The sequence below is a fragment of the Dipodomys merriami genome, unplaced genomic scaffold (assembly GCF_024711535.1).
Source record: "Dipodomys merriami isolate MVZ:Mamm:240054 unplaced genomic scaffold, mDipMer1.0.p SCAF_46, whole genome shotgun sequence".
Taxonomy (NCBI): Eukaryota; Metazoa; Chordata; class Mammalia; order Rodentia; family Heteromyidae; genus Dipodomys; species Dipodomys merriami.
Window position 1 is genome coordinate 11,338,992 of NW_027206024.1, and position 72,089 is coordinate 11,411,080.

Here is a 72,089-nt window from a genome sequence, read left to right on the forward strand (position 1 = left end):
GGCACAGGCCGAAATTTTCTGAATAGAGACCCGGAAACACAACAAATCAAAGAAAGGTTGGACAAATGGGATTGCATAAGGTTGCAGAGCTTATGCAGGGCAAATGACATAGCTAGCAAGATCAATGGAAAGCCCACCGATTGGGAGAAGATCTTTACTAGCCATACAACGGACAAGGGTCTCATATCTAAAATATACTTGGAACCCAAAAAATTAAACCCCCCAACAACAAATCCTCAAAGAAACAACTGCCCAATAAATAAGTGGGCGAAAGACTTAAAGAGAACCTTCTCTGAAGAAGAAAGAAGGATAGCCAATAGACACATGAAGAAATGTTCAACATCGCTAGCCATAAAAGAAATGCAAATCAAAACAACATTGAGATATCACCTCACTCCAGTTAGAACAGCAAAAATCAAGAACTCTAACAACAACAGATGCTGGAGGGGATGTGGACAGAAAGGAACCTTACTTCATTGTTGGTGGGAATGTAAACTTGTTCAACCACTTTGGAAAGTAGTATGGAGATTCCTCAAAAGACTTCACATAGATCTCCCCTATGATCCAGCGATCGCACTTTTGGGCATTTACCCAAATGTATAACAAACAAGACCACACTAAAGCTACCAGCACAACTATGTTTATTGCAGCATTATTTACCATAGCTAAGATATGGAACCAACCCAGATGCCCCTCAGTAGATGAATGGATCAAGAAAATGTGGTATATGTACACAATGGAATTCTATGCCTCCATCAGAAAGAATGATATTTCCCCATTTGTTAGGAAATGGAAAGGCTTGGAAAAATTTATATTAAGTGAAGTAATCCAGGCCCAAAGAAACATAGGTCCCATGGTTTCCCTTATTTGCAATATCTAGTATAGGTATGAGTCAAGCGGAAAAGGTCAGATAATGTGATGTTAGGAAAACGAACCCTTAAATATGTATTTTAATGTTTTCGTTTCTTTCATGCATGTGTTTCTAACACATTTATAAGATTATTTCTTTGTTGCTTTGTATGTCCCTCCCCCACAGTGTAACCCTTGCTTTCACTTTATTTGATGTCAGTATAACATGTGGATAAGATGGGTACAAACAAGTCGTTTAAGGATTCAGGTGGACCTGTTGCAACAAGGAGAATTACAAAATGTCATGTCAAAGCAAGCTTTACAATGTCGGTGTGTGGGGGGGAGGGGGGTATGATTTGGTGGGGGCGAGGGGGGAGGCTGGGAAGGGAGGTGAACGGTAAACAAAGGAGGATGCTGTAATGCTTGGTAAGAAATGTATGCATTATCCTGCCAATGTAATTGTAACCCCTCTGTACAGTATGTTCTCAAATAAAATAAAATAAAATTTAAATAATAAAAAAAGAAAAAGCATGAATCTAGGAACTGGGTCCTATCCCTTGGCTTTGATGCTGAAAGCTAGCACACTACCATTTAAGCCACAGCTCCACTTCCAACTTTTTTGGGGTGTTTAATTGGAGATAAAGTGTTCTCATGTACTTTGCTGCCAAGGGTGGCATGTAACTACAGTCCTCAGATCTCAGTCTCCTGAGGGGATAGGATGACAACATGGAAAATATCTTTCACTGGATGCCAGTAGCTCATGGCTGTCATCCTAGGTACTCAGGAGCTGAGATCTGAGGACCATATGTCAAAGCCAGCAGGGTCTGGAAAGACCCTGAGACTCTTGTCATCAAGGAACTGACAGAAAACAGGAAGTGGTGCTGTGGCTCTAGTAGTTGAGTGCTTGCTTTGAGCTGAAGAGATCAGGAACAGCACCCAGGCCCAGAGTTCAAGCCCAACAACAGAAAAAATGGAAGAAAGTAAGACATCTTTGCCTGCAAAGGGTGTGGGAGGTGGGGGCAGGTAGTCGGATGCTGTGGTTGGGACACTGGGTGCTGGCATCACTGTACAGACATTTCTATGAACTCCCCAATTTTGCCCCAGTTTGAAGCCACAGCTTCAGGAGGACGTGGCCTGTAGCAGGCAGGGATTGGGTGAATGGGTGCAGGGGTGGGATTGTTGTGTCTGTATTCTCTCCATTGAAGGATGGATTTGGTTGTTCGGTGTCAGAGTCTGAAGTGAAGTTTTGCAAGAAGTTTGTGGCCTGAAGAATTGGGATTCCACTGGGTATATAAAGGTGGCTGAACCCGCGCGCCGCCGGTGCTCACAACTGTCATCCTAGCTACTCATAAAGCTGTAAAGACCATGGTTCAAAGCCAGCTTGGGCAGGAAAGTCTGTGAGATTCGATGGCCAATGGACCACCAGAGAACAGGAAGTAGTGCTGTGGCTCAATTGGGGAGTACTCATTTTCAGCTGAATAGCTGAGGGACAGTACCATGGCCTAGAGGTCAAACCCCATGACCAACAACAAAATAAGAGGTGACTAAGTTTTCTTTATAGCAGTGTGTATGGTAGGAAATTCTATGCTGGGTTGTGAGACATTTCAGATACATGAGAGGCTCATTGTTTTGTCTACAGTGGGTCTGAAGTCGGGAGTGCCAGCTTCTTGAGGATAGGATGTGACCCTAATGGAGGGAGTTCATGGTTCCGTTCTCAGGGACTTCTGAAGCCTTGGCATATACGTGTGTGTGTGTGTGTGTGTGTGTGTGTTTGTGTGTGTGTGTCTGTGTCTGTGTGTGTCTGTCTGTCTGTGTCTGCGTCTGTGTGTGTTTGGAGGTAGAAAAATTGGCCTTGAACTCAGGGCCTAGGTACTGTTCCTGAGTTCTGTGCTCAAAGCTAGTGCTCTGACTCTTGAGCCACAGCTCCACCTCTGGCTATTTGGTGGTTCACTGTAGATAAGAGCCTCACAGACTTTCCTGCATGAGCTGGCTTTGAACAGTGATCCTCAGATGTCAGCCTCCTAAGTAACTAGGATGACAGACAGGAGCCACTTGAGCTGGCTTTGTGTGTGTGTGTGTGTGTGTGTGTGTGTGTGTGTGTGTGTGTGTGTGTGTGTGTGTGTGTGTGTGTGTGTGTGTTTAGAAGTGGGTTGTAAAAAGGAGCACCTGAATCTTTGATAACTTCTAACCGCTGTCTTTGGGGGATGAATGGGCTTTATGGCTGAGGTCTGGGGGCCTGGAAGGGTGAGACTTGAAGGGGAGTCAGGACCGCTAAATTATAAGATGAAGGGATTTGTGTGCCCTGGAATTGTTCACTCCCTTGGGCCTGGTTGGTGACAGAGGGACATTGGGAGGACCTGGGGGTGGTGCCCACAGGGGGTGGCTCTCCAGGGCAACAAGGAACGTGGCCAGCTCTTAGTATGGATGTGAGCCCCGTTAGTATGGAGCATATTGGCATGGGTCAGACGCTGGGTCTTCTCATCATGATGTCTGATGGGATAGGCCAACACTATTTTAAATAGTGACCTGTGATCTTCAGATCTCAGCCTCCTGAGTATCTAGGATTATAGGCATGAGCCTCTGGCACCGGGCCTCTGATTATTTTCGGTATGTTAGGGTTTGAACTCAAGGCCTTAGGCTTTCCAGTCAGGTCTTCTACCACAGGAGCCAAGCCTTTCTGTGTTGGTCATTCCTGAGACAGAGACTCAATATATGCTCAGGCTGGGCTGGATTGCGGTCCTCCTGTGACAGGAATTGGTCACCATGCCTGGTCCTCTGTAGTTGAGATGCTAGACATATAGTGCCATGCTCAGTCAATGGTTAGATGGATTGTCCCAAACTCTTAATCCATGGCAGCTGATTCTTGACCACAGATGAAGCTCTACATTGTGCCTAAACCATCTGACCTCAGTCTCCTCACAGGACAGTTGTGAGGAAAGAAGGGATCAATACAGGGGGATCTGTGGGGCAGAACCAGGCATTGAGGGAGTGGTCATCAGATATAGTTCTTGGCAATTATGTGAGCATATGACAGGAAGATACCTGGAAAGGGCTCAGATGGGGCCTATTATTTATCGCAATGCAAGTATGGGATTATGAAACAAAACATGGATCTCTTTCATCCTTACCCTATCCAATGAGGAAGGGGATCCTTCACTGTTGAGTTTTGTAGCTGGAGAAAATGAGGCACAGAGAAACTGGTGACCTACTCATGACCCCCAGCTGACAGGAAGCTCAGCCTGACTTCTCTGCCATGCTCCCTAGGACAATGAGTGCTATTCAGTCCACTTCTTGTGGTGGGAAATCCACTTATTGTCAGTTGTGGGGCTTGAACTCTGGGCCTGGGCGCTGTCTCCAAGCTCCTCAGATAAAGGCTAGCACTCTACCACTTGAGCCACAGCACCACTTCCGGTTTTCTGGTGGTTCTTTGGAGATAAGAGTCTCACAGACATTCCTGCCTGGGCTGGCTATGAACCATGATCCTCATATCTCAGCCTCCTGTGTAGTTACCATTATAGGCCTGTGCTATTGGCAGCTGGCTTAAGTGTATTTCTGACTTTCTCTCTCTCTCACTCTCTCACAGGAACTGGTTGAATGGGTGTTGGAGGAGGTGGCCCAGGTTCCCCATGTGGCTGTGACTCACAGTGTCCCTCTCATTCTGGAGGTGGGCTGTGGTTTAAGAGCTGTCTCGCTCAGCCTGTTGAACTAGCTCCTTGAGGTAAGCCCCTCTGTACCCGGGATAGACTGTGATGGTTATTCCTTGTCAGTCTGTCTGGTGAGACCTTCCCCATTACCCTCTGCTAAGACATTTAAAGGAAAGTGGATGAGGAAGTGTTCCGTTGTCCAACCGCACAGCACGATCCCAGGCCTCTGATCTTCACTGCCACCTATCTGGCCAGACCCTGATCATAAGAAAATGAATTCACTCTGTCTACTTCGCTTTGCTGGGGTGTGTTGTTTCGGGGAGGGGGGGTCGGTGTGCAGAGGAAAGACCTGAGAACTAACATCTCCTGGGGAACATTTGTTCTTGTGACAGAGCCAAGTCATTGCTGTGGATAAGGAAGAAGCCGCCATCAGACTGACCCAGAACAATGCTAAAAGGTAGGTAGGCTTTTGAAATATCAAACCCACCCATGTCTGCTTCCCACTCACAACAAGGTGGGTGCAGTGAAGGTGGCCCAGCACTGGCCGTAGGGGATGGTGGCGGTCTGTTGCCAGTGGCTCTCACCCGTCATCCTGGCTACTCGGAAGGCTGAGAACTGATGGTTATGACTAAGAGCCAGCCCAAGCAGGAGAGTCTGAGGGATTCTAATCTCCCATAAACCACCTCTCCCTCCACAAAAAGGCAGATGTGGTGCTGTCGCTCAAGGGTTAGAGCCTCAGCCTTGAGTCAAAGAAGCTCATTACATGAATCCAAGACCTAGGACTCACAAAAAAATACATGAATAGTGGGCACCTGTTATCTTACTACCAAAAAGGGTGGATTCAGTCTTCTCTCTGGTACTTGTAGCCAAAGGTAAGGGGCTTCCCCTGATGTTCCACTAAACCTCTCCTTCTCTCTATTATCTCTCCCGGCATCAGTTGTGGAATAGAATTCAGATCATCATACTTGGTGTGACCTTATGAACCCTATTATACCCACCTTCCTTGGGGTGGAGATCCTGGATGTACTCACCACTGGGAGAATGAAACAGCAGACTGATGTGGGTAGGTATCCCCGAAACTCATACTCAAACACATACACACACTCACCTAGCCAACTCAGACTAACCTTTTCCAAAGGCACTTTATCTCCTTGGATTAACTGACCTAGCAGAGGAACTTGATCCCCTGTAAATGATTATTTTAACTAGGGCTAGCTAGTTGACATGAGATAAACAAAAGCTCAAAAGAAAGGCCCTGGTGCCTGTCACCACGGGCTCAGGATCACACCTGACAACCTGGCTACTCGAGAGGCAGAGATCTGAGGATCAAAAATGAAGCCAGCCATAAGCTGAAAAGTCAGTGAGACTCTACTCTCCATGGAACCACCAAAAAGCCAGAAGTGGAGCTGTGGCTCAAGGGATAGAGTACCAGCCTTGAGCACAAAAACTCAGAGAGACAGCTCCCAGACCCTCAGTTCAAGCCCACACAATGAAATGGCCCCATTTGTTGCCCCCAGATTGCCTGGGCCTCGAGTGCCTTGTCACGGAGTTAAATACAGCACCGGTCCTTCAGAAAGAAATTGGATGGTGGAAGCCAAGCCTTCCCTTTTGTGCGCTCTCAACCCACATCAACTGGAAGGCAGAGCATGACAATACCAGAAGCTGGCAGAGTGGAAAAGGACCTCCTCTGCCAGGGTTTTTGGAGTGGGCTTCTTAAAGACAGCACTTGAAATGGGGTATTGCTTAACAAGGAGGATCTGACAAGAAGCACAGAGAGCAAAGATGCAGTAAATAAAGGACAACATAGCACAGTGTGTTCATTTCCAGCCAGGGCTGCTGGTGAGAAACTCGGTAAATATGTGCAAGACTGTGCCAAGACAGGTCCAAGGGGTCACAGAAGAACAGCTTTCCAAGGTTGGGATTGTGTCTTAGCAGTAGTGGGCTCGCGTGGCACACAAGAAACCCTAGTTTTGATTCCTAGGTTCCGCATACACAGATATAGCCAGAAGTCGCACCTTGCTTCAGGTGGAAGAGCGCTGGCCTCGAGCAAAAGTAACTTGGGGACAGCGCCTGGGCCACGAGGTCAAGCCCCAGGACTGTCAATATAAAACAGCATTCCACGGGACCTGGGTGACAGGTGGATGGCTATGCCCTGTAGCTCTTAGTAGATCAATCCATGCATTGTGTCTCCTTCTGTCCTGAGCACTCCTGGACCCACTTATCAGCAACCCTCCCAACATTTTCCACTGGGATATGGAGCAGCTGGCCCCAGAAATTCTCAGGTACTTGTTGGGTTCTGCGGGGGGATACAGGGCATGCTGCCGAACTCCTAGTGGGTCTGATCTGCCCCGGAAGACCAGGCCATCCAGAGGAGGTGGACGGGATCTTAGAGAGGGGTAGTTATATGAAGGGGGACCTTTAATACCCATGACCCTACCCCAATTCTGAGCTTCCATTTGCCATGCCTGAAGGAGGTAGAGGAGTGTCTAGGTGATAGTGTTTAGAGGAGAATGAGTTGGAAATTCTAAGGAATGAGAAACCATAAGTCCCACTCTGGTGGCTCACACCTGTCATCCTGGCTACTTGGGAGGCTGAGATCCAGAGGATCTTGTTTCCCAGCCCAGGCAGGAAAGTCCCATGAGAGTCTCATCTCCAATCTCCAACCAAAAGTGGTGCCATGTCTCAAGTGGCAGAGCACTGACCTTGAGCAAAAATCATCATCGGGGACAGTACCCAAGCCATGATTTCAAGCCCCTCAAACAAACAAACAAAAAAAAGAACGCACCCCTTGCTTGCAAGAGATGGTGAAGGGGTGCGGTTGCTGTGGTTGGAAGAACAGGTGCTGGCCTCACTGTACAGACATTTCTAAGAACTCCCCAGGTTTGCCCCAGTGTGAAGTCACAGCAGGGTGTGCATTGCCTTACCAAGAACTCCAGAGGTTGTGTCCTATCTTACGTAAGGAGTGGACGAATGAGAGCAGGGGTGGGAGGGTAGTGTCAATTTTATTCTCTCTATCCAAGGAAGAATGGTTTTGGATGCTGGTGCCAAAGTCTGAAGTGAAGGGTTGCATGTGCTTTGTGGCCTGACAAGTTGGGTTTCCCCTGGGTCTAAGAAGGTGGCTGAAGCCAGGCGCTGCCCGTGGCTCACAAATGACATCCTAGCTACTCAGGAGGCTGAGATCTGAGGATGACAGTTCAAAGCCAGCTTGGGCAGGAAAGTCTGAGAGACTTTATCTCCAGTGAACCACCAGAAAACCGGAAGTGATGCTATGGCTCCAGTGGTAGAGTGCACACCTTCAGCTAAAGAGCTGAGGGACTACACACAGGCCCAAAGTTCAAACCCCATGACCGACAACCAAAAATAAGGTGGCTGACTTTTCTTCATAGCAGTGTGTACAGTAGGAAGTGCCATGCTAAGTTATGAGCCATTCCAGATGTGTGAGAGACTCTGAGTTTTGTCTACATTTGATATGAGGACTGTAGAGCCGTCTTTCTGGGGGTTAGGATGTTCAGGTGATCAGGGAATGCTGAGGCCTTGCCTTACCCTTGTGTGTGTGTGTGTGTGTGTGTGTGTGTGTGTGTGTGTGTGTGTGTGTGTGTGTGTGTGTGTGTGTGTGAGAGTGTGTGTGTTTGTGTGTGTGTGTGTGTGTGTATTTCCCTCATCTCTGTCCATTTCCAGGGTGCCTATCTGCCTCTTCCTGAACTCGGATGGTGCCCCTCCTCCATGGCAACCTTGCATTTAGCCCCATATCAGGGTCTACAATGAGTCCTAAATTGCCAGACACTTGCATATACCAGCTTTTCTTTGGGGCCCAAGTCTGGCTGTCCATATCTTTGGCCGCCTCCAGGGGATTCTGAATCAGCTGCGTCAGCTGGCATATGTTCTCCCCTGCCTCTGGGGTGGCAGGGTCAGTCATGCGTTGTTCTGTCCTTTTCCTCTGGCTGCATGTCCCACTCCCAGCAGGCTGGCAGTGGAGTGGGAGAAGGTTGGTTTCCAGTGGCTCTGGCCAGATTGAGCTTGATAGCTTACTGAAGGCTGCCCAAGCAAGGATGATCTGGGGCTACATGAGAGGTGAAGCCAAGGTGGCTTGGAAGTGTTGGTCAGTATCAAGGAAAAGTCAAGGTACCTTATCACAGGCACGTCTATCTTCTGGGCCCAGCTGGGCCTCTCAGGTCCTTCTAGACAATTTCGGATGCCCAGAATACAGAGGCACAGACTTTAGATTCCAGGACCAGGTAACTGTGGGATAAGGGACTGGTATCTACCAGTACCTCAATGTACTGGGGGCATTAACCGTGACCTGGCTATGCCCTACTTATGTAAGTTCACTTCTTAGCCCATGGCCACACACCAGTTACTTCTGCTGTGGAAGTGGCAGGATCAGAAATGAGATCTAGGATGACCAAAATCTGGATTTATGGCCGGATTGGGGTGGGGGGTGTCTTAAAAAAAATCTTAGAGCTGGAACTCAGAGCTTGGCACTGTCCCTGAGCTTCCTTTGCTCAAAGCTAAAACTCTAACACTTGAACCACAACTCACCTTTCATCTTTTTTAGTAGTTTAGTAGACAGAAGTTTCTCACATATTTTCCTGCCTGGGATGGCTTTAAGTTGCCACCCTAAGAGCTCAGCCCCTTAAGTAGATAGGATTGCTGGTATGAGCCACGGGCACCTGCTAAGGTGGTGTGTGTGTGTGTGTGTGTGTGTGTGTGTGTGTGTGTGTGTGTGTGTGTGTGTGTGTGTGTGTGTGTGTGTGTGTGTGTGTGTGTGTGTGTGTGTGTGTTCCCAAGGCTTAAACTCAGAGCCTAGGTGCTATCCTTTAGCTTGTTTGCACAAGGTTGGTGCTGTACCACTTGAACTACAGTAGCTCACTTCCCATCTTTTTGGTGATTTATTGGAGATAAGAGTCTACCCAGGCTAGCTTTTAATCTTGATTGATCCTCCGGTTTCAGCCTTGAGTAGCCAGGATTATAGCCACTGGCATCCAGCTGCAAGGATATCTTTTCATACTCTCTTCTATTGTAACAGCTGTCTACTTGCCCTGGCCAAGATCTCTGACCTCCATAACGGCTCCCACCAGCCCCTGATTGTGTGGAGACCACAAAGGTCAAACTGATCCCATTTCTTTGTCCTCAGGGGAGGAGGTTATGTTTCGTCTGAAGCCTGGCTGTAGATAGGTGCTTAGCTGGGAGAGAGGTAGTCTGTTTTAGCCAAGAAGGTAAGTGTGGCCAAATGCTAATAGCTCATGTCTCATATTCCTAGCTCTTGGGAGTCTGAAATCTGAGGATTGCCATTCAGAGGAAGCGCAGCAAGAAATGTCTGTGAGACTCTCCTCTCCCAAGAACCACCTGAAAGCTGGAAGAAAAGATGTGGCTCAAGTGGTAGAGAGCTAGACCTGAATGAAAAAAGTGAGGGACAGAGCCTGGGCCCTGAGTTCAAGCCTTAGTACCAAGATGCATACTTGCTCATCCACACACAAACACACACCACACACACACAAACGCACACACCTACACACACATACAGAGGAAGGTAGTAATGATGAGCTGAGCTAGAACTGGGGGCAGTCCTGAGGCATAGTCACAGTAAACTCTCAAGCCAAATCAAGTGGTTTCTCACTAAGTCTTTCTTGGGCTGAGGGGTCTCGGCCATATCAGTAAGTTCCATAGAACCTACCCCTCCTTCTGTGCATGGGGCCATAGGACCAAGGGAAGGACACTAGGGATGATCGTTTGTAGTCGGCCCACGATTGCAGATCTTAATCTGCACCCAAGCACTGGTGAGGAAAGCAGGACTCCGAGCGCTGGGAGTCCTGGGATAGCGACTGCTACAAGCAGCATCCAGTTGTTGTGAATTCCTAAGCCTACAAGGCTTTCATGAGCCCAACTCAACACCTGCCCAAAGTGTGCCTGACAAATTCACACACTTGTGATACCCGGATGAGTGGACGTTACTTGGTGTGACATCTTGCACCTCCTGCCCCTCCTGGCCCAGAATCCTGGTCTGAGATGGCGATTTACTGCTCAGATCCACATTGCACCCATGACACATGCAATTCTGATGATCTCCAAGCCCCAAGGCTCGATCTTTCTCTGGTACTGTGGCCCGCTCTGTAGGAGATGGCCTCCAAACAGGCTCCACTCAAGACTTGTAGAACACCTACACATTGGGAGAACCTCAGGGGCCCAACTGGAAACTACTTTGCCTAGAGCCACAGAGTGAGGTCCAATCAGACCAAGTGTTGGTCACGGGGCTTGAACTCTGGACCTGGGCTCTGTCCCAGCTCTTAAGCTTACCACTTGAGCTACAGAACTACGTCCGGTCCTCTGGAGGTTCCTTGGAGATCAGAGTCTCCCGGACGTTCCTGCCTAGGCTGGAATTGAACTCCGATCCTCACATCTCAACCTCCTGAGGAGGTAGGAGGACAGGTATGAGCCACCGGTGCCCAACTGATCTAGCCTTTCACCAGAGTAGACTAGGAGCTCCTGAAAGCTATTATTTATTTTTCTGTGCCAGTATTGGGCTTGAACTCAGGGTCTGGTCTCTGGTCTCTTAACTTTTTCCCTCAAGGTTAGCACTCTACCACTTGAGCCCCAGTTCGATTTCTGGTTTTTTGTAGTTCATTTGCAAGAAGAGTCTCACTAACTTTCCTCTCCTGATCTGGCTTGACCCTCGATCTCTATCTCAGTCTACTGAGTAGCTAGGATTTACAGGGTTTGAGCCACTGGTGGCATTGGGCTAGAAGCTTTTCTTAAGCAAGAGTTCTTCCCTGCGCTTGCCCTGACTCCTCCATGCAATGGATGCCTGAGGGTTAGGAGCTGTGTAAAATAGGCTACCAGCCACAGGAAATGGCTGGGGTCCCTGGTGTAAAGCCAAGCTAATCTTCCCCCTGGGCCCCATTCTAGGACCCCACCCTCTGCCCTGTGACTCAAGTACAAACCTTGACCCAGCCTTGAATGTCCTACCAGACTTTTCTGAAGCCACAGAGCCTTCATTCCAAAAACACCACCTGCTCTACAACACACCTTAGGACCTTTGTCCATGCTGTACCTAATGCCTGAGGCTCTCTTTCGTGTATCCACATCTTAGAACTCCTGTAGAATTTTGGCACTGGATATATCACCTCCTGGAACAAGTCTTTACTTCCCTTCTACCTCTTTTGTTATATTGAGTTGGTAGAGATGGAATTTTTGCAGGCTGACTGGCAAATGCTCTCTCTTGGTGTGAGTGTGTGAGTGTGTGTGTGTGTGTGTGTGTGTGTGTGTGTGTGTGTGTGTGTGTGTGTGTGTGTGTGTGTGTGTGTGTGTGTGTGTGCCTCTCCTGGGTTTGAATTAATGGCCTGGATGCTATCCTATCCCTACGCTTTTGTGCTCAAGGCTAGCACTTTACTACTTGAACCACAGTTCTATTTCTGGCTTTGGGGGTGTTTAATTGGAGAAAATGTTCTCATATAGACTTTCTTGCCTGCAATTGGGATCCTTAGAACTCAGCCTCCTGAGTAGCTTCCAAGGGTGAGCAATCAGCACCTGCTTTCTACCCTACCTCTTACATATAACCTCGGCCTTCCTCTGAGTCCCAGAAAAAATATGTCTCACCAGGTTCACATCTTTTTGTGCCAGTCTTGTGGCTTGAAATCAGGGTCTGGGCAAGTTCCTGAGCTTCTTTTGCTCAAGGGTATCACTTAAGCCACTATGTGACTTTTGGCTTTTGCTGTTTCTGTGGTACTCAGAAATCGAACAGAGGATTTAGTGCATGCTGCTAGGCAAGCACTCTACAACTAAGCCACATTCACAGCCCAAGGCTCACTTCTAACGGGAGTTATGAGGGTGGGATTTATTGGCATACCTCTTTCGGCATAGAAATCGCTATTTCATATCTTTACCAAGATTTGGGAGCAGCCTGTGACTAGGCAATGAGGAATGATAAATGAGTGATAGCCACTAGGCACCAGAGGTCTAGGCTCACATCCTACAGAGGGATAGAGAATATGGTGCCAGAAACTTTGACAACTACTACAGTCTAGGAACTGTCGTCTCCCTGGAGGCAGTGGCCAGCTTCTAGTTGTCCCGATAGGACACCTCAGCCAGAACATCAAGCTTCAGTTATTAAATGACATACAAGGATGCTTTTTTCAAGTTGCTGGTTCACACTTAGTACTCTTCAGGGCTTGTCTCAGCTCGCCCAGATTGGGGGGCTGGACATTGGCAACCTGCTGAATGCCCATCATCCATACATCATCCATCCATACACAGAGACATGGAGTTATTGCCTCCTTTGGGGGGGGGACAGTTCCGTGTTGTACTATCAGCCTAGGCCCTGTCCCTGAGCTCCTTTTGCTCAAGGGTATTGCTCTGCCCTTGAGCCACAGCCCCATTCATATTTTTTTTCCTATAATCTCTTAGAAATAAGAGGGTCGCAGACTTTCCTGCCCCGGTTGAATTCAAATTGGCATTTTCTACATCTCAGCCTCCTGAGGAGCTAGGATTACAGGCAGGAGCCGCTGACACCTGGGATTCTTTTCTTCTTGTTGTTCTTTTTATAATCATGACAATCTGAAAATCTTCACGGTGTTATTCCAATGGTTTGCATTCGAAGAAAACTACCCAGGCTTGGATTTCGAATGCCAGGACTGCCACCCACAAATGGAAGGAGATCCTGACAAACTCATTCCTATTCGTGTGAATGCTAATGGAATGTTATGAAAGTAATAATTAAATTTGCACTTAATTCATGATTCTATTTTAGAATGCCACGCAAAAATTATTGGATTTATTTCTAGCACCATGGTGTGATTTCCCCTAATGGAAGGATATTGAATAATTTTTAATTAATGCTTCTATAAGTATTCAACCAGGATACTTTATTAAATGGAGGCATAATTTCATAACTAATAATCGGTAATAATGTATATAATTAAATATCCTCACATTCCCTCTCTCTTTATGCATATATACATATCTACACATCTATCTATCTATCTATCGATCTATCTATCAATCAATCAATCTATCTATCTATCTATCTATCTATCTATCTATCTATCTATCTATCTATCTATCTATCTATCTATCTATCTATCTATCTACCTATCTATCTATCTACCAATCTACACATTGATCTGTTTATACTCTTGTCACTACTGGCACTACTGGGGCTCAGTGGTAGAGTGCTTGCCTAGTACATACAAAGCCTTGGGTTCAATCCTCACTACAATGTGCATAGAAAAATCCAGAAGTTGTGCTGTCGCTCAAGCAAAGGAGCACTAGCTTTGAGCATAAAAGCTTACGGACTGTGTCTAGACACTTACTCAACATCAAGAAATGGCACCAAAAAAAGATAGAATGTTCTGACTGCAACTATATAACGATAGCACTGCAAATACCTCATCACAGATCAAACCAGAAGTCTGATGCTGACAGCTACCATCTAACCTGACTTAGCCAGAGGTAAATGGCTGCAACCCAGCTCCACAGAACCAGATAGTGCTGGCTCCATCACCTTTGTCATGCAAGATACTCGGGGGCTGACATCTGACACTGGTGGGTTTAAAACCCAGCCCTGATAGGAAGTCGGTGAAATTCTGAGCTGTGGCACACAGTGGTAGAGTTCCAGCCTTGAGCAAAAGATCATAGGACAGTACCCCCAAACTTTCACTGAAATTCCCATGGTTGACTCCACCTCCCCCCCAAAACCCATCCCTCTTTATCATTAGATGTGAACTTTATGTGGTTTGTTATGTTTCTGAAAGAATGGTGGTACTGAGGAAAGCACCCTAACACTGACAGCTTGTGGGATACAGCTATGTGATGAGTCCCTCATGAGGTGTTATGTGCTGAGTCCTTCACGAGGTAAATTCTTTCACTTGGTCCTTGTAAGGGCTCCAGAAGTCAGATGATTGTGCAGATGAGAATCTTGAGGCTCAGATATGTCCCAATGTCAGTACCAATTGTGTATGTACCTAACTCTAGTGAGTTGTCTCCTGAAGACAATTGTTTTGGTTTATTTTTCTTGGTCTTGAACCTTGAACTCAGGACCTAGCCACTGAACATTCTCTGTTGGGCTCATGGCCAACACCCCACCATGGGGAGCCAAGAACCGTTTTGCAACAGAGTGTTACAGTCTAGGCATCTGTAGCTGATGTCTGTCATCCTACCTACTCAGGAAGCTGATATTTGACGACCTCAGTTCCAAACTATCCCAGACACAAAAGGTCCCATGAGACTATTATCTCCTATTCACCACTTAGAAACTTGAAGTGGAAGCTGGGTGCCAACAACTCGCATCATCATCCTAGCTACTCAGAAGCCTGAGAGGTGAGGATCACTTTCCAAAGCCAGCCTGGGCATGAAATTCCTTGAGAGGCTTCTCTCCAGTGAATTAACAAAAACCTGCAGGGGTGCTGTAGCTCAAGTGGTAGAGCACTTGTATTTAGCTGAAGAGCGCAAGGACAGCACCCAGGCCTAGACTTCAATTCTTCTGACTTACAAGGAAAGAAAGAAAGAAACCTGAAGTGGATTGCTGGGAATGTGTCTTAGGGTAGAGTGCTTTGCATGTATGAATCCCTGGGCTTGATTATTTAGTACCACATCACTAGAATAAAGCCTGAAGTGGCTCTGTGGCTAAAGTGGTAGAGTGCTATCTTTGTACAGGAGAAGCTCAGGTACAGTGTTCAGGTCCTGAGTTCAAGCTCCAGGACAAGTGTATGCACACACACATTCATACACACACACACACACACACACACACACACACACACACACACAGAGAGATACCAGAAGTGATGTTGTGACACCAAATGGTAAATCATTGAGCTTCTGTTCTGAGCTCATGGTCAGCACCCAAGCCCTGTGTTCAACCCCAAAACCTAGCCACCCAGGGACCAACTAGGAGAGGTCAAAAGTTTTAAAACTTGATGAGCTTCACCAGCTCTAGATGACAAGAAGGATTGTGATATTACACATATTCTTAGATTTAGCAAGCTTACAGAAACTAGGAAGGTACCGTTGCCAATCATGAATCATTTTATAAGGTTCAGCTCCCTTGTTGTCTGCCAGAAGGACCCTTGAATTTATTGTAGCAAGTTATTTCAATACTGGAACATAGTCTAACAAAGACAGGATAAGTGCAGGGAACTTGGCCCTCCACAGGAGGAGGCACAAATGGAGGCTTCCTGTCAAAATAGCGCTGAGGAGAGAGATAGCTTGAGATTCAAAGGGGCCTTTTTTCTCCTAGCCTTCAGAGCCCACCCACACTCCTGCTCACTAATTGGCCCAGATGGAGTTGTTTGTTACACAGTTTTACAGGTGTGAGGATTTTGTCTGCTTGTTCCAACAATGAGGCAGACTTCCTCCAGCAGTACCTGGTGTCAAGAAAACCTCAGACTACACTGGTATCGGGGAGCCGCGGGACATGCACTGTCTTGAAAGCATTGTCTGTGCTATGAAATCATTGTATTCAAAGCAATTTTCCTAGCTTGGTGCCTTTCATCTTAGGGATTCTGGACCTTCACTGATAGAAATACATGCATACATATATTGGGAGACAGGGAGTTACTTTTTTTTGGCAGGTTCAAGGGTTGTATTATTAGCCTAAGCACATTCCCTGAGCTATTTTGCTCAAAGCTATCGCTCTGTCCTTGAGCCACAGCCACACCCATGGCATTTTTTTTATTTCTGGGATCCCACAGAAATAACAGTGCTGTCAACTTTCCTGTACTGGCTGAATTCAAACTGGCATTCTCTACCTGTCAGAGTTCTGAAGATCTAGGATTATAGGCAGGCACAAATGACACCTGGCTTTCTTTTCTCCTTGTTCTTTTTTCATTGTGACAAACTGAAATCTTCACAGTGTCATTCTAATGGTTTGCATTTTGAAGTAAACTACCCAGGCCTGGAGTTCGAATGCCAGGACTGCCTCCTACAAATGGAGGGAGATCTTGAGAAAATCTTCACTATTCATGTGAAGATTTAATGGAGTGTTATAAAAGTAATAATTATATTTGCAGTTAATTCATGATTCTCTTATACAATGCCACAGAAAATGTATTGGATTATGTCTTCCATTCTAGAACCACGGTGTGATAGTCCCAATTAAGGAATACTGACTACATTTACATTAATGCTTCAATAAGTATTCAACCATGATACTTCATTAAATGGAGGTATAATTTAATAATAATTCATAATATATATAATTTAATATCCTCACATAGTCTCTCTCTCATATATAGCAAACTACACATCTATCTATCTTTATATCAATCTCAATCTCTATATCTATATCTATATTTATATCTATATCTATCAACCACTACTATGGCTTGTTCTCAGGTCCTCAGAACTGGCTGGCAGCTCAGTTTGCAAAGGGCTTATTTTTTACACTGACCTTTTCATGAATTGGGCATTGTGGGCTGTGAATTCAAGTCCAAGCATGGCCAAAATTTTATATGTGGAGTCAGAAGTACATTTTGACACATTTTTTCCTTCTCTGTGAAAGTCCTGGCTCTCAATATGATGTATAGTATAACCCATATGTAAATGTATCCATGTGATAAGATGTAATAAATGAAATAAATGTTATATATGTAATAATACTAAATAAAATAAAAAATAAAGTTAACAAATGTCATAGGGAATAAACCCATGTATGTAAATAGATCTCATATATAAATATTATTTATCAGTGCTGGGGCTTGAATTCGGGCCCTGGAAACTGGGCTGAAATTGTTGTATTCAATGATAGTGAGCTTCCTCTGCCCCACAGTGACACAGAATTGCCCAGGCCCTGAGTTCAAATTCCAGGCCTTCCAGAAAAATGGTGCAAATTCCAAGCCAGGGCCTTAATTTTTTTTAGCTAGGCCTGGAGCTTGAACTCAGCTCGTGGCAACTCTGCCTCAACTTCTATCATCCTAGGCTGGGGTGCAGCCTCTGAGCCAACAGCCCATCCTAAGATCCTATGACCCGAGTTCAAATCTTGGGACTCGCAAAAAAAAAAGGAGAAGTGCTGGGAATGTGGGTCAGTAATAGAGTACTTAGCTTGCATGCACAAGGCCCTGGGTTTGATTCCTCAGCACCACATAAGCAGAAAAAAAGAAAAGGTAGTGCTATGGCTCAAGTGGTAGAGTGATAGTCATGAGCTGAATGGTTGATGGACAGCACCCAGATTCAGATTTCTGGGCCCAATACCGAAAAAAAAAGAAGAACAAAGAGCGCGGGGGGGGTGGGGGGAAAGGAGAAGGATACAACTGAGAAGTTCCAGAAGGCAGTTTTACATAGTTTATTCCTTTGCATTGCAACCATCCTGGGTCTAAATGACAGGGCCCAAAAAATGTACATGACCTTGTACTACTGAAGTTTGGTGGACTATCATGGAAGCCATAGCCAAAACCAGCAACCTAGGCCAGGGGTGCGAATCTCAGGACTGCCACCTACAAATGGTGGGAGATCCTAAGAAATACATTCCGATACACATCCATATGAATGGAATGTTGTAAAGTAACAATTAAATTTGTAGTGTATGATTATATTATAAAATTATGCACCAACGTTGTATAGCTAGTTTTCGATGTGACAACTTGTACTTCTCATTGTTGCAACAGGTCCACCTGTATATTTAAAATACTTGTTTTTCCCATCTCCTCCACAAGTTATACTGACATCAAATATAGTGAAAACAGGGGTTATACTGTGGGGGTGGGACATACAAAGCAACAAAGAGATAATCTTAGAAATGTGTTAGAAACACATGCATGAAAGAAAAAAACATTAAAATATATCTCTAAGGATTCATTTTCCTAACATCATATTATCTGACCTTTTCTGCTTGACTCATACATGTACTAGATATTGCAAATAAGGGAAAGCATGGGATCTATGTTTCTGTGGGCCTGGCTTACTTCACTTAATATAATTTTTTCCAAGTTTTTCCATTTCCTAACAAATGGGGCAAAGTCATTCTTTCAGATGGAGGCATAGAATTCCATTGTGTATATATACCACATTTTCTTGATCCATTCATCTACTGAGGGGCATCTGGGTTGGTTCTATATCTCAGCTACGGTAAATAATGCTGCAATAAACATAGTTGTGCTGGTAGCTTTAGTTTGGCCTTGTTTGTAAACATTTGGGTAAATGCCCGAAAGTGGGATTGCTGGGTCATATGGGAGCTTTATGTGAAGACATTTGAGGAACTTCCATACTGCTTTCCAAAGTGGTTGAACAAGTTTACATTACCACCAACAATGAAGTAAGGTTCCTTTCTGTCCACATCCCCTCCAGCATCTGTTGTTGTTAGAGTTCTTGATTTTTGCCATTCTAACTGGAGGAGGGGGTATCTCAATGGTGTTTTGATTTGCATTTCTTTTATGGCTAGGGATGTTGAGCATTTCTTCATTTGTCTATTGGCCATCTTTCTTTCTTCTTCAGACATGTTTCTCTTCAAGTCTTTCGCCCACTTATTTATTGGGCAGTTGTTTCTTTGAGGATTTGTTGTTGGGGGATTTAATTTTTTGAGTTCCGTATATATTTTAGATATGAGACCGTTGTCTGTTGTATGGCTAGTGAAGATCTTCTCCCAATCCGTGGGCTTTCTATTGACCTTGCTAGCTATGTCCGTTGCCATGCAGAAGCTCTGCAACTTCATGCAATCCCATTTTTCCAACCTTTCTTTGATTTGTTGGTTTTCTGATTCTCTATTCAGCAAAACCTCTTTGCAGATGACATGATCTTGTATTTAAAGAATCCCATAGACTCCACTCCCAAATTACTCAAGCTGATTCAAAACTTTGGCAAAGTAGCAGGGTAAATAATTAACCCCCCAAAATCAATGGCTTTTCTGTATGCCAACAATGAGAAAAGTGGGGCTGAAATTAGGAAAGCAACTCCATTTGTAATAACCCCACAAAAAATAAAATACCTAGGAATTAACCAAAGAAGTGAAGGACCTCTATGATGAAAATTTAAAATCTTGAAAAAGGAAATCAAAACAGAACTTAGAAAATGTCAAAACCTCCCATGCTCCTGGATTGGAAAGATTAACATCGTGGAAATGGCCATATTTCCCAAGGCTATCTACAAATTAAACGCAATACTTCTCAAAATTCCAACCTCATTCTTCAAGGAAATAGAAGAGGCAATCCAAAAATTCATATGGAACAATAAAAGACCCCGAATAGCAAAAATGCTCCTCAACGGAAAGAACACTGCTGGAAGAATATCAATACCAAATTTCAAACTCTACTATAAAGCCATACTAATCAAAACAGCTTGGTATTGGCATAAGAACAGACCTCAGGACCAAAGGAATAGAATTGAAAACCCAGAAATGAACCTACAGACCTATAGCCATCTAATCTTCGATAAGGGAGCTAAAACAATAGAATGGAAGAAAGACAGTCTCTTCAGTAAATGATGCTGGCAAAATTGGTTAACTACTTGTAGAAAACTAAAGCTAGATCCTTATATATCACCCTGCACCATAATAAACTCCAAAATGGATCAAAGACCTCGAAGTCAAAGCAGACACTCTGAAAACCTTACAGGATGGAATAAAAGAGTTTATCTACCTGCTGGATTTAGCTCCCCGCTATGTCTGATTGTCTCCCGGGCTGAGGGAGGCTGGGGAATGGGCGAGCGCCTCACTTACTATTCCTAGGACCCCTTCTGTCTTTTGTAGGACAGACGAAGACCCAATCTTGGGGTACAAAGAGGCCTTTTTCTCATGATCTTCAGAGCCTGCACACACACATCCTCCCTAATTGCCCCGCATGAATTGTTTGTTACACAGCTGTACAGGAGTGAGGCTTTTTCTCTGTCTGTTCTAACAATGAGACAGACTTTCTCCAGCAGCCTGGGGTATGAAGAACCCCTCAGGCTATAATGGGAACATTTAGCAGAGCGAGGAAACATGCACCATCTTGAAGTACTCTCTGTGCTATGAAATCTTTCTATTCAAAGCAAATTTCCTATCTGTGTGCCTTTCTTCATCGAGACTCTGGATGTTCCCGGATACAAATACATTCACAGACACATGGAGCTACTGGCTCTTTTTTTGTGACAATTCCTGAGGCTTGAACTGTGAGCCTAGACATTTTCCCTGAGCTCCTTTTGCTCAAGGAAGCATTTTATTGTGTCTTAAACCATGATTATCCTAGGCTGGGTGCAGCTTTTACCCCCACAGATGATTCAGGGATCCTAGGACCCAAGTTCAACTCCCAGCTATTGCAAAAAAAACAAAAACAAAAAAACAAAAAAACCATCAAAACAACAAAAATGGAGGAGGAACAAACCAGGAAGTTTTATACAACAGTTTTACCTTTGTTTCCTTAGTACTGTGACCCTCCTGGATCTCAATTACTTGGCTTGAAAATTGTACATGACCTTGCATGGTCGAAGGCTAGAGGCTGTCAGTGAAGCCTGAGTCCAACCCAGACACCTAGTCCCTAAGTTCTATCCCGGGACTGCACACGGCTGAAGATCTAGGAAACTTGTTCCTATCTATAGGAATACAAATACAATGTTTGAAATGTACTAATTAAATTACTAATTAGCTAGTCGTTCCAGTATATGATTGTAAGCAATAAATATAGGTCATTGATTAATTAATACTTTATTAAGTCTCTTAATGTGATTAATTAATGGAGGTATAATTTTATAACAAATAATTGATAATAATATAATATATAAAAATAAGATACAGACATCACTCAATAACTGGCCCCGTACTGCGACCACGTGAGGCAGGCCAGACTTGCCAAGTGGTACTAATTGGATGAAGGACCCACAAAGTCCCCCATAGGAGTCCCCCAGGAGTGAGACAAAACCTGGGTGAGCTTCTACCTGATATTTTAGACCGAGTCCAACAGTGTTCACCGCAAGTCGCCAGCAGGGGACCTCCGAGATCATTTTGTAAAGCTACTGGTTTAGGAAGGGATGAATGCAGACCACCACACAGCCTGCGTGGGATTGAGACAGTGTTCCCTGAGCACATGGGTGGTGGCCTCCCAGGATGTGGAACACAAAGCCCCAGGCCCAATCACTATATTTACCTTTACAGGCTCAGACATCTGCAGGCTTTTACCCAGGCTCTGGCAGCCCAGGGCCAAGGAACCCCATGGCCATCAGGGAGAGGGACTTGTTTTAAATGCAGCCAGGAGGTCCCCTTTAAGCGGGACTGTTCAAAACAATCCCCCCTGCCCTCCACCCCTGCCAACCAGCCCGGGGGGTCCAAACCACTCCCTACACCCTGCCGCAGGTGCCGGAAGGGATACCATTGTCGATCCAAATTTGATTTAGATGGGAAGCCTTTAAACTAGGAGAAGGGCATCCTCCAGTCCCGTTAGCTCAAGGAAGAACCCCCTCTGCTGTAAGACCCAGGCAGCCTCATGGCAAGACGACCCAGGCTCATTGGACCATCCCCCTGAGGGAGAACTCCGCCCTAAAATGAGTATTTTCATAGGTGTAAAGCAGTTTCACTGCCTAATTGACATGAGGGCAGATTGAACCATACTCAGGGAGGAGGAAGTTCCCTAGGACTGGAAGCTTGCACACGGGCCCCCGATATTGGGGGTAGGGGGCAAAACCCAGTCCAAAGTGCCGGTCGCCCTTATGAAATGGACTAGCCTATATGGTGAGCAGGAAAAGATATGCCCTTTACTGACAAAAATCCTCACCACCAATTTACTTGGCAAGACATGCTAAGACAAATGGATGCTGTGGTCACTACAGATCATCGATATCCTGGATGGAGTAGAATCACAAAGACTTAAACAGGATCTAGAGGGAGTTAAGAAAAAGAATTTTTTAACTTTCATAAGTACAGAGAAGAACATAAGGGACCCACTTGGGTGCACCCCCAATCCTAAAAGCAATTGTCCTCCAAGTACCTCCCATTAGGTGGGAACTGAGAAGCCCTATTTGGGTGGAGCAGTGGCCATTGACCAAACCTAAACTTGTAGCATGCCACCTTTTGTTGGAGGAACAGATAAAACTTGGGCACATACTCCCTTCTGTGAGTCCTTGGAACACACCTGTATTTGTTATCCAAAAAGCATCCGGGCTTGGTTTATGCTCCAAGATCTACATAAGGTAACTGAAAGGATAGAGCTAGTGGGAATTCCCTAAGAGGAATGCCCTGGACTCCCGCTTCAGAATATACCTTGGTTGTAATTGATATTAAAGATAGTTTTTTTTCAATCCCCTTGCATCTGGATGACTGCAAGAAATTTGCCTTCTCCATCCCTTCTCTAAATTTTTTCCCATCCTGATCGGGGGTTTGAATGGACGTTGCTGCCACAGGGAATGGCCAATAGCCTGGCCTTTTGCTAACAATACTTGGCCACACTTTCAGGGCCTGTGCTGGGTTCAGACACCTCCCTTGCTTATGCCTACATGGATGACATAATTCGGGGGCACCAAGACCTGGGCCGCCTGGAGGGACTTCTAGCCCAGGTTCGCACCATATTAAAAAAGGGGGTTTTTAACATAGCCCTAAATAAAATTCAAATGGTACCTCCTTTTAAGGTGTTCCGATCCCACTTTACCTTGACTCAGGCCAGCCCCCTTAAGCCTTTGCTGGATATTCCAGCATCTCTGTCCCTAACCCAACTTCAAAGTCTTTTATGGGAAATCAATTGGCTATTTCCATGGGTTACCATCCCTAAAATAGTCTTGTGCCCTTATTCACCGGACTAAAAGACAGGACACCCCAAGAAGTTATTATAATTACAAGCAGCCATCAGGCAATATTTTTACAGTTCCAAAGATCCCTGGATGAACTTTCCCTGAAAAGGTATTCTATTCTTAAGCCCATTTCCCTCTCGTTGTTTGCAGGTGTTACATTGATTTCTGCAGTTTTAAGTCAAAGGAGGGGAGCCATTAGAGTGGATTCACACTCCCCTGGGGGGCACATCTCAGGTGTACTCTCAGGCAGACCAACTTGCCGATTGCTATTGTCAAGGGAAGGACCCAATTCCAAAGGCCTTATGGCCTTGACCCTCACTCCATTGTTTTTCCTTTTCAGATGGCAGACCTTGAGTGCTCACTTGAGCCAATGCTCAACTTGCTCTCTCCCTGGAAGGGTTTCTAGGTCAAATTGACTGCCATTATGGGTCATCTAAATGGACCGTCAGGTTATGGTGACTTTCCCTCATAATGCCTTCTCTATTTTCTCCTACACCTATTCCTGGTGCTTTCTCTGTTTTTACTGATGGAGGTAAAACAGGCTCTGCGTATGCAGCCTTTGAGCAGCAAAAAAAGACCCCAAGCCAACAAAGATTTCAACCTTGTCAAGGGTCAGCACAATAAAAAGAAATGTTTGCCGTAATTATGGTCCTTTGGGACATTCAAAAACCCCTTAATTTGTATTCTGATAGTTTATATGATTAACTTGCTCCCTCATATTCCCCAGGCACATATTAAGCTGGATGGAAACCCTATTTTCCCATTTTGGACACCCTTAAGGGCCTATTAGATGGATGGGGAGCCCCTATTCATATTCAATATTTGAGAGGGCATTCAAAACTTCCTGGGTTTTTATCCATGGGCAATAATTGGACAGACCAGTTAGCTACTGGTCCACAAGCTTTAATGTTACAAGAGGCCACCCGTTTACATGATTTAACCCACAATAATTGGAGTGGTTTTCAACATAGATTTCCTCAGATTCCTGTAGAGGACCTCAAAAGGATAGTACATACCCGTAAAACATGCCAGCCCTTCTTAAAAATATCCCCGCTACAACCACCAGGGGTAAATCCCAGAGGCCTCAAACCCAATGTCCTCTGGAAAACTGATGTGACTCATTTTCCAGCCTTTGGTAAGCTTAAATATATATTTGTTTCTATAGATACCTATTCAGGAGCATGTTGGGCTACAGCACATGCAGGAGAAAGACCTAAACATTCAGAAGCACATTTTCTTCAATGCTTTGCCACCTTGGGTCTACTAGCACAAGTTAAAGCTATAATGGACATTGTTTTGTTAGTAAAGCAATGTCAGAGTTCTTTGACAGATGGCATGTTACTCATACAGGAAATCCTTATAATCTCCAAGGCCAAGCAATTATAGAAAGAAATGGGAGTTAACCCCCATATATAGTTACAGATAGCTTTGTTTACCATTAACACTTTAAATTTTTCAAAAGGGGCAATTGAATCCAGGTTTCAGAAGCACTGGGGACAACTAAATCCTAAGCCCCAAGTGAAAGTCAGGTGGAAGGACCCCCCTGACACAACAATGGAGCAGACCGGACCCCCTAGTTACCATGGGCAGGGGATTGAGATATGTTTTTCCCATATGGGAGACAGCCCCCATTTGGATCCCAGCCAGGAACTTTAAGTTTTACCCATTTCTTCTATACAGGAAGAAGCCCAATGATAAACTAACCAACAAGGAAAGTAAAACGGCTATGCTGGTCGAGGCTTGTGTTTAAAAGAGGGAAAGCTAAAAAGATAATTACTATCCATCCCCAAGGGCAATCAGCCCTTGAGAAGCTCTTGCGTTCTTTAACAATTACAGATGGTGATACTCCAGCTGTTGGCTGTCCTGACCCTCCTAGTCCTGGCAATGGCCCTACTGAATCCACATCAACCTCAATGCGTGACCTGGGCAGTGATCAAATGGAGAAATCAACAGCACCAAAAGAGAAGCTGTCCCTTCGACCTGGTGGCCTGAGCTTCATTTTGACATCTTTGACCTGGCTAGAGGATCCTGGGATGTTGGAGATTGAGACCCCTTTACCAAGGATGGCCTGAGTGTGGGGGCCCACGAGGATGAACTGTGCCTCATGTGTGGTACCCCCAATATCCAGGCTGTTCCCATGCTTTAAAGAGGTCAACCTTATAAGATAGTGACTTTATATATGTCCCAGAAGTAATCGAACTGCTTCAGACATTTCTAACTGTGGTGGGGCTGACGTTTATTAACTTTACTGAGGAGGGAAAAAGGATAACTAACTAACTAACTGGGAGATGAGCAGGATGTGGGCCTTGCGGTTATATCAAAAAGGATGGAGCCCAAGATATCCAACGCATGGCTCTGCGTGTCTATCATGATAAGCTCAGTGCTGAAGATTACTCCATACTTTAGGTGAACCACGGAAAGAGGAGGTGCCAATTGGGCGAACCTCATAAGAGGTGCCCTGACCTGAACCTCAGCAAGAGGTGGGTTTGCCATTAAAACAAAAAGGAGGAATCTGTAGGGTACATGGAGAGCAAAGGTGGCGCTGAGAGGCAGTTGAGTGGGCAGAGTCGGAATTGTTTATGTTAAAATCTGACTGTGTACCACAACCAGGCAAAGTGACGTCTGTACTTAAATAGCTCGAAAGACAGCAGGGAAAGTATAGAAAGCTTAGGTGCATGATAGGGTGACCTCTACAGTGATTGGTTGGTTCCTTTTCTTCCCCTTCCATGCCACACGGTTTTTTGCTTTAAAAATTGCTTGCTACATGGTGATAAACGAGTTCCTGCTTGACTTGACTCCCTGCTGCATCTGACTGTCTCCGGGACTACAGGAGGCTGGTGAATGGGCCAGCAGGACACTTACCTTTCCACGGACCCCATCCATCTTCCGCGGGACAGATGAAAATCAAACAGGTAGGAGGAGAACAAAGGAGGAAGCAACAATGCTCAATAGGAAATGTACTCATTACTTTGTTAATGTAACTGTAACCCCTCTGTACAACATTTTTACAATAAAAAACATACATAAATAATGTAGTGCTCAAAGAAGCACTTTGGGGGTAAGGGAAGGATATCTGAATAACTGTACAAAATTCTACATTGGTTTTTTTTTTAATGTTCAGTATGGAACTGAATAAACATAAGTGCTTCCATTAAAAATTTTAAGTTACTGTCTTGGACTTGGAGCCAGTATTTCTGGCATTGAAGGGATTTGAGCTCATCGTCTGGGTAACTCTTTACTCTATTGGTGAAGGGGAAGCTCACTGTCCTTGAGGAAAAGAAATTCAAGCTAGAGTACCCAGGGCCTGCATTGAGGCCCTTCAATTTAAAAAATATTTCTATACACGTGTAAAATATGATATATATGTACATATGCATGCATATTATATATTGATTATTATAATTATTGATTTTGTATGTATTTTATTCATTGTATAGTTTATTGTATTTAGTATTATTATACACATAATATTTATTATGTTTTGTACATCTAGTATAAAATTATACACAATAAATCAGGTCATTGACTTGTTATTCATTAATACTTTATTAAATGTTGAAACATGATACATAATTAAATGGAGGCATTAGTCACTGTCATCACATGTTTAGAGTCTCTCCCAAGTATGAGCTTTGTCTTAATTATCTTTAGACAACTTACTATAGGGATTCCTTTAGATGATTTATACTCAGAAGCCTTTTCTTGAGGATAGGCAAGTTGTGGGATAAAATTGTAAGGGTGGGGCTGTGGATGTGGCTTAGTGGTATAGAGCTTGCTGAGCATGCATGAATGCCAGGGTTTGAATCCTCAGTGCCACATACTCAGAAAAACCCAGAAGCTGTGGAGTGGCTCAAGTGGTAGAGTGCTAGCCTTGAGAAAAAGAAGATCAGAGACAGTACCCAGGTCCTTAGATCAAGCCACAGGACTGGCAAAAACAATAGGCCAGTTGCTAGTGGGGAATTCTTGAAACCCTAGCTTCTCAGACCACAGTTCCAAGACAGCCTACACAAGGAAAGCCTGTTAGATTCTTATCTCCAATGAATCACCAAAAGACCTCACATGGCACTGTGGCTCAAGTGGTAGAGTGTTTGCCTTGAGCTGAAGGGTGCAGGGAGAGCACCCAGGCTTCAGTATGAAAAAAACAACTGGAAAAAGAGTGAGGGATAATCAAAGTACTTTTTCTATTTGCTAACTATGAGAAGATTTTCTGGAAAATGAACATTGATATACACCAGAGTTGGAGTCAGGGCTCAAGGTTCAAGTATAGCAGATCCATATGCCCAGCCTCTCAGACTCTAACATTATAACCTTGTGTCTTACTGGGTTCTGAAAGGTCCAATGTTGAAAGGCATAATATGCTCCCCAAGCCCTTTGTGATAAGCACTTGACTTATATTGTCAATGTCATTACAGTTCTGAAGCTAGCACAGCACCAGTAGCTCAGGCCCATCACTCTAGCTCAGGAGACTGAGGTGTCAGGATCACAGGGTGAAGCCAGCCAGGGCAGGAAAGTCTACGACACTCTGACTTCCACTTCTGAAAGGTCAGATGTTCAAGAGCTTCCTGTGTTTCCCTTGGTGATGAGAAGTTACTTGCACTCTAAATGTTCTTAGAGTTCTCAAGCTATAGAAACAGGAAAGAAACATTATTTTCCCATCCTGGGTTCAAATGAAGTTCTCAGGATCCAAGCCTTAGCCCTGTTAGCAGGAAGAACTCCAGTGTAACACTGAATTTGAAGGACAGAAAACAATTTCAAAAGCAGGGCTAGGTGAAGAGACCTAGGCCTGCAGGATTAGGAGGCAGAATGTACACACTCAACAGTGAAGTGAGCTGCAAAACCACTTTATTCATTCCAGGCATAGCCTGCAAAAGGAAACCTCAAACATTTGCTAGAGTTACAACAGGGTCAGGCTTTTCTCAGCCTCTTCAAACGATGACTAATTAACCTTTTTCCCTCAGGTGAAGGGAGCCTCAGTGTATCTTTACGTTAAGAATAGAGAGCCAGTTTCATGGGGGAGAGGGGAGGAACAGAGTAGAAAAACCCTACTCTCTGGTCTTAGGGAGTAGGTTTTTGACTCTCTGTCAGATTTGAAGGCCCTTCTTCTACTTCTTCCAGTCCATTCTCCTTCCTTCATTCCCCACATCATTAATGCAAATCCCCAGTCCAAGATCATGTGTACTTTCTGGGCCTTGTCATTTAGACCCAGGATGGTTACAATTCAAAGGAAAAAAGAGTAAAACCACCTTCTTGAACTTCTCAATTTTATCCTTTTCCTTATTATTTTGGCCAGCTCTGAGATTTGAACTCTGGTCCTAGGAACCCAGGGTTGGCTGTGGAAGAGGTGCCAAGACCTAAGTTCAAGCCCCGTGCTTGGCAAATAAGTAAGTAAGTAAATAAATAAATAATAAGGCTCTGGCGTGCAATTTGCATCATTGTTCCGGCAGGCCTGGGATTGAACTCAGTGTCTGGGTAACTCTGTAGCATTGTGGGTAAAGGGGAAGCTCACTGACTTTAAAGACAAGAAATTCAGACCAGTTCCCAGGGTTTGAATTAAAGCCTCAGCATAATATTCTTATATGAGATCTATTTACATACATGGGTTTAATGTGTATAAAGTTTATTACCCTTATTTATTATTACCCTTATTATTAATACCCTTATGTATTATACATATAACACTTCATTTATTACATCATTTCATGTAGATTATATTTGCATATGGATTATACATCGTACTTTCACAGCAAAGACAAAAATTTGTCAAATTGGCTTCTTCATGAATAAATATGTATGTGTGTGTGTGTGTGTGTGTGTGTGTGTGTGTGTGTGTAGAGAGAGAGAGAGAAAGAGAGAGAAAGAGGGAATGTGAGGATATTCAATTATGTATATTATTACCAATAATTAGTTATTACATTATGCCACTATTTAATGAAGTATCATGGTAGAATACTTATAAAAACATTAATTAAAAATTAGTCAATATCCTTCCATTTCGGGAATCATATTATGGTGCTAGAATGGAAGACATAAATCCAATAATATTTGCGTGGCATTCTAAAATAGAATCATGCATTAACTGCAAATTTAATTATTTCTTTTATAACATTCCATTAGCATTCACAAAAATAGGAATGAGTTTGTCAGGATCTCCCTCCATTTGTGGGTAGCAGTCCTAGCATTTGATCTCCAGGACTGGGTAGTTTACTTCGAATGCAAACCATTGGAATGACACCTTGAAGATTTCAGATTGTCATGATTAAAAAAAGAACAAGAAGAAAAGAAACCCAGGTGTCAGCGGCTTCTGTCTGTAATCCTAGCTCCTCAGGAAGCTGAGATGTAGTGAATGCCAATTTGAATTCAGCCAGGGCAGGAAAGTTGGCAACACTCTTATTTCTAAGAGATCACATGAAAAAAAATAACTCCATGAGTGGGGCTGTAGCTCAAGTTGCAGAGTGCTTCCCCTGAGCAAAAGGAGCTAGGCTCATAGTTAAACCCCACAACTGTAACCCCCCTCAACAAAAGGGAACAGTAACTCCATGTCTCTGTGTATGGATGGATGATGTATGGATGATGGGCATTCAGCAGGTTGCCCATGCCCAGCCGCCCCAACCTGGGCCGGTTGGGACAAGCCCTCAGAGAGTACTAAGTATCAGCCAGCAGCTTGAACAAAGCATCCCTCTGTCATTTAATAACTGAATCCCCGAAGGCTTTGCCTGGGCTGGTGTGTGCAATGGATGCATTATGTTCTAGCTGAGGTGTCCCATTGGGACACCTAGCAGCCTGCCACTGCCTCCAGGAGTGATCCAAGTTTCTGGATCTATATTCTCTATCCCTCTGTGGGATGTGAGCCTAGGCTTCTAGGGCCTGGTGGCTCTCACTCATTCATCATTCCTCATTGCCGAGTCATTGACTGGTCCCAAATCTTAGCAAAGTTATGAAATAGTCAGCGATTTCTATGCCAAAGGGTAAGCCAATAAATCCCACCCTCATAACTCCTGTTACAAGTCTGCCTTGGGCTTCGAATATGGCTTAGTGGTAGAGTGATTACGTAGTATGCACGAAGCCCTGGGTTCAATTCCTCAGTACCACAGAAACAGAAAAAGCCAAACGTGGCACTGTGACTAGCCTTGAGCAAAAGAAGCTAAGGAACCTGCCCAGACCCTGAGTTCATGCCCCAACAATGGGAAAAAATAAAAGGGAGCCTGGTGAGACATATTCTTCTGGGACTCAGGAGGGCCAAGGTTAGAGGAAAGAGGTAGAGGGCAGGTGCTTGTGGCTGACCTCAGTAATCTCAGCTACTCAGGAGGCTAAATTCTGAAGATCACAATTACAAGCAGGAAAGCCTATATGAAACAATTTTGTCCAATTAAACACCCAAAAAGCCAGAAGTAGAGTTGGGATTCAAGGAGTAGAGTGCTAGCTTTGAGCACAAAAGCTCAGGGATAGTGTCCAGGCCATGAATTCAAACCCCAGGACTGGCACAGACACACAGACACACAGACACAGACACAGACACAGTCACACAGACACACACAGACACACAGACACACAGACACACAGACACACAGACACACAGACACACAGACACACAGACACACACACACACACACACACACACACACACACACACACACACACACACACACACACCAAGATAGAGCATTTGCCAGTTAGCCTGCACAATTTCCATCTCTCGAGGGAAAAAGGAAGGGAAGACTTGCTCCAACCGGTGATATAACCATTGCCAAAATTCCACAGAAGTTCTAAGGCAGGAAACAGGATAGAGAGCCTCATGCAGAAGGTACAACATGGGCAAAGGTCCTGAGGTGTGGTGTAGAGCAGGTGGTGTGGGTGGAATGGAGGTTCTGTGGCTTCAGACAAATCTGGCATGACATGCGAGTCTGGGTCAAGGTTTGTACTTGAGTCACTGGTAGGGAAGAGGATGGGGTCCCAGAATGAGGCCCAGGGGAAAGATTAGCTTGACTTTTCACCATGGATCCCCAACATTTCTTGTGGCTGGAAGCCTATTTTTCACAGCTCCTGACACTCAGGCATCCTTTGCATTGAAGAGTCAGGGCAAACGCAGGGAAGAACTCTTGCTTAAGAAAAGCTTCTAGCCCAATGTTAACAGCGGTTCAACTCCTGTAAATCCTAGCTACTCAGGAGACTGGGTTCAGAGATCGTGGGTAAAAGCCAGCTCAGAGGAGGAAACTTAGTGAGACTCTTCTTGCCAGTGAACTACCAAAAGCCAGAAATTGCGCTATGGCTCAAGTGGTAAAGTGCCAACCTCGAGGGAAAAAGTTAGGAGACCGGAGCCCAGCCCTGATTTCAAGGCCAGTTCTGGCAAAAAAAAAATAAAGAAAAGCTTTCAGGAGCTCCTAGTCCACTGTTGTGAAAGGCCAAGTCAGCCAGGCACTGGTGGCTCATGCCTGTCCTCCTAGCTCCTCAGGAGGCTGAGATGTGAGGGTCGCAGTTCAAAGCCAGCCCAAGCAGGAAAGTCTGGGAACTCTGAAACTCCAGAAACCTGGAAGTGGTCCTCTGGCTCAAGTGGTAAGCTGAAGCTAGGTGACAGCATCCCATGACCAACACCTGGCCTGCTTGGATCTCACTTTGTGGCTCTAAGCAGAGTATTTTCCAGTGGGTCCCTGAGTTTCTCCCAATGTCTAGGTATCCTACAAGTCTTGAGAGCAGCCCATTTGGAGGCTTTTGCCTACAGATTGAGCCACATTATCAGAGAACTGTCCAGCCTTGAGGCATGGAGGTCATTGTCTGGCTCAACAGAATGAAATCTGTCATGGGTGCAGTGTGGGTCTGAGCAGTAAATCAATGTCTCAGACCACGGTTCTGGGCCAGGAGGGGCAGAAGGTGGCATGGCAGGTAAAGCCTACTCACGTAGATATCACAAGAGTGCAAATCTGTCAGGCACACCTCCTGTGGGTGTTGACTTGGGCTCATGAAAGACTTGTGGGTTCAGGAATCCACAGCCGGCTGGCTGGTGCTTGTAGCATTCACTATCCCTGGAGTTCCAGGGCTCACCAGTGCTTGAGGTCCAATGAAGGTCTTCAGTCGTAGGCCGACTACAAAAGAGCATCCATAGTGACATTTCCCTTGGTCCTGTGGTCCTGTGCACGGATGGAGGGGCAGGTCCCATGGAACTTACTGCTATGGCCCAGACACAGTCAGAGGCTGCTGGTTGCTGATGTGTGCTGTAGTGCAAGTGGTAGAGCACCAACCTTGTGCAAACAAGCTAAAGGATACCACATAGGCTCTGAGTTCAAGCCTTGGTAGACACACGAACACACACATACACACACACTCATGCACAAAAAAGCACACACAACAACATCCTTAGCAGGTCCCAATGGTTCATACCAGCAATCCTACCTACTTACGATGTTGAGCTCTTAGGATGGCAGCTTGAAGCCAGCCCAGGCAGGAAAGTATGTGAGACACTTCTCTCCAGTAAACTACTAAAAAAGATGAAAAGTGAGCTGTGGTTCAAGTGGCATATGTTTAGCTTTGAACAAAGGAAGCTCAGGGAAAATGTCTAAACCCTGAGTTCCAGCTCTAAGATTCTTTTTACAGACATCCTTTGCCTCCACCTCACCCCCAATCAGGCCATAAATCGGTCACCCTTGATCTCACTTCCACTCATACCACTTTCATAGCACTGCCACAAGTGGCTGGTATGTGGCCAGCACTGGATTAAGAGAACTTTTAACAAGAGGAGCATAGCCAGGTCAAGGCTAATGCCCCAGAACATTGAGGTATTGGCCATACCAGTTTCTCATGCCCCAGTTCACTGTATGTAGAATCTAAAGTCTGTGCCTCTGTATTCTGGACATCCAGAATTGTCTAGAACGACCTGATAGGCCAAGCTGGGGCAGGAAGATAGACTTTCCTGCGAAAAGTTACGTTGACATTTCCTAGACACCAACCGATACTTCCAAGCCACTTTGGCCTCACCTCCCATGTATCCCCGTACCCTCCTTGCATGGGCAGCCTTCAGTCAGCTATCAAGCTCAAGTTGGCCAGAGCCACCAGAAACCCCCTTTCCTCCACTCCACTGCCAGCCTGACGAGAGGGACATGCAGCCAGAGGCCCAGCTGAGAAAAAGAACAGGTCATCGCATGACTAAGGACCCCCAGAGGTAGGGGAGAGCCTATGTCAGCCGGCCCTGCTGGCCCAGAATCCCCTGGAGGTACCCAAAGATTTGGACAGGCCAGACTTGGGTCTCAAAGTAAAGCTGAAATGCAGGCCTCTGGCAATTTAGGACTCGATGTTGACCTTGATAGGGGGCTAAAGGACAAGGTCGGCATGGAAGAGGGGCACCATCTGAGGCAGAAAGAGTCAAACAGGGACCCAGGATGTGGACAGAGAAAGAAGAGGGAAACACATACACACACACACACACACACACACACACACACACACACACACACACACACACACACACACGTAGCCCAAGGCCTCAGAAGTCCCTGAGCAACCTGAACATCCCACCCCCAAGAAGATGGCACTACTATCCTCAGACCAACTGTAGACAAAATTCATGGCCTCTCACACATCTGGAATGGCTCATAACACAGCCTGGAATTTCCTAAATGTACACACCACTATGCAGAAATCTCAGCTACCTTATTTTTGGTTGTCTGTCATGGGGTTTGAACTCTGGGCCTGTGCACAATCCCTCAGCTCTTCAGCTGTAGGTGGGCCCTCTATCACTGGAGTCACAGTGCCACTTCTGGCTTTTTGGTGGTTCACTGGAGATAAAGTCTCACAGATTTTCCTTCCCAAGCTGGCTTTGAACCACGATCATCAATCAGATCTCAATCTCCTGAGTATCAAGGATGACACAGTGTGAGCCACCAGCAGCGCCTGGCTTCAGCCACCTTCTTAGACCCAAAGGAAACCCATCTGGTCAGGCCACAAACCACATGCAACCCTTCAGTTCAGGCTTTGACACCAGCATCCAAAACCATTCTTCCATGGATGGAGAGCATATAATTGACCCTAATATCCCACCCCTGCTCCCATTCACCCATTCCCTGCCTGGCACAGGCCACGACCTATGGAGTTCTTGGTAAGGCACCACCCATCCTACTGTGATTTCACACTGGGGCAATCCTGGGGAGTTCTTAGAAATGTCTGTACAGTGAGGCCAGCACCTGGTCTCCCAACCACAGCAACCTCACTACTTCGACATCTCTTGCAAGCAAAGAAGGGGTGTCTTTCTTTCTTCCTTCCTTTCTTTGATTTTTGCTTGCGGGGTTTGAACTCAGGGCTTCGGTACTGTCCCTGAATTCTAATTTTCCTTAAGGCCAGTGCTCTACCACTTGAGCCACAGTACAACTGCCAGTTGCAGATTGGAGATAAGGCTCTGGTGGGACTTTCCTGCCTGGTCTGGGAAATGAGATCCTCTGGATCTCAGCCTCCCAAGTGGCCAGGATGACAGGCATGAGATGACAGGTGTGTGAGCCACCAGCACATGGCTTAAGGTGTCTAGTCCTTCAGAATTTCCAGCTAGTCCTCCTCCAGACACTACCACCTAAACTCCCCTCTATCTCCCTCAGGGACAGCAAAGGAAGGCTCAGAATCTGGGTGGGGCCATGGGCATTAAAGGGCCCCCTCCACATCACTAGCCCTGTCTAAGCTACCATTTGGCTCCTATGGATGGCCTGGTCATCCAGGGCAGATCAGACCCATTAGGAGTTCTGGGGCCTTCCCTGTATCCCCCTGCCCCAACCAACCAGTACCTGAGAATTTCTGGGGCCAGCTGTTCCATGTCCCAGTGGAAGATGTTGGGAGGGTTGCTGATAATGCGTCCCGGGGTGTCCAGGGCAGAAGGAGTGTCTAGCTCACTTCTGTCAAAGAAGGAAACACAAAGCATGCATGATCTATTAAGAGTTACAGGGCATAGCCATCCACTGGTCACCAAGGTTCCTTGTAGAGCTGTTTTATGTTGACAGCCCTTGGGGTTGGCCTTGGGGCCTGGGTGGTATCCCCGAGTTTCTTTGGCTCCAGGTGAGCACTTCCACCTGAGCCACGGTGCCACTTCTGACATTTTCTGTGTATGCAGGACCTAGGAATCAAACCCGAGGTTTCCTGCATGCTAGGCAAGCCCTCTACCTCTAAGACACAATCCCAGCCCTGCATAGCTGTTCTTCTGTGACCCATCGGGCCTGTCTCCAGACAGTCTCGCACATCTCTACCGTATTTCTCACCAACAGTCCTGGCTGGAAATGAACACGCTCTGCTATGTTGTCCATCATCTGCTGCAACTTTGCTCTCTGTGCTTCCTGTCAGCTCCCCCTTGTTAAGCAAGACCCTCTTTTCAAGTGATGCCTCTAAGAAGCCCATTCTGATCACCTTGGCAGAGCTGGAACCTCTCTGCTCTGCAGGCTTCTGGCCTTATCACATGCTGCCTTCCGTCCAGTTTGGGTTGAGAATGCACAAAGGGGAAGGGCTCGCTTCCACCACCGGATTTCAGAAGGCACTGATACACCACCCAGGGACAGGTGTTTTACACACTCCGAGATAGGGCCCTCGAAGCTCAGGCAGTCTGTGGGCAAGAAGACGGGGCCATTTCCTTGTGTGGGGTTGAACTCAGGATCTGGGAGCTGTCTCTGAATTTTCGTGCTCAAGGTTGGGGCTCTACCACTTGAGCCAGAGCTCCACTTCAGGCTTTTTGGTGGTTCCATGGAAAGTAGAGTCTCACAGGCTTTCTAGCTTATGGTTAGCTTCAAACTGTGATCCTCAGATCTCAGCCTCCTGAGTAGCTAGGATGACAGTGTGAGCCTTAGCCCCGGGTGACGGGCAACAAAGGCTTTTATTTTTTTGCTCCCATTTCAACTAGCAAGCCCAAGTTAAAATAATCAGTTTCAGGGGATCAAGATCCTCTCCTAGGTCAGTTAATCCAAGGAGATAAAGGGTCTTTGGAAAAGGCTAGTCTGAGTAAGCCTAGTGGTGTGTGTGGGGGTGTGGGTGTGGGTATGTGGGAGTTTGTCGGGGATACCTACCCCCATCTCTCTGGTACCTCATCTTTCCAGCAGGGAGTGCATCCAGGATAGTCACCCCAAGGAAGGCGAATGGGGGAGGGTACCTAAGGTCACATCCAGGGGGATGATCCGAATTATGCCCTGCAACTGAACCTGGACAGATAAAGGAGAGAAAGAGAAGTTTTGGGGAACATCAAGGGAAGCCCTTTACCTTTGGCTACAGGAACCAGCGAGAAGACTGAATCCATCTGTCTTGGTCGTCAGATAAAAGGTATACACAGTTCATTTATTTTATTATTATTTTGTGAGACCTAGGGCTTGGATTCAGGTTATCTCTGAGCTTCTTTTGTTCAAGGCTGAGGCTCTAACACTTGAGCCACAACACCAAATCTGCCTTTTTGTGTGTGTGGGTTTTGAGGGGGAGGTTGTTCTTGGGAGATAAGAATCTCACGGACTCTCCTGCCCGGGTTGGCTCTGAGTCACGACCATCAGACCTCAGCTTCCCAAATAGCCATGATGATGGGCAGGAGCCACCAGCTCCTGACTGCCACCATCCATTTATAATCCTTTATGCCCAGGGCTGAGCCACCCACACTGCACCCCATAGTTGGGAGTGGGAAGCAGACATGAGTGTGTTTGATACTTTAACAGCCTACCTATCTTTGAGCATTGTTCTGGGTCAGTCTGATGGTGGCTTCCTCCTTATCCACAGCAATGACTGGGCTCTGTCACAAGAACAAACGTCCCCCGGGAGGTTTCAGGTCTAGGGTCTTTCTTCTGCACTCCACCCCCCTAACTGAAATGACACACACTAGCAAAGGATAGTAGACACTGAGTGTTTTCATTGTCTTATAACCAGGGTCTGACCAGATAGGTGAGGGTGAAGGTCAGAGGCCCAGGATAGTGCTGGGCAGGGGGACAATGCCTCCTCATCCAATTTCTTTCAATGGTCTTGCAGAGGGATTTGGGGAAGGACTCATGGGATGGACAATGCATAAACATCATGGTCCACCCAGTGCACAGAGGGGCTTACCTCATGAAGCTGGTTCAACAGGGTGATGGACACAGCTCCTGACCCACAGCCCACATCCAGAATGAAAGGACCACCTTGGGTTCCAGCCAGATAGGGATGCTGGGCCAACTCCTCCAACACCCATTCAACCAGTTCCTGTGTGAGAGAGAGAAATAAGGCCAAAATTACACTTAATGCCGGGTGCCCGTGGCTCAGGCCTATAATCCTAACTACACAGGAGGCTGAGATATGAAGATCATGGTTCAGAGCTGGCCCAGGCAGGAATGTCTGTGAGACTCTTATCCTCAAAGAACCGCCAGAAAACCGGAAGTGATTCTGTGGCTCATGTGGTAGAGCACTAGCCTTGATCTGAGGAGCTTGGGTACAGTGTCCTGGCCCAGAGTTCAAGCCCCACGACTGACAAGCAGTGGACTTCCCACCATAAGAAGTGGACTGCATAGCACCCACTGTCCTAGGGAGCATGGCAGAGAAGTCAGGCCAAGCTTCCTGTGCGCTGGGGGTCATGAGTAGATCACCTGGCTTCTCCATGCCTCATTTTCCCCAGCTGCAAAACTGAATAGAGTGAAGGATTCCCTTCATCATGAAGATTGGGTAATGATGAAAGAGAATCATGTTTTGTTTCATTATCCCACATCTATTGCATGATTAAGAGCAGACCCCATCTGCCACATTACCTCCTGCTGAGTCTCCCTGAGAGATCATGCCAGGCAAAGCATAAGCTTCATGGAAGCATTCCTGCAGAAGGGGGTGTTGGTTCAAGGCTTCCTATACACTTGGCTGCACCTTTATTGCCTCTACCTTTATTCTTACTATATTCTTCTTGGCTGTACATTTGCTGTCTTTATTCTTGTTTTGGCTATTTTTCTATTGATCCGCGAACAGAGCATGTTGTTTCTTTCCAGTCCAATAGAGACGGCTTCTCTAAATAATAAAGACTAGGACCAAAGATTAGATGTGGACAATTCCCCAATCAATATATCATCTGATGGGACGCTGCCTCCAGAAACTCCTGCAAATTCAAAAGCAGTTTTGCGGCTCCCTCATAGTAAATATAGAAATATAAAATTTCCAGATATGTTACAATAGACAGAATTAATGGATTAAACTAAACCAGAAGGAGTTATCCCAAAAGCACAGAGAGTTATAGAAAAAGGGACCTCTGATAATAAAAGGAAAAGAAAGATTCCCACAACAGTTATGACTAAGTTTGGTCCAGCTTACATTATAGGGAATAGATGGTGGTTTCCCACCTCTTTCATTTGGAAATATGATAGCTGACTTATTAACTAGAGAAACCATCATGCTTTATTTGTAATTAGTCACCTTAATACTAATGACCAAAAACTTAGACTTATGCAAAAACATTGGAGCGAAATTGGATTTAAAGTTCAGCCAAAAGTTAAAAGGAAAGATTTGCTCACAGGCACCTGGAAAGGGCCTGATATATTAATCACCTCGGGAAGAGGGTATACATGTGTGTTTCCACAGGATGCCGAGTCACCCATCTGGAATCTCAACCGACTCGTGTGCCCCTACAAAAATAAGAGAAACCCAGCAAAAAAAAAAAAAAAACAGAAGATGCAAATGAAGAAAACGATGCAGAAACTCAAAAGTCTTCACCTTTCTCCTCAACAGGCAAAGACAACAAAAGAAGCTCAACCACCAACCTGGGAACAAATTAAGAAGCTCACCCATTCTGCGGAGGAGATTGTGGTTTCTACGGGAAAGACTAGCACTGTTGAAAATATGTTTCTTGCTATGCTTGCCATTATTGCTGTGCAGTCAGTCTCTGTTTCAGGAGAACAATACTGGGCATATGTACCTAATCCTCATCTTCTATATCCCATGGGATGGGAGGGATGAAGATATAATACAAGTAATGACAAATAATAGTGACCTGCTAGGGGGTTTGGAGGACTATTCTAATTCTCATATGACTTCTCAAACAATTAATTATGAAGGAATGACAGATACCACTCCAATTTGTATAACGCTATCAGGAGAAAATCTCCCTGGGTGTTCGCCTATAAACTATAGAACTTTTTTTACTGATGCCCTTTTTCAATCCAATGATAAAAGTTCAAAAAAGATTGATGTGGGAAATTGGCATGATGATATTAGGCTTTCATACTTATCATGAATCCTTTTTCATTCCCAAGAGGTATATACATTTAGGTAACTGCCTACAAAAATATCATGACAAGGATCAGTTTGGGGATGCATTAATTACCTCACCAAAATGGTGGGAATGTGGATTTCAAAAGGCCTCTTTTTTACAACCCCATTGGGCACCAGATAGTATTTTTGATTTTTCCATTGCTAACCCCGATTATGATTATGCCTCCTACTTAAAACATAATTCATCAAAGTTTAATGGCTATGCTCCTGATATGCACGAGGAACCCCTGAAAAAATGGCTCACTCCAGGGCGGGTAGCTTCCATTTTGGTGAGTCACTCTCCCTTTCACAATAAAACGGGCATTCAGCTGGATTTGTTCAGACTTTTTGCAGCAAAAAACATGATTTTACTGAAAAAGCCGAAAGAAACTAAGAGAACTGCAATTGGGGTAAGAGCATGTGTGGGTTATCCTATGGGAATTGTAGCTGGAATACTAGATAATTTAATCATTATTAAGCAAGGAAAATCTTATTATATTAGCTGTAAGGATTGTATTTTTACTAATTGTCTTACTTCTTCTCTGGGTAAAACATATTCTGTAATTTTTATTTTAAAAAGACCTTCGTATGTAATGTTACGTGTAGATCTATAAAATGACCCTTGGTTTAAAAATTCTGCTTTACAAATGTTGAAAACTCTGGATATTATGTTGCAGCCAAAACGCTTTGTTGCGGCCTTGATTTTAGGAATAAGTGCTTTAATAACAATAATTAGCTCTTTAGCGATTTCTACAGCAGCCTTAGTAAATGAAGTAAACACTGCTCATTTTGTTACTGATTTAAGCAAAAATGTTTCATTAGCCCTAGTAAAAAAATAAATTATAGATAAAAAGTTAGAAATGAAAATAAATGCTCTGGAGGAAGTGGTTCTGTCTATAGGTCAGGAAGTTCAAAATTTAAAAACATAACTCTCAGTTAAATGTCAGGTTAGTTTTAAATATATCTGTGTTACTGCTCTAAAATATAACTTTTCTTTTAATTGGAATGCCACCAAAAATCATTTGTTAGCAGTTTGGATAGATAAAGATATCTCTAATGTTATGGAGGCTTTACAGGACAAAATTACAGCAGTTAGTAAAGTTCATTCAGATGTAAAAAATTTACAATCTTTGGCAGCGTTATTTAAGCATAACGTGGAGGCCCTCAATCCTCTGGATTGGATTCATATAATAATTATAATTGCCATTGTCAGATCAATTCACGCAATACTTATTCTTATATTTCCAGTCATTTTCTGGATGATCTTTAGATTTGTCTCTTCTGTGCACCAAGACATTCATGAGCTTCAAGTAAAAAATAAAAAAGGAAGAAATTCCATGACACCTCCTGCTGAATCTGTGTGAGAGTTCACGCCAGACAAAGCATAAGCTTCATGGAAGCATGCCTGCAGGAAGGGGGTGTTGGTTCAAGGCTTCCTATACACTTGGCTGCACCTTTATTGCCTCTACCTTTATTCTAACGACATTCTTCTTGGCTGTACATTTGTTGCCTTTTTCTCATTTTGGCTATTTTTCTATTCATCCACGAACAGAGCATGTGAAGCCACTTCCCCTCGTGCCTGTCCTCTCTACTCTCCGCTCTCTCTCTAGCTCCACTTCTCTCACGTGCCGCCTCACACCCTCTGCGCATGCGCACCTGCCCCTGTGAGACCCTGGCCACTGCTGCCTCCACAGTGAGGCCCCTGGGCCCTGCCCCCTCCTCCCCTTGGCCCAGTCCCCTCTTCCCCTTGGCTCCGCCCCCTATCTTGCCCACAAGAGCAGCCCTGACTGGGCCCTAAGGCTTCCAGGCCATGGGAATTACAGCCTCACCTCAGCTCAGCACTCCCCACCAACCCTAGCACTTGCTCAGGGGATCGAATCTCCCCTCAGCCCCACGACAAGAGGAGACTCTCCTCCAAGCCTCTCCACTCCACATATCAAACATGTGCACAGTGACACAGTGAGAGAGAGAGAGAGAGACAGAGAGAGAGAGAGAGAGAGAGAGAGAGAGAGAGACTGAGAGACTGAGAGACTGAGAGACTGAGAGACTGAGAGACTGAGAGACTGAGAGACTGAGAGAGATTGTTGGGGAAAACTACCTCTCAAGGACGCAGAACATAGCACCCTTTTGGATGACTCAGCACACAGCATACTTCAAAAAACATCACAAAGCACCCTGAGTAAAAGTCTCAGCACAATGTGCCCTTTGAAGGACTTAGCATATAATAGCCTTTGGGAGGACTCAGCACACAGCACCCTTTGAAGGAGGGAATCCATAGCATGCAGTGTATAGGACTCAGTGCATGGCACACTTTGAAAAACTCAGCACGTAGCACTCTTTCCCAGGACTCAGCACATAGCATCCTGTGATAAGTCTCCATACACACCACCCTTTGAAGGGCTGAGTATGTAGCACCCTGTGTAAAACACTCAGTGCACAGCACCATTTGAAAAACTCAGCACATAGCACAGTTTTGAAGGACTCAGCACATACCACCTTGTGGAAGAACTCAACACACACCAATATTTGAAAGACAGTACAGAGAACTGTCTACAGGACTCGGCATATAGCACTCACCTCATCTTCTCTTCTCAAGGATGCAGCACATTGCACCCATTGAGGTAACTCAGCACACAGCCCTCTTTGAAGCACTCAGCAAAAGTACCCTGTGTAAAGGACTGGGCCCACAGCACCCATTGAAAAAAATCACCTGTCCCTCCCTTCTCAAGGGGTCAGCACATAGCACCACTTGGTATGAATTAGCATACCACATTTTTGAAGGACTCAGCATAAAGTACATTGTGTAATGGACTCAGCACACAGCACCCTTTGAAAAATCCAGCACAGCCTACTCGTCTCAAGGACTCAGAACATAGCACCCTTTGGGATGACTCAGCACACAGAATGGTTTTTGAACACTCAGAAAAAACACCCTATGTGGGATACACTCAGAAAACAGCACCCTGTGAAGGACTCAGCACATACCTGTATGTCACAAGTTCAGCTGTCATTAGAATTAGGGTGCTTTCTGCAGTATCATCATTATTCAGAAACACTTCACAAATCCTACTTGTTCACATTTAGCTAATGTGTGTTTTATGGGGGAAGGTCAGCTGGGGGTCTTGAACTAAAAACTTGGGGCCCCTGTCCCTGAACTCTTTGGTTCAATGCTAGAGCTCTACCACTTTGATTCACAGATCCAATTTTGGTTTGTTTTTTGGGGGTTGTTCTTTGACAGGCCTTATGGTAATCAGGAAGGGCAAGTTGGGGTGTCCATGGGCAAAGGCTCTTAGCTGGGCCTGGGGCTGACTTCTCACTTCCTTGTGCCCCTGGGAGCAGGGCCTCCTGGAGCTCTCTTGGCCTAGGGTGGAACAGATCTGTTGTGGAATCATAACTCAGGGTGAGCGAAAGTCAAGTTGTCCCTGGTCACTTCCCCAAATTGAACTCTAGAGGACGATAGTCCTCCATGATGGCAGAGGGACGCATGTTCCACCTCTAGCCATCAGGAGGCAGGAGTTGTCCACCATAGGGATTGTATCAGTTGTATTTACTCTTGTTTCCCTGGGGATCCCATCATGCTTTGAAGCCACCGTGGACAGGAAAGTCCTTGAGACTTACCTACAATTAACCATCGAAAAGCAAGTGGGGCTGTGGCTCAAGTGGCAGAGCACTAGCCTTGAGCAAGAAAACTCAGGGATAGAGCCTTGGCCCTGAGTTCACACACACACACACACAAATGCACACACACCACATGCATGCAAATCAAAGATATCTACACTGAAATCTTTGGGTATTCTCTACCTTTTCCCTACTGAGTCTGGTGGTTATTGGCCTAGGTGTTTGATGTATCCAACACCGCATGGCATCTTTAATTTTGGGGAACAGAATGGCTAGAAGGTCAGCCTTACCCCACCCAGCTCCTTGACTAGGTCAAGGTCTATCCAGGCCCTTTAGGTCTCCTTTTACAGACTGGCCAAGATGCCTTCAAAAGGTATCAAATGCTGGACACTGGTGGCTCATGCTTGTCATCCTAGCTAATCTGGAAGCTGAGATCTGGAGGATCACGGTTCAAAGCCAGCCTGAGCAGGAAAGTGTGTGAGACTCTTATCATCGATGAACCATCAGAAAACAAGAAGTGGCCCTGTGGTTCAAGTGGTAGAGTGCTAGCCATGAGAGAAAGAGCTCAGGGAGAGTGACCAGGACCTGAGTTCAAGCTCCAGGACTGGAAGAACAAATCTTTATTGGAGGCTTGTTTTCCCTTTGAAAACAATTTCTTCTTTGTGATAAGCATAGCATGGGCCTCTTCCTTGGCCACCAATAGACAATTAGATGTCCCTTGAATATGGGTCACCTCCCAGCAGCCTTTGCCCTACCTGACCCGCAGTTTACCCTTCCCATGACCCAGCAGATGGAGGCTTGAGAAAAGGCCACCTGGCCACCTACTTATGGTGGCTGCTGAGGCTTTGGAGAATCATCATGTCACATAGTCATCATCTACATCAGTCTACAGAAGAAAGGGAAGGACCGTTCCTCACCTGAGCCCGTGAGCTGTGGGTGGCTCTGGATGTGGGGCAGCTGCGGCAGGATGTGCTTTGTGGGGGAGTCCTCTATGGGGTTGAGAATCTTGATCTCCCTTCTGGTAGTTTCCACACTGTGTTGAAGTGGCAATTCTTTAAAACCTTTCTGCTCCTCCCTCATTTCACCCGCCCTGGAGCCTGGAGTCATTCAAAGCGGCGGCAGTGACAGGAGGCTTAGCTTGTGCTGGCATCTGGAGCCCATTGTCCATGTCTTCCCCTGTGACGAGTGACAACGGCTCCCACAGCCGGCTCTCCATTTCTCCATCTTCTCCTAGGACAGATAGTACACATGCTCAGGTTTCTTCTGACACACCTCAGCCAGAATGAACATCTGCTCTTTACATGCCATGAGGGACTCCTCAACAGTGTGATGTGTGCCGACAGCTGGCTGCATCTATGTTGAAGATCACCCGCTGGACTATGGAAGTCCATCTTATCCGGTAGGTCGTGGACAAAGTAAATTTTCTTCTTGGACACCCACGTGTCCCACTTCCCATCCCCACACAGCTGTGGTGCCAGCTCATGTGATGGAGGGCCTGTGGCTCGAGCTTTCTCTGGCACTGAGCTGCCAGGTGAACCTGGTGCCTGCAGCAGGCCTGCCACTCCTGCTGCAGGAGTTTCCCCCTGTGGATTTCAGCCACTAAGAGTGCTCACAAATCCATGTCCCTCTCGGTTTGGGGAATGTCTCTATCCTCTGCAATGGTCACGTGGGGGGGAGTCGACTCCTCACCTTTTGCTTCTCCAGGGTTTTAGACTTCTGCTTCACCAGGGAACGCCAGGAAGCTCAGCTGGGCCTGCAGCCACTCCTCCTGTGGTCTGATTACTTTCAGGCACTTGAGAGTGTCCTGCCACTTTGAGGGCACTACCTGGTCTCCCCAGTTGGTCGGGCTGTGCACTTTCTTCAGCTGCTCCAGGAGTTAGGTCTGCCTCTCTATGTGCTGCTGCAGGGCCTCCTTCTCGGAGCTCAGCCGCTAATTGGTGGAGATATGGCACTCATAGATGGCTCTGAGCTCCTGTAGCGGGGCCAGGGACTGTCCTGCTGGTCCTGAGATGCTTGGCTTTCTTTCTTTCTCAGCCACTTCTTTCCATTCCTCTCTCTTCTCCTCTGTGTGGACCAGCTGTTCCCGCAGGTCTTTCTTCACCTGCTGCTCTGTGTCCAGGATGCTAGCGAGCTTCTCCTCCTCACTGCTCACCCTGTGGAGAGCCTCCCACAGCAGGGCCAGCTGTTTCTCCAGCTGTCTGTCACACACATATGCACATCATGGGGTCTCGGGGGTCTCCTGCCAATCCTTGGCCTTCTCCTCCAGTCTGCACAATTGCTCCTGCTACTCTGCGTTCTGGAGATGGAACCTCTGGTTTTCCTGGACCTGGATGTGAAGTTATTCCTCCAGGTTTTTCAACTCCATCTGTGTGCAGTAGGCCTGGGCCTGCAACTGCCACTCAGCCTGAGATGGGCCATGGCTCTTCCAGTGTTCTCTAGGCTGAACACCTGCCTCGACCCTCGCTCCTTCTCCTCGGTCAGTTGGTTCACCCGCTGGGTCAGCTGCCGGGCCTCCTCCTTCCACGTGGACCTCTCAATGCTCAGGTCTTCTGTGAAGGTGTCTCTCTCTAGATTCGCTGTGCTCACCAGTCAGCTCACATTGTCTAGTAGTCTCTTCAGTTCCTCATGCCCCACCAGTGCTTGTTGGAACTTGCAGATTCCTTTCTCCCTGTTGTCCAGAGCACGTCTAGCTTCTCCTGTATCTTTGAGTTCACTTGCTCCAGGTCATCGAAGCTTCTCGCCTTCCTTGAGCAGAAGGGTCACCTCATGCAGCTGTTCAAAGAACATTTCAGTCTCATTCTGTGATCAGTAACCACAGAAGCCGACATCTCCAGCTCTGCCACACACTGCTCTGCCGCCTGCAGGCAGCTGGTGAGAGCTTCGTGCTTCCTTTCTGTGTCATTGACCACCTGCTGCAAGCAGGCGGGTGCACATTGTAAATTACTTTCTGCAGAAACCAACCTCTGTATGGGTGCCTTGTGAATCTCTAGCTCCATTTTAGGTGCTGCATTCACCTGGGCTATCTTCTCCCTCTCTTTCTTCCATTGATCCTGCAAATCTGACTTTTCCTGCTTCAGTGGTTGGGTCTTGGCACAGAGGTGCCTGGTTTCTTCTTTTGCTGGGGTCCATAGTGGGCACCACGTGTCGGTAGCACCTCTGCAGATCCTTGGTGGTATCAGGACCATTGACATTCTGGAACCTCGTGGCTGTGACAGTGTCCAAAGGTACGGGAGGCCCATGGTGGGCATCACCTTTGGCCGGACCCTCCATTGAATCTCGCTCCCCGATGGTGTTTGTCTTGGGGATCCTTCCCTTTTTCATGTTCTTTGTTTTCTTGAATGTTGCAGGTCTGTCAGGAGGATTCTTCTACCGGTGTTCTGGTGTTCATCCCCACAGCTTTCTCATGGTGTCTTGTTCTTTCAGACATCTGAACGTTGGGATGGGAAATATGGGCTGGCCACGTTCCCAGGCTCTGGGAAATACTCTCTTCTCCCACTCACTGATTAGGATGTCTATTCCAAAGTCGCCTGGAGTCTTTTGCTCACCGCTTAGCCACCTCTACCTTCCTCAACTGCTGGTAGTGGTGTCAACCAACAGCGGGAATCCTGGAGCTTCCGGGCAACATGGAATTTGGGTGTGGCCGCCATTCTTGTATCCCATTGTTCAGAAAGAACCATGAAAGAATGGGGGTGTGACCAGAATACTGTGATGCAGGCAGAATGGGCGGAGTCAAGATAAGAGCAGCTGCTTTCCAAGGAAACTCTGTCCAATCCTGCTGGGGACACGATGGTGACCTGCTTTAGCTGGATGGCTGCACAGATTGTTCTGTATGTCTGTTTGTTGCCAGTCCTGGACCTTTAACTCTGGATCTGGGCACAGTCTGTGAGCTACTTTTGCTCAAGGCTAGCCCTCAACTTCTGGAGCCACACGACTCTACTTCTGACTTTGTTGGCACTGAAGTTGGACAGGGGTGACTTTGACCATGATCCTCCTATCACAGACTTGTAAGTAAGGAGAACTACTGAGAGCCATGGGTGCCTGCCTAATCATTGGTATTGCTGATGTTCTTGGACAGACCTGTGAGTTCCCTATCCTGAGGATTAAATGGTGGAAGCTGGAGCCCACAGTTTGAATCCTGTTCCTGCCACCTCCAAATGGCAGGAGATCCTAAGAAATCCATTCCTATCCATATGAATACCAATGGAATGTGATATATGTCATGATTGAATGGGCAGTTCTTGAACGATTCTAGGATAAAATAGTACACAATTATATCCTAGGACTCTGATCAATTTTAAACTAACACTTTATGAAGCATTTAAACAATTATATTCATTAAATGGAGACATAATGAAATATCTAAGAATTGGATGTCACATTGTATGAAGGTGCCATTTTTTTCTGCCAGGACTGGGATTGGAACTCATGGTCTGGGTAACTCTGTTGCACTGTGTGGGAAGGGGAAGCTCACCTCCGTGAAGTCAAGAAATTCAAGTCTGTTCCTTAGGCCTGAAATCTATCCCCAGCACTAGAAAACATCTTTTTCATGTATATTTTACATACATTATGTTTACATACATATGTTGACTCTTTATTGCATTCAGTGTAGTTATTCATTTTATTTTTTGTTTTATTTATGTATTTTATTAAGTATTAAGTATTATTTTATTAAGTATTTTATTAAGTATTTTATTAAGTATTATGGCACATAGAACATTTATTACATTGATTACATAGGATATAGGTCTGCATATGTATTCCACTTCATACCTGACACCCAGGAATTTTACAGAAAAAGAAAATGTGTCACCATCAGCTTCTTACTCCATGATTCATTGTTTGGGAGTGTTGGTGTCTGAATTCAAAGCCTACAAGGCCAAATTCCTGAATGGGTGAGTGTCAGCATGCCATCCTGGGGCAAATTGAGCTGACAGGCAGTTCCCAGGGTCTGAGATCAAACTCCTAGGGTTGAAAAAATAAGAACAGATTGACATGTCGATGGTATTATGCTAATAAATATTTATCTTTATAGAGTGCCAGAGATGTCTACACATTATTCAGTTATATAGACTACATTTCTACCAATTCTTGGGTATTTATTATGCCTCTATGTAATTAATGGTATTGTTTTAATCCTTAATAAACTATTAAGTAAATCAAGGTACTGAAATTATTATATCCCTGTAAGAAATAGTATTCTTTTAATGCTTCATATTAAATAAAATCAGTCTACTGAAATTATTATGTCTAATTTTATATGATTAGCATTCACGATTAGCTCATTCAACTGTGACATTGATAACATTCCATCGTTATTCCTATGGATGGGAACGAGTCTCTTAAGATCTTCCACTATTTGGAAGTGGCATGACTGGGATTCGAACTCTAGACCTATGTTCCTGTGCGGGACTATGGCTTCCTCAATAGCCTGCTAGCCTTCAGCAATGCAAGATGAAGTACCCTTTGGAGCCCTGTCATTCAGCTCCAGATGGTCATGGTGCAAAGGAAGAAAATGTAAAAATGCAATCATGCAACATTTTTTTCTTTGGTCGGTCATAGGGCTTGAACTCTGGGCCTGAGTACTATCCCTGTGCTCTTCAGCTCAAGGCGAACACTCTACCACTTGAGTCACAGTGTTACTTCTGGGTTTCTAGTGGTTTATTGGAGATAAGATTGTCACGGACTTTCTTTCCCGGGCTGGCTTTGAACTGTGATACTCAGATCTCAGCCTCCTGTGTAGCTTGGATTTCAGTTGTGAACCACTGGCGCCCGGCTCTGCCACTTTTTTTCTGTGCATATTTTTCCCACTTGCAAAGCTTGGAGAACTAGGATCCCAGGATAGGCTGTGGCTCCAGTGGCTCCACCCCCGCCTAGGATGATAGAAACTGAGGCAGAGTTGCCATGACCTGAGTTCAAGACCTTGCTTCGAAAAAAAAAAAAATTAGCTCCTTGGCTTGCAATTCACGCTGTTTGTTTTTCTACCAGGCTTTGGATTTGAACTCAGGGTCTGCGTAACTCTGTAGCACTGTGGACAAAGGGGAAGCTCACCAGGCTTGAAGACAAGAAAGTTGGGCCTGGTCCCTAGGCCTGAATTCAAGCCTCAGCCCTGGAAAACATACAATTTATATTTATTGTAAAGATAGTATTTGTATTTACCTATAGATGTTCAGTCCATATCCTGTTTGTTGTGGTTATTGATTGTATTTTTGTTTTATTCAATTATTTACCATTTATTGACTGTGATGATATGCATTCCATTTATTATACTGATGGCATCCCATCACACAGTATCTAAATTTGTAGACGTGTTCTCCATCATGTCTGACACCCAGGACTCTCAGAGAAAATGAAAACAGGTGTAACACTTGACTTCTTATTCCACAATCCAATTGTTTGCAGTGCTGGAATCTGAACTCAGAGCCTAGCAGACCTAATTCAACACGGCAACCTCTAGCCAAGGAAGCTGCCAGACAGTTCCCAGACCCTGAGATTGAGCCACAAGGGTCGACAAAATAGGCATACATGGATAGAATTCCAGAGACATCTACTTAGGATTCAATGACATCAACTACATTCCTACCAACTCTTATGTATTATGCTGCCATTGAAGGAGTAGTATTGTTTTCATGCTTAATAAACCATTCATTAAGATCAATCAGCATCCTAGGATCATTGCGTCCCATTTTAGATTAGACTATTTTAGATTAGACCGATGCCCGCAGAAACTTATACAATCATGAATTTCCAAACATTCCATCGTTATTCCTGTGGATAGGAACAAGTCTCTTGGGAAGTCTCCCCACTGGTAGGTGTCAGGACCAGGATTCAATATCAGGGCCTTCGATGACATATGGGCCTGTGGCTTCAGCAATAGCCCACTAGCCTTGGCCAATGAAAAGTGAAGTAAACTTTTAGCTTTGTCATTCAGACCCAGGTTGGTCACCATGCAAAGGAATAAAATGTAAAAAAATCCATCCCGTGGCTATTTTCCAGTGAGGTTTTTTTTTTTTTCTCCTGCAAGGCTTCAGGGCCTAGGATCACAGGATCGGCTATGCTCCCATGGCAGCCAACCAGCCTAAAGTGATCGAAGCTGAGGCAGAGTTGCCATGAACTGAGTTCAAATCGCTTGGTTGGCAAAAAATAAAATAAAATAAAAATAAAAAATAATAAACCACCCTAGCTCAGAATTAGCACCATTTTTTCTGCCACAGCTGGGATTCCAACTCAGATCTGGGTAACACTATAGCACAGTGGGTGAAGGGGAAGCTCACCATCCTTGAAGACTACAAGGTCAGATCTGCTTCCAGGGCCTGAATTGAAGCCCAGATCACCTTCAATCTGCAGACCACCAAGTTCGGACCCAGCATGGTCACCATGCAAAGGAAAATGAACATAAAAGCGCCAGGTGGAACTTCCTGCCACTTTTTTTTCCCCTTCACGGTTTTTTTTCCTGCAAGCCCTGGGGTCCTAGGATGCGATGATGAGTTGTAGGTCCAGAGGCTGCAGCCTAGGATGATTGGAACTGAAGCAGAGTTCCCACGACTTGAGTTCAATCTCTGAGTCTGTTAAAAAAAATTGTGAAGGAAGCACCCTAGCTCCAAATTCACCCCAGTTTACTGCCAGAGCTGGGATTTGAACTCAGGTCTGGGTAACTCTGTTGCACTGTGGGGGAAGGGGAAGATCACCATCCTTGAAGACTACAAGGTCAGGCCTGCTCTCAGTGCCTGAATTGAAGCCCCAACACTGGCAAAAATCATATGTCCACCTATTTTACACATAGGATCTCTATTTACATACATGTGTGGAATGCATCATGCTTTCAGTGTATTTATTTATTTTATTGTGTGTCTTAGAGATGCATTTTGTATTTTATTGCGTATGATGACAGATATAACTGTGCTGATATGGATGGCAACCTATTCCAATATGTAAAGAGTTGCCTATATAGCATACTGTGTCCTGGCTGAGACCCAGGACTTCACAGCACAGGAAAACAGGTGCAACAATGGGCTTCTGAAAGAAGCATTAATGTTTTGGCAGAGTTGGGATTTGAACTCAAAGCCTAGCAGTCCCAATTGGTAAAAGGGTCAAGGGGAGGACATTGGCCAGTGAGCAACTGAGGAGTTAGGCCGTTCCCAGGACCTGACATTGAGCCCCAGGGAGAGCCAGGATAGGCATAAATTCATAATTGAAACAGGATCTGTATTAACATATTGGTGTAGACAGCATCTTGTGTTCGGTGCACTTCTCCTTAACTTGTGTCTAATTCATGGAGGTATTGTGTATTTTACTGAGTATGGTGACAGATATAACTGTGCTGACATGGACGGCAACCTGTTCCCATGGTTATAGAGTTGCCTATGCATTCATTCTCCATCCTAGCTGAGACCAAGGACTTCCACATGAGAGGAAAACAGGTACAAAGACTGGCTTCTGACATCAGGATGAAACTTTTGTCAGTGCTGTCATTTGAACTCAAATCTTGGTAACCCCATTGCACTGTGGGGAAATGGGAAGCTCACCATCCTTGAAAACTAGAATGTCAGGTCTGGTCCAGGGCCTGATTTGAAGCCCCAGCACTGGACAAAATAACAAGCCCACCTCTTTTAAACTTAGGATCTCTACTTCCATACTGGGGTGGTATGCATCTTGCATTCAAGGTAGTTTTTTTTTTTTATTTTGAGTCTTATTTATAGATGTATTGTGTATTTTATTGAGTATTGTAACAGGTATATCTGTGCTGCCCTGGATGACAACTGATTCCCATGAGTAGAGAGTTGCCTATGCATTCTCCATCGTAGCTGAGACCCAGAACTTGCACAGCACAGAAGAACAGGTGCAACGACTGGTTTCTCACATCAGGGTGAATTTTTGGCAGAGCTGGGATTCGAACTTGGGGGCTAGGAGGCCCAACTGCCCAATGGATCCATGTGAGCACACCAGCCTGTGAACCACTAAGGAGCTGGGCCTTTCCAAGAACTGAGATCTAGCCCTAGGGAGGCCACAATAATCCTCAATGCATCATTGAAACTTAGGATGTCTATTCACATCCATGTGTGGACTTCCTCCTGCATTGAGGTTAGTTATCCTCTCCATTTTGTTTGTTATTCATGTATGTATTGTGTATGTTCTTGAGTATATGATTACAGGTATAACTGGGCTGGCATGGATGACAACCTATTCCTATGGCCACAGGGTGGCCCATGCATTCTACATCTTAGAGGAGACCCAGGACTCGCACAGGAAAGGAAAACAGGTGCAATGATTGGCTTCAGACATCAGGATGAATCTTTTGGCACTGCTGGTATCTCAACTTGGAGGCTAGCAGGCCCAATAGGCGAATGGATCCACGTGAGCACACCAGCCTGTGAGCCACTAAGGATCTAGGCCATTCCCAGGACCTGAGATCGAGGCCCGGAGTGAGGGGGAGCACAATCGTCGTCCATTTATAAGCTGAAGGTAGTATGCAAATAAGTACATATTTGAATAGAGTAGGAGACATGGCGACCTGTGATGGAATCCAATTTACCCTGTGACTACAAATTCTCAGATCTTCCCCAATGCCTCCATTTCTTGACTGTGATGATTATTGTCACACTTCATCAACTCTTCATAAAAAATAATGGATACCCCATGAGTCTTGCTTATCATTTCCTACTTGCATCCTGCAGGAACTACTCATTCAAGGATGAGATGATCACATTCCACACTTCCTAGGTCCAGAAACGAGTACTTCAGGATCTTCCACCATTCCCACAATGTAGGGCAGCTGACCCGGATTCCAACCCATGGCCTCCGTTGCATGGTTGGCTGTGACTTCCCCGATAGCCAGCAGGTCTTCAGCCATGCCAGGTCACCTTCACTCTGTAGGCCGCCGGGTTCAGACCAACAGGGTCACTATGCAAAGGAAAATAAACGTACAAGCACGAGGTGGAAATTCCTGCTGCTTTTTTCCCCTTCTGGCCGTTTTTTGTTTTTGTTTTTGTTTTTGTTTTTTCCTAGGATCCAAGGATGGGCTGTGGGTCCAGAGGCTATATCCTAGGATAATTGCAGCAAAGGCAGTGTTGCCTCGACTTGAGTTCAAGGCCTGGGTTTGGCAAAAAAAAAACACCCATAAATAAATAAAAAATTATGAATGAAGCACCCTCGCTCAGAATTCACGCCATTTTATTGCCAGAGTTGGGATTTGAATTCAGGTCTGGGTAACTTTGTTGCACTGTGGGGGAAGGGGAAGATCACCATCCTTGAAGACTACAAGGTCAGGCCTGCTCCCAGGGCCTGAACTGAACCCCCAACACTGGCAAAAATCATATGCCCACCTATTTTACACATGGGATCTCTATTTACATACATGTGTGGAATGCCTCATGCTTTCAGTGTGTGTCTTAGTCAAGACTGCATTTTGTATTTTATTGAGTATGGTGACAGATATAACTATACTGACATGGATGGCAACTGATTCCCATGTCCATGGAGTTGCCTATGCTTTCTCCATCCTAGCTGAGATCTAGGACTTTCACAGGACAGGAAAGCAGGTGGATCTATGGGCTTCTAATATCAGGATTCATGTTTCGGTACTGTTGTGATTTGAATTCAGAACCCAGCAGGCCAATTGGCGAAAGGGTCAAGGAGAGGTCACTGGCCTGTGAGCAACTGAGGAGCTAGGCTGTTCTCAGGACCTGACATCGAGCCCCAGGGAGGGCCAGGATAGGCATAGATTCATCCTTGAAACATAGGATCTATATTGACGTATATATGTGAACAGCATCTTGCATTCAGTGCACTCCTTTTCCTTATTTTCTGTCTAATTCATGGAGGTATTGTGCATTTTGCTGAGTATGGTGTCAGATATAACTGTGCTGACATGGATGATGACCTGTTCCCATGGTTATAGGGTTGCCTATGCATTCATTCTTTATCCTAGCTGAGACCCAGGACTTCCACATGAGAGGAAAACAGGTTCAATGACTGGCTTCTGACATCAGGATGAAACTTTTGTCAGTGCTGTCATTTGAACTTAGGTCTGGTTAACTCCATTACACTGTGGGGGAAGGGGAGCTCAACATCCTTGAAGACTAGAATGTCAAGCCTGGTCCAGGGCCTGATTTGAAGCCCCAGCACTGGACAAAATATAAAGCTCATCTCTTTTAAACATAAGATCTCTATTTACATACAGTTGTGGTATGCATCTTCCATTCAATGTAGTTTTTTTTTTTTATTTTGAGATTTATTCATGGATGTATTGTGTATTTTATTGAGTATGGTGACAGGTATATCTGTGCTGCCATGGATGACAACCTATTCCCATGGCTGTAGAATTGCCTATATAGCATTCTCCATCCTCGCTTAGGTGCAGGACTTTCACAGGACAGGAAAACTGGTAGATTGATTGACTTCTCACATCAGGATGGATCTTTTGGAAGTACTGGGATTTGAACTCAGGGTCTAGCAGGCAAAATTGGTGAATGGGTCAAGGTGAGCACATCAGCCTGTGAGCCACTAAGGTGCTAGGGCATTCCCATAACTTGAGCTTGAGCCCCAGGGTGGGGCTGGTGCACCATATTCATCCATTCTTATGCTGAAACTTGTGTGCTAATAAATACCTATTTGTATAGAGTCGGAGATGTGGCGAACTGTGTTGGAATCCTATCTACCATGTGAGTACCGATTCTTGGATCTTTCCCAATGCCTTGATTTCCTGAACGTAACTATTATTGTCATACTTCATGTAGTCCTAATTTAAAATAATCATTGTGCCAAAGGTCTTGTCTATCATTTCCTATGCGAATCATGCGTTAACTTCTCAACACTTCCCTAGACGTGAATTCAAGCACCAGCCCAAAAAATGTAACATTTATAGACATCTTAAATATTTGATTTATACTTACATCTATATATTAGTCTATACCGTGTTTGTTGGAGTGATTCATTATATTTTATTATTGATAGATTGATTTAGCATTTATTTTATGGGCTGTGAGTGCACCTATAATATTTATTACATTTATTCCAATCTATTCCATATCATGTAGCTTTGCAGATATATTATGTACATCATACCTGACACCCAGTACTTGAAAAGGAAAACAGGTGTCACACATGGAATCTTACACCAGGAAGAAAGTTTTGGCAATGATGGAAACTAGACTAAGGGCCAAGGAGGCCCAATTCATGAATGGGTGAGTGTCATCATGGCATCTGCTAGCCCATTCAACTGCCAATTGGATCCCAGTGTCTGGGATCAAGCCCCAGGTTTGGCCAAAATAGCAATAACTCTCTATGTAGATAATGGTATATAAATAAATATAAATTTAGATATTTAGATACTGTCAGAAATGTCTATCAGGTATTCAATGATATATACTACATTCCTATGGATTCTCAGGTCTTCAGTGAGGATTCCATTTAATCAATGGTATTCTTTTAATGCAAAATAAACTATGAATTTTAATCAATCTGTGTCCTGTGATTATTGGGTCTAATTTTATGCTAGACTGATTCATGAACTACTCATCCAACCATGACATTGATCACATTCCTTTGGTGCTCCTAGGGACAGGCAATAATTTTGTAGGCTCTCCAGCCCTTTGTAAGTGGCATAACTAGTATTCAAACTCAGGGCCTAGGTGTCCAGATTGGCCTATGGCTTCGCTGACAGCCCGACAGACTTCAGCAATGCCAGGTGAACTACAGGTTGCAGCCGTGTCACTTGGACACGGGAATGGTCACCATGAAAGGAAGGGAAACCCGAGAAACTACTGACCATCCGCAGTTCACAGCTTTTTTTGATGCCATTTTCATTTTGATTTCCTGTCAGCCCCCAAGGCCTAGGATCCAAGGATAGGCTGTGGGTCCAGAGGTTTCACCATCCCAGGCTAGGGTGATGTTAGCTGAGGCAGAGTTTCTACGACCTGAGTTCAAGCCCTGTGATTGACAAATAAATAAATAAATAAATAAATAAATAAATAAATAAATAAATAAAACCTAAAAATATTAAAAGGACTAATGAAGCTCCCTTGCTTGGAATTTGTGTCTTTTATTTTCTGCTAGTCCTGAGGTTTGAACACGGAGTCTGAGTAAATCTGGTGCACTGTGGGGAAAGGGGAAGTTTACCCTCCTGAAAGATAAGGAATTCAAGACAGTTCCCTAGGCCTGAATTCTAGCCCCAATCCTGGAGAACATAACATTTATAGTAATTTTTAGTATATGATTTATACTAACATCCATATGTTCAGTCCATATCGTGTTTGCTGGAGTGTTTCATTATATTTTAGTATTTATTTATTTACCAATTATTTTATTGATCCTGAGTACACCTATAATATTTATTACATTTATTCCAATCTATTCCATAGCACGTAGCTTTGCAGACATATTAATACCATATACATCATACCTGACACCCAGAATTTGCACAGAAAAGGAAAACAGGTTTCACACTTGGAATCTTACTACAAGATGAAATTTTTGGCAATGCTGGGACCTGAACTGAGGGCCAAAGAGGCTCAATTCATGAGTGGGTGAGTGTCAGCATGGCAGCTTCTAGCCCATTCAGCTGCCAAGTGAATCCCAGGAACTGGGATGGAGCCACAGGTTTGGCCAAAAGAGCAATACCTTTCTATGCAGACAGTGGTATACAGATAAATATATATTTAGGTATTTAGATACTGCCAGTGATGTCTATCTGGTATTAAATGACATATACTGTGTTCCTACAGATTCTCAGGTTTTTAGTGAGGACTCCATTTAATGAATAGTATTCTTTTAATGCATAATAAACTATGAATTAAAATCAATTTGTGTCCTGTGATTATTAGGTCTAATTTTATGCTAGACTGATTGATGAACTACTCATCCAAACATACCATTGATCACATTCCTCTGGTGTTCCTAAGGACAGACAATAGTTTCTTAGGCTCTCCAGCCCTTTATACTGGCATGACCGGGATGCAAACTCAGGGCCTCGGTGTCCAGGTTGGCCTTTGACTTCACTAACAGCCTGCCAGCCTTCAGCAATGCTAGGTGACATACAGGTTGCAGCCTTGTCATTTGGACCCAGGATGGTCACCATGCAAGTAAGGAAAACCAAGAAACCGCCATCCATCCACAGTTTGTTACTTTTTTTCACTGCCGTTTTCATTTTGTTTCTTGTCAGCCCCCAAGGCCTGGGATCCCAAGATGGGCTATGGGTCCAGATACTGCACCATCCCAGCCTAGGGTGATATTTGTTGAGGCAGAGTTGCCACGACCTGAGTTCAATCCCTGTGCTTGGCAATAAATAAATGAATGAATGAATAAATAAATAAATGAAATAATTTTAAAATATTAAAAATAGTCGGGCACCAAAGGCTCACGCCTGTAATCTTAGCTACTCAGGAGGCTGAGATCTGAAAATCGCGGTTCAAAGCCAGCCCTAGCAGGAAAGTTCTTGAGACTCTTATCTCCATTAAACCACTATAAAACCCGAAGTAGTGAAGTAGCGCTTTGGCTCAAGTGATAGAGTGCTCGCCTTGAGCTGAAGAGCCCAAGGACAGCTTCCAAGGCCAGAGTTCAAGTCCCATGATATATATATATATACATATATATATATATATATATATATATATATATATATATATATATATATATATATATATATATTACTAATGAAGCTCCCTGGTTTGGAATTCATGCCTTTTTTTTCTGCCAGGCCTGGGAATTAAACTCGGAGACTGGGTAACTCTAATGCACTGTTGGGGACAGAGAAACTTACCCGCTTTGAACACAAGCAATTCAGGCCTGTTCCCTAGGCCTGAATTCAATCCCCAGCCCTTTTAAAGTAATATTCATCCACATTTGAAATAATGATTAATATCTACATACTTATGCTTATTGCATATTGCTTTGAGTATATTTATTTTATTTTGAATTATTCATTCCTTCATTATTTTATTGACTAGTATTATACTTGTGTATTAAATTGATTACATTTTCGAGAACTATACAGACTTACATATGCATTATGTATCTTACTTCATACCCAGGACATTCACAGAAATTCTATAGTAGATCATCCCATGCATAGAAAAACAGAATGAATACATCAACCAAAGTCTAATTTATCCATAGGTACCCCAGTGGCTCACATCTGTAATCCCAGCTACTCAGAGGTGAGAAGTGGAAGACTAAGTTTCAAAGCCAATCCAAGCAGAAAAGCCTGAGAGATGTCATCTCCAATTAACTGGCCAAAAACCAGGCTACAGTACAGGGATGGCTGAATTGGTAGAAAAACAGCTATGAAAAACAAAGCCAAGAAAGAGCAAGCTGAGTTAAAGTGCAGGGAGAGGGGTTTTGGGGCATAAAGGGGAGAGAACTCCTCCAAAAACAGAGAACAAACAATAGTACACAAATCCCACCTAATTTAGGGTACCAAACAAAGGGAAAAAAAGATCAAGTTTGTGCAGTTGTATAACTTTTCATGATCACATATGTTCTTAGGTACACTTCAAAGCTATGTTTCTAGTAATATATATGTATATGTTAATAATGTATATGTTATGTATATATATTATTAATGTATATATATGTGAATAAACTAAGAAACCAGCCAATGAATAAATACTTCTGAATTAGTGTCTTAACCATGGCATTATAAATTATTTGTACTAAAAGTATATTCCAAGTTTCTTTCTTCAGAATCAATCTTTAAGACGTTTGTTCATGTGCCAGGCCCATGAGGCCCATGCCTATGATCCTAGTTACTCAGGAGGCAGAGATCTGAAGATGGTGGTTCAAGGCCTGCTCTGGCAGGAAAGGCCGTGAAACTCTTATCTCCATTAAACCACTAGAAAACTGGAAGTGGTGCTATAGCTCAAGCAGTAGAGTGCACGCCTTTGGTCTGAAGAGCACAGGGATAACGCTCAAGCCAAGAGTTCAAGCCCCGCCACCGAAGAAAGAAGTTTGTTCATACAAAATTCTAACATTCTAAGCTTTAGGAAACTTTTCTTCCAGGGTCTTATGCTCTTTAGGCAACTACTCCACTGTTGGGCTACATCCCAGTCCCATTGTTTTTGTTTTTAATTTTACAATCCAATTTATTCCCAAAATGCTTACAAGTACCTACTCTCCTCACACAAGTGAGTTTTTATCCAAAAACCCAACCTTTTGTGGTATGAAGACACCCCTAGTGTATTTCGTGGTAGGCACTGAGGAAAACTCACACAAATTGCAGACAGTTTATAATTACAGAAGTAACTCTGAATAGAAAAACATCAGTTGCCAGGTGCCGATGACTCAAGCCTGTTAAAAGCGAGCCCAGGCAAGAAAGTCCATGAGACTCTTATCTCCAATAAACCACTAGAAAACCAGAAGTGGTGCTGAGGCTCAAGTGTTAGAGTGCTCGCCTTGATCTGAAGAGCGCAGGGACAGCGTCCAAGCCCAGAGTTCAAGCCCCAGGACCAACCAAAAAAAAAAAAAAAAGAAATAACATCAACTCTCCCAACCTTCTAGGGAGAAATAATGTCCTCATTTTCATTCTCACTCTTCATGGCAGATGGCCAAAATAGAAACATCAATGTGCTATGCTAAAATGTAAAAGTTTAAACCCCTTTTTTGAAAACTCTCATGTTTTAAAATCAAAATGTATCAAATAAAGGCAAAGTGAACTTTAAAAAAATAATAAAAATGCTAATGAAGCTCCCTGGCTTGGAATGTGTGACATTTTTTGTCTGCAAGGCCTGGAATTTGAACGTGGGGTCCGGGTAACTCTGTTGCACTGTGGGGGAAAGGGAAGCTCACTGTGCTTGAAGACCAGAAAGTCAGGCCTGTTCCCTAGGCCTGAATTCAGGACCTACCCTTGTAAAACGTACTCCTTATATACATTTTAAAGATAGGATTGAACTTCCATACAGATGTTCATTCTATATTATGTTTGGTGTGGTTCTTCATTGTATTTTTTGTTTTATTCATTTATTTGCCATTTATTTTATTGACTGTGATGATACCTAACCATGTATTACATCCTATCACATAGCATTTAGATTTGTAGACTTGTTATCCATCATGCCTGACATTCAGCACTCTCACAGAAAAGAAAAACAGATGTCACACTTGGCTTCTAACTCCAGGATGAAATTTTTGTCAGGAGTTGAGATCGAGCATCAGGGGTGACCAAAATAGCCATAGATGGATAGGCAGGTGGTAGTATACCAATAAATGTGTACTAGTACAGAGTGCCATAGCCATGTATCTAGTATTCAATGACATCTACTACATTCTTACCAAGTCTTTGGTATTTGTTATGCCTCAATTGTAGGAATATTATTCTTTTTGTGCCTAATTAACCACTAATTAAATTCAATATGTGTCCTAGAATTATTGTGTCTAATTTGAGACTAGACCACTGCATGGACTACTCATTCAATCTTGAGTTGGATACCATTCCATCTGAACTTCTATGAATGGGCAGGAGTCTCTTGGGATCTTCTGCCATTGGTAGGTGTCAGGACGGGGATTTGAACTCAGGCATTCTGTTGTGTGTTTGGCCTATGGCTCTTCTGACAGCCAGCCAGCCTTCAGCAATGACAGGTCACCTGTGTGTTGAAGCCATGTCATTCAGACCTATGATGGTCACCGTGCAAGGAACCAAAGCCAAGAAACCACCTACCATGTACGGCTCGCGCCTGTTTTTTTTTTTTTTTTTTTTGGTGCCATTTTCATTTTGTTTTCCTGTCAGACCTCGGGTCTTAGGATTCCAGGATCAGCTTTGGTTCCAGAGGCTGCACCCCAGGGTAGTGTGATAGAAGCTTAGGCAGAGCTGCCACGATCTGAGTTCAAGCCACATGCATGGCCAAAAAAAAAAAAAGGAAAAGAAAAAGAAAAGACAAAAGAAAAAATAAATAAATTACTTAACTCCCTGGTTTGCAATTTGTGGTATTTTTTTCTGCCAGGCCTGGAATTTGAACTCAAGGTCGGGCTAAATATGCAGCACTGTGGGGGAAGGGGAATCTCACCACGCTTGAAGACAGAAAGTCAGGCCTGTTCCCTAGGCCTGAATTCAAGCCTCAGTCCTGGAAAACATACTCTTTATATAGATTTTAAAGATAGGATTTATACTTCCATACAGATATTCAGTCCATATCATGTTTGATGTGGTTATTCATTTCATTTCTTGTTTTATTCATTTATTTACCATATATTTTATTGACTCTGATGATACCTATACCATTTATTACATTGTTTACATCCTATCACATAGCATCTAGATGGGCAGATGTGGTCTCCATCATGCCTGACACCCAGTAATCTCCCAGAAAAGGAAAACATGTGTCACACTCAGCTTCTTACTCCAAGATTAAATTTTTGGCAGTGCTGGGAATTAAAGTCAGTGCCTAGTAGGCCCAATTCATGAATGGGTGAGTGTGAGCACGGCAGCAGCTAGACAATGAAGCTGTCAGGTGGTTCCCACATACTGAGATCGAGTCCCAGGTTTGGCCAAAACAGCAATATATGAATAGCCAGACGGTGGTATACAAATGAATATATATTGGTAAAGAGTGCCAGAGCTGTCTATCTATGACTGAATGACCTCTACTACATTCCGACCAACTCTTAGGTATTTATTATACTGTCATTGAAGGAATATTATTCTTTCCATGCTTAATAAACTATTAATTAAGATCAATCAGGGGCTGGGAAGGTGGCTCAGTGGTAGAGCGCTCGCCTTGCATGCATGAGGCCTGAATTTGATTCCTCAGCACCACATAAGCAGAAAAAAGAAAAACCTGGAAGTGGTCCTGTGGCTCAATGGGTAGAGTGCTAACCTTGAGAGAAGAGCTGAAGGACATTGCTCAGGCCCAGATTTCAGGCTCCATGACAGGACGCCCCCCCCCCAAAAAAAAGATCCATCAGCATCCTAGGATTCTTGCATCCAATTTTAGACTTGACTGATGCACAAACTGCTCTCTCAATCGAGTCTCTTGTGATCTCCTGCCATTGGTAGTTGTCGGGACTGGGATTTGAAAATGAGGCCAATGTTGACAGGTCGGCCTATAGCTTTCCTGATAGTCCACCAGCCTTCAGCTATGGCACGTCAGGTCCACTTTGCAACTGAGTCACCGTGCAAAGAAAAAAAATGTAAAACCTCCATCCCTCTGCAGCTTGCGACTTTTTGTGCTGTCCCACTTTTTGTTTCATCCTGCAAGCTCTCTGGGCCTAGGATCCCAGGACTGGCTGTGGGTCTGGAAGCTGGACCCTAGCCTAGGGTGATTAAAGCTGAGACAGAGTTTCCACGACCCGAGTTCAATCCCCATGGCTGGCAAAAGCAAAAAGAATAAATACAAAATTAATTAATTATTTAACTAAATAAAAAAAATCTCCCTGGTTTGAAATATCTGCTAATTTTCTTTCCTAGCCTGGGATTTGAACTCAGGGTCTTTGTATAACTGTAGCAATGTCAGGGAAGGTTCAGAGTTGCCAATACTTGAGTTCAAACCCCATGCCAAGCCAAAAATAAAAAATTAAGTCACTGACCTTGGCACGGGGAGCAATTGTGGAGATTGGAGGGAAGGGATGGTAAGAGGAAAACAAAGGAGGAAGCAACAATGCTCAATAGGAAATGTACTCATTACCTTGTTCATGTAACTGTAACTCTCAGTACAACATTTTTACAATTAAAAATGTGCAAAAAATGAAACAATATAATGCTTAGAGAAGCATTTTGGGCATAAGGAAAGGATGTCTAAATAGTTGTACAAAATTCTACACTGCTTTGCTTTTAATGCTCAGTATGGAACTGAATAAACATAACTGCTTCCATTAAAAAAAATCAAGTCACTGTCTTGGAACTGGGCCAGTATTTCTGCCATTGCTGGGATTTGATTGCATTGCCCAGTAACTCTTTTGCAACAAGGGTGAAGGTGAAGCTCACTGTACTTGAGGAAAAGAAATTCAGTCTAGAGTTCCCAGGAACTAAATGAAGGCCCTGCAATGGAAAAAATATTTCCATGCATGTGTAATATATGATATATACTTACATATGTATATTTATTACATATTATTATTTTTATTATTGATTTTGTATTTATTTGATTCATTTATTGTTTATTGTATTTAGTGTTATTGTACACATGTTTTACATGTTGTACATGTATTATAAAAATATACAAAATAAAAGTAAGCCAGGCCCAAAGAAGCATAGGTCCCATGGTTTCCCTTATTTGCAATATCTAGAATAGGTATGAGTCAAGCGGAAAAGGTCAGATAATGTGATGTTAGGAAAATGAACCCTTAAATATGTATTTTAATGTTTTCGTTTCTTTCATGCATGTGTTTCTAACGCATTTATAAGATTATTTCTTTGTTGCTTTGTATGTCCCTCCCCCACAGTGTAACCCCGGCTTTCACTATATTTGATGTCAGTATAACATGTGGAGGAGATGGGGACAAACAAGTCGTTTAAGGATTCAGGTGGACCTGTTGCAACAATGAGAAGTACAAAATGTCATGTCAAAACCAGCTTTACAATGTCGGTGTGGGGGGGGAGGGGGGTATAATTGGGTGGGGGGAGCGGGGTAAAATTGGGTGGGGGGAGGGGGGAGGCGGGGAAGGGAAGTGAAGGGTAAACAAAGGAGGAGGCTGCAATGCTTGGTAAGAAATGTATGCATTATCCTGCCCATGTAATTGTAGCCCCTCTGTACAGTACGTTCTCAAATAAAATAAAATACAATTAAAAAATATACAAAATAAATTAGGACATTGACTCATTTTTCATTAATACTATATTACGTGTTGAAACAAAATACATAATTAAATGGAGGTATTTGTTACAGTCTTAACATGTTTAGACTCTGTCCCCAGTATAAGCCTTGTCTTACTTATCTTTGGCCATTTTCCTACAGGGATTTCTTTACATGATTTATACACAGAAGCAAATTGAGGGATAAAATTGCAAGGGTGGGGTTAAAATGTGAATTAGTGGTAAAGAGCTCGCTCAGCATGCATGAATGACAAGGTTTGAATTCTCAGAGCCACATACTCAGAAAAATCCAGAAGCTGTGGAGTGGCTCAAGTGGTAGAGCGCTAGGCTTGAGAAAAAGAAGCTCAGAGACAGTACCCAGGCCCTAAGTTCAAGCCCCAGGACTGTCAAAAACAATAGGCTAGATGCCAGTGGCTCACTCCTGGAAACCTAGCTTCTCAGGAGGCTGAGATTTGAACACCACAGTTCAAAGACAGCCTACACAAGGAAAGCCTGTTAGACTCTTATCTCCAATGAACCACCAAAAGACCTCATATGGCGCTGTGGCTCAAGTGGTAGAGTGTTCACCTTGAACTGAAGGGCTCAGGGACAGTGCCCAGGCTTGATACAAGACACACAACTGGAAAAAAAGTGAGGATTAATGAAAGTACTTTTCCTATTTGCTAATTATGAGAACATCCTGTGGAAAATGAACACAGATGTAACCAGAATTGGAGTCAGAGCTCAAGGTTCAAGTGAACACATCCATATACCCAGCTTCTCTGACTCTAGCATTATAACTTTGTGTCCTACAGGGTTCTGAAAGGTCCAATGTTGAAGGGATTAATATGATCCCCAAGCCCTTTGTGATAAGCAGTTGACTTCTATTACAGTTCTTAAGCTAGCAGAGTACCAGTAGCTCAAGCCCATCACCCTAGCACAGGAGGCTGAGGTCTCAGTATCACAGGCTGAAGCCAGCCAGGGCAGGAAAGTCTATGACACTCTGACTTCCACTTCTGAAAGGTCAGATGTTCAAGAGCTTCCTGTGTTTCGCTTGGTGATGAGAAGTTACTCGCACTCTAAATTCTTGAGCTATAGAAGCAGGAAAGACACATCATTGACCCATCCTGGGTTCAAATGAAGTTCTCAGGATCCAAGTCTTAGCCATGTTGGCAGGAAGAACTCCACTGAAACACTATATTTGGAGGACAGTAAACAGTTTCAAAAGCCAGGTTAGGTGAAGAGACCTAGGCCTGCAGGATTAGGAGGCAGAATGTACACACTCAACAGTGAAGTGAGCTGCAAAACCACTTCATTCATTCCAGGCACAGCCAGAAATAGGGGGAAACCTGAAATATTTGTTAGACTTACACTAGGGTCAGGCTTTTCTCAGCCTCTTCAAACAATGACTAATTAACCTTCCAGCCTCAGGTGAACCGAGCTTCAAGCTATCATTAAGTTCATAATAGTGAGCCAGATTAGTGGGGGAGAGGGCAGGAACAGTGTAGAAACACCATACTCTCTGGCCTTATGGAGTGGGTTTTTGACTCTCCGTCTGTCAGATTTGAAGGCCCTTCTTCTACCTCTTCCAGGCCATTCTCCTTCCTTCATTCTCCACATCATTAATGCAAATCCCCAGTCCAAGGAGAGGCAATGCCCTTTTTTACTGTCTCCAAGCACCTGAGTTAGAACCTGGCTGTGCCCTCTTGACTCTGGGACCTTCGGCTGCCTGAGAAGTGGGACAGAGACTGTCTTCTTGCTCTGTGATTGTGTGAAGGCGATGATGGTGTCCTGGCACACTTTAAAAGCCCTCATGACAGAATTGTTCCTTTCTTTCCTTCTAACGACCAAGATGAGCTTCATTTATCATCTATCTATGTATCTATGTAATTATGTATCTATGTATCTATGTATCTATCTATGTATCTATGTATCTATGTATCTATCTATGTATCTATGTATCTATGTATCTATGTATCTATCATCTATCTATCTATCTATCTATCTATCTATCTATCTATCTATCTATCTATCTATCTATCATCAATCTACCTACCTTAGCCAGCTAGGTATCTTTTTGCCAGTTCTTGGGTTGAACTCAAGGCCTGGGCACTGTCTATAGCACTCTACTACTTGAGCCACAGCATCAATTCTGGCTTTTTCTGTGTATGTGCTATTGAGAAATCAAACACAGGGCTTCTTGCATGTTAGGCAATCTCACTAATCCACATTCCCAGCCCCCTCATCTTTTCTTAATGGTAGTTTTTACTTAAGCATGCTTCCATTTCACGTTTAATTTTACGTTTAATTTTCTGAATACCGGTTACTACTATGAAACCTGATCTTCTCTTTCCCTGCCTCATTTGTGGCATTGGCCTCATAATAAAATGTAAATAAAGGCTGCTGAAAGCTTAAGTGTGCATCATATAAAGACAGAGGCCAGAAACCCTAGAAGAGAAAAGCGATGGGCCTGAAGTGAAGAGAATGATGTAGTATGCACAATGAACATATCTGAAGAATAAATCAGTAAATAAAAACAGAAGCATTACATGTGCTCTGTTTACATTCAGGGAGGTAATTTACACACATAAGCAGGTAGGGCACTGAGGAGGTAGGGCCTCCTCTTTTTGAATTTTCTTTTTGGCCATGCCAGGGCTTAAACTCAGGGCAAGATGCGTTCCTGAGCTGTTTTGCTCAAGGCTGAGGCTCTACCACCGCCACAGCTCCAGCCATCTGGTTGTTAATTGGACATAAGCACCTCCCAGGCTTTCCTGCCTGGTCTGGACTGAATTTCCCACTCAGCTTGTTCTCTTAAAGCTCGAGCTCTACCATCTGGGCCACTGCTCCACTTATTGGAGATAAGAGTCTCACAGACTTTCCTGGTTGGGCTGGCTTTGGATGGCGATCTCCTGAGGAGGTTTCAAGCGGCTTTTCTCAGGGATTCACCGAGGAGCCTCTCCACACAAACCCTTAGTCTAAATCTCGGGAGGTACTAGAGAAAACAGAAACATGCAGTTGCTTCCAGTATTCTCCAGATACTTAAGGATGGAGACACAAAACACTCATAATTATTAGATCATTTTATAGGCAAAAGGAGCAATGCAGACAGTATGAGGATCGCTCCAGCTTCAGTCCTCTCATCTTGAGACAGTAAATTCATTTCAGCTCAATACTAAGTGACAGAACTGGCATGTCCTGTGGACATATGCTCCCAAATCCTGTGACACTCATTTCTCAATTTTGGCTTCAAATCTGTGACCAGAGAAGATGAGGAGAGAAAATCCTTCTCAGAGAAAGCACTATAAAGAATATTGGGGTAGTTTACTTATAAATTCAAACTATTGGAATGATCCTGTTAAGAAGTCAGATTGTGCAGATTAAAAAAATGAAGAAGAAAAGTAAGACAGGTGTCAGTGTAATCCCAGCTTCTTAAGAGGCTGAGATGTAGAGAATCTTAGTTTGAAACCAGCCAGCATAGGAAAGGACATGACATTTTTATTTCTAAGAGATCCCAGAAAAACCCAGAAGTAAGGCTGTGACTCAAGGTTAATGCACTACCCTTGAGCAAAAGGAATTCAGGTGCAACGTCTAGGCTCAATGTTCAACCCCTGGACCTGCCCACCCCCAATAGAGCCTATACCTCCATGTCTTTTTGTATGTATGGGTGTATTCCTACAGGCAAATCTCCAGAGTAGATATGGTGAATGGCACCAAGCAAGGATTTTTTTTCAATACAATGATTTCATAACACAGAGACTACTTTTATGACAATGTATGTTCCAGGGCTCCCTTCACTGTTCCCAGGGTAGCCTGAGGGTTTCTCTGCATCCCAGGCCTGCTGGAAGAAGTCTCTCTCATTGTTTGTACAGGCAGACAAAAGGCCTCAGTCCTGTACAGCTTTGTAATAACAACTCCATCTAGGCCAATTAGTTAGGATGAGTGTGGGGGGACTCTGAAGGCCGGGAGAAAAAGGCCTCTTTGCACTACAAGCTATCTCTCTTCCCAGTGTTATGTTTTTGCAGGAAGCCTTCATTTGTGCCACCTCCCGTGGCAGTCCAAGTTCCCTGCACTTATTCTGCCCTTGTGAGACTATATTCCGGTGCTCAGATACAGTGCTCAATATAATATATAATGAAATATATAATGAAATATTACATTGCCGGTGATGATAGGCCTATGATACCTCTCCTTGGTTTTCTAGAAGCTTGAGAAATCCAAGCACATGTCTTCCTGTCATCTAGAGCTGGTGAAGATCATCAGGTTCTGAAACTTTGACCTTTCCTAATTGGGCCTTGGGTGGGTAGGTTTGGGGGTTAAACTCAGGGCCTGGGTGCTGACCATAAGTTCAGTGGAGAAGTCCAGTGATTTACCATTTTGTGTCAGAGCTTCACTTCTGGTCTATGTGTATGTGTGTCTGTGTGTCTGTGTGTCTGTGTGTGTATGTCCATGTGTGCACACATACAGTCGTGGAGCTTGAACTCAGCACTGTACCTAATTTCTCTTGTACAAGGATAGCCTTCTCTCACTTGAGCCACAGAACCACTTCATACTTTTTCTAGTGATGTGGTCCTGAATAATCAAGCCCAGTGTTTCATATATACAAAGCACTCTACCCCTACGGCACATTCCCAGCCTTGTATTTCAGGTTTGTTAGATTATTTCTGTTTTTTTTTTTTTTTTTTTTTTTTTTTTTTATGTTGTCCGTTGTAGGAGTTGAAGTCTGGGCTTGGGTGCTGTCCCTGAGCTCTTCAGCTCAAGTCTTGTGCTCTATTAGTTGAGTCACAGCTCTACTTCAGGTTTTCTGGTGGTCCATTGGAGCTAAGTGTCTCAAGGACATTCCTGCCCAGGCTAGCTTTGAACCATGATCCTTAGTTCTTTTTTCCTCCTTATTAAGAGAATACTTTATTAGTTTCTGTAATCAAACCCATGTAGATAAGACCTTACATATTTAATACAGTGCATTTACCCCTGTACAAATGGAAAAAAAATTAAGTTTAACATTTCTAGATCAATATGGCTATTAATTTCTGTACAATGCCAACTCAACACGGTAAACTGGAATACTTTTTCCAAAGTTGACAGCACAGGTAAAGTTTCCAAAAATTCAAATTATATATATATGTATATAGATATTTATATATATTTATATAAAAAGACCAATAATAGCAAGATGTTATGCATCAATAGCAGCAACAGCTTTTCCAGCTTTGAACCATGATCCTTAGTTCTCATCCTCCTGAGAACCTAGGATGATAGTCATGAGCCACAAGCACCAAGCTTCCACTTAATGTTTCTTAGTGGTGAATTGGAGATAATAGTCTCATGGCACTTTTTGTGTCTGGGATAGTTTAGAACCCAGATCCTCAGATCTCAGCTTGCTGAGAAGGCAAGATGACAGACCTCAGCTATCGACCCCTAGGCCATGGCACTCTGCTGCAAAGGGATCCTTGGCTCCACGTGTGGAGTGTTAGCCTTGAGCCCAAGAGGTAAGGGTCAGAATCTAGGTCCTGAGATCAAGGTTCATGACTGAGAAAAAACAAAGCAAAACAATGGTCTGCAGGAGACAACTCACTAGTCTTCAGTAATACTTAATTTTGTCCCTTCTATGGGGATATATCTGAGCCTCAATATTCTTATCTGCGTAAGCATCTCAGTTGTGGAGCTCTTACAAGAACCAGATGAAAGAATGCACCCTGTGAAGGACACAGCACATGACACTGTTTGAAGGACTCAGCACACAGCATCATGTGAAAGACTCAGCACCCAGAACCCAAAGCAGGACTCAGCACACTGTAACCTGTGAAGGACTCAGCACATAGCACCCTGTGCATTACTCAGCACAGAGCACCCTATGAAGGACTCAGCACATACCTCTATTCCACAAGCTGTCATTAAAATCAGCGTGCTTTCTTTAGTATCACCATTCTTTGAGGAACATTTCACAAACCACACAAGTTCACATCTAATGGTTTAGTGGGGTGTTTTTTTTAGGGGGGGAGGTTACCCATGGGGCTTGAACTCAAATATAGGGATACTGTTCTAATAACATTTGCTCAAGGCTACAGCCCTACCACTTGGAACCACGTTTTGAAGAGTCTCACAGACTTCCTGCCAGGGCTGGGTTTTAAAGCCCATGAGCAGCTAGAATGACTGAAGTAAGCCAGCAGCGTCTGGTTCGGTGGAGCTGGGTTGCAGCGATTTACATCTGGATAAGTCAGGTTAGGTGGAAGCTGTCAGCACCAGACTCCTACCTTGCTCTGTGATGAGGTATTTGAAGTCTTGACCTTCTATAGTTGCAGTTAGAACAGTCTACCTTTTTTGGCGGCAGTCCTGGGCCTTTAGTAAGGGCTTAGACACTCTCCCCAAGCATTTGTGCTCCAGGCTAGTACACAATTGATTGAAAGAAAGCAGAACTTCCAGTTTTTCTTTGTATGTGGTACTGAGGAATGGAAGCCAGAGCTTCCTGCTTACTAGGCGAGCACTCAACCACCCAGTCCCAGGAGTGCATGAGGTATAAATAGAGATTGCTGTATATAAATATATATACAAAAAGAGATATGTGGTCTGGGAAGGTGACTCAGTGATAGAGTACTTGCCTTGCAAGCATGAGGCCCTGAGTTTGATTCCTTAGCACCACATAAGCAGAAAAAAAGCTGGAAGTGGTGCTGTGGCTCAAGTGGTAGAGTGCTAGTCTTGAGCTGAAAGGCTGAGGGATAGCGCCCAGGCCCAGACTTCAGGCCCACGACTGGACCAAAAAAAAAATAGAGACAGTGATATGCATATTATTAAATTATAGCTAATAGTACTACCAATTATTAGGTATTAAATGATTTCTCCATTTAATGATGGATCCCAGTTGAGCAATTAATAAAACATTAATTATTACTCAATATACTGTTATTGTTTATCATATATGTACATACATCCATACATAGGATTACATATTTTATAGAATTAGACGTCTATTTATAATTAATTTATGCATCATGTGTTACTACCAATTATTAGATATTTAACTTTGTCTCCATTTACTTTTCATTCTGTTAATGCTTAATAATATAGTAATTAAACATAATCCACATCCTATAATTATTTTGTCTAATATTATCTCAGAATGATTCACTACTAATTCAATCTGTTTGTCATTTATTATACTGACAATTCTTCCACCTATGACATTTTTACCTTTATGATATCCTATTACATAGCATATAGATTTGCATATGAATTATACATCCTACCTGGCACCGAGCAATTTCATAGAAAAGGAAAATATGTATCACTCTCGGCTTCTTACACCAAGATTGCATTTTTGGCAGGGCTGGGATCTAAACTCAGGGCCTAGAAGGCTCAGTTCATGAATGTGTGACTGTCAGCACGGCAGCCTGTAGCCAATTCAGCTGCCAGGCAGTTCTCAGGCCATGAGACTGAGCCCCGTATGTTGACCCCATATTGCGCTTAGTGTAGTTATGCATTTTATTTGTTGTTTTATTCATTTATTTACCATTTATTTTATTGACTGGTATTATTCATAGAACATTTATTACATTTATTACAAGGGATATAGATTTGCCTATGTAAGAAACTTCACACTGGACACCCAGACGCTCACAGAAAAGGAAAACATGTGTCACCAGTGCTTCTTACTCCACGATTCAATTTTTGTGAGTGCTGGAATCTGAACTCAAAGCCTACAAGGCCCAATTCATGAATGGGTAAGTGTCAGCACGGCCAGCCTGGGCCATATGGAGCTGACAAGCAGTTCCCAGCACCTGAGATCTAGCCCCATGTGTTGACAAAATAAGAAAGATTGACATGCGGATGGTAGTACACAAATAAATATAGATCTGTGTAGAGTGCCAGCGATGTTTATACATTCTTCAGTTAAATAGACTACATTTTTAACAATTCTTGGGTATTTATTATGCCCCCATGTAATTAATATTATTGTGTTCATCCTTAATGAATTATTAATTTAATTAACCACTATCACAAAACTATTGTGTCCATGTAATTAATAGTATTCTTTAATGTGTCAAAATATTCATTAAAATCCATTGGCCTCCTAAAATCACTAATTTTATAGTAGTATCATTCAGGAACAATTAATTTAATTTTGACATTCATAATCTTCCATCAGTATTCCTATGAATAGGAATGAGGCTCTTAGGATCTTCCACCATTGGTAGGGGTCGGGACCGGGTCTCGACCACAGGGCCTATGTTGCAGTGTTGACCTATGGCTTGCCTGGTAGCCCACCAGCCTTCAGCAATGTCAGGTTACAAAATTTTCAGCAATGTCATTCAGACCTAAGATGGTCACCTTGCAAAAAAACAAATGTAAAACAGACAGCCATCTGCAAGTTGCCAGATTTTTATCTGTGTCATTTTATTTATATTTTT

General features: G+C 44.1%; 1 protein-coding gene across 1 annotated transcript; it reads right to left on the reverse strand.

Moving 5' to 3' along the window:
* Positions 1–8,151: 8,151 nt before the first annotated feature.
* Positions 8,152–37,276, reverse strand: LOC138808614 (uncharacterized). Its single transcript, XM_069994901.1, has 6 exons — positions 37,200–37,276; positions 36,188–36,319; positions 35,538–35,730; positions 34,925–35,032; positions 32,329–32,374; positions 8,152–8,457 (listed from the first exon to the last, which is right to left on the reverse strand). Exons 2-6 carry the CDS (start codon positions 36,207–36,209, stop codon positions 8,152–8,154), a joined length of 675 nt encoding a protein of 224 aa, XP_069851002.1. The 5' UTR covers positions 36,210–36,319; positions 37,200–37,276.
* Positions 37,277–72,089: the final 34,813 nt, after the last annotated feature.

Bases quoted from the DNA above. Each gene is read 5' to 3' on its own strand.
- LOC138808614 (XM_069994901.1), bottom strand. From the start codon at position 36,209: ATGAGGTACCAGAGAGATGGGG. The intron at 35,731-36,187 runs GTAGGTATCCCC...TCTTGCCCACAG, and splicing joins GAGGTACCAGAGAGATGGGG to ACTGCCTGAGCTTCGAGGGC. The intron at 32,375-34,924 runs GTACTGGTTGGT...CTTGCACTACAG, and splicing joins CTGGCCCCAGAAATTCTCAG to CACACATCAGCAACCAGCAG.